Consider the following 72,089-nt stretch of genomic DNA (forward strand, 5'->3'; position numbering starts at 1 on the left):
GTAGTATAGGGGCAGCCATATAGGGTGGAGCTAGGCTAGTATAGCGATGGGCTAGGGTAGTATAGGGGTAGCCATATAGGGCAGGGCTAGGGTAGTATAGGGGCAGTATAGCGATGGGCTAGGGCTGTATAGGGTGGGGCTAGGGTAGTATAGTGATGGGCTAGGTTAGTATAGTGATGGGCTAGGGTAGTATAGGGGCAGGCTAGGGCAGTATAGCTATCGGCTAGGGCTGTATAGGGCAGGGCTAGGATAGTATAGGGGTTGGCTAGGGTAGTATAGGTGCAAGCTAGGGCTGTATATTGATTTTAAGTTTGAACATGACAAATTATGCAACATTTGGGCTTGTGTATAAATGAAATGACCTTAGCAACCAGCCAGCAGATCAGCAGCAACTCTTAAAAAATGATGGATTCCCTTTGTACTCTGTCATATTTCCTGCAGCTACAGAACTAACTTCCCAGGTGACCTTACTGGTGCTCTCTCTACCATTCTGCAGCGCTTCGCCTCACGCATGCACCAAGAAGGCGGGCAAGGCATAAGGCCGGCCGCACCTCCTCCTCCATTGATTTACACTCAATGGAAATGCAAGCCTCTAAGGCTTCACCCACATATCAGCTGCTGGCGGAGGAGCTGTCCCTGTTCTCTGTCACTCCTGGGTACCCAGCCCCCTGCAGCACACATACCTCAGCTCTTCATGCATGTCAGGGTGTCATTCAGACTCTGTGTGCAAGCAGCCCCACCTCAACTATGAGCACCGCGTGTGCTATATTGAAGACAGTGGGACAGCCTTTTTGCAGATCATCAGAGTGGCCTGCCCCCCGACTCCGTCTGTCCCTGAGCGGCGCCACCCCCTTGAAAAATGCCGCCCAAGGTAAATGCCTTGTTTGCCTCGGGGTAGATACGCCCCTGCGCACACCCTACAACAAGAAAGGGAATTTAGAACAGAAGTAAAGTATCTTTTTTTAATGCATACTCTGAAATTCCGAGTAACAAAATTGTCCCTGCATGCACATGTGTGAATCTGTGTTCCATTTTGCATAATACATATTATCCATATGCCAACTTGTAGAGTCTATTCATCAACATTAGAAGAGGGCGATGAAGGAGTTACTACTGTCTGAGGGAAGTGATATCATCATTCCCTAGCAGAAACATCTCTATAATAACTTTTTTTTTATTAATCCTCATCAAGAAATGGACATGTAATAAAGGTTCTTCTACACCCACCCTAATCATAACTGTCCTCTGCTACTTTAGCTGTCACTTGTTACTTATATTAAATGCTGTTGTCAATTAAATGAGAAAGAGGAACGCATGGTAGAACTTGGAGGAGTGACACTATTCTGTTTAGTTATTTGCTCTGCCCCTCAATGAAAATATAGTGATATACTGTACATAATGTAATGACCTAATAAGACAGAGGGTTGGAAAGCCCATGACCTCTGGGCTATGCAGCCTGCAGAACTGAAACCAATAAGCATAGCTCCCAACTGTCCCTGATTTCGAGAGACTGCCCATGATTTGGAGCAATGTCCCTCTTTGCCCCTCATTCCTTCTCATTTGTCCCTCATTTTGATTTGATCTATATAGATTTATATAAAATGCACTTTTTATCTATCAAAAACTGTTTCCTAGTGCTAAACCTTTTATCTGATTTCTAAATTGCTGCATTTGTAAATGCCAAAAGCCAATATAAAGGAATAGTAGTGAAAAAAGCACGTGTGGGTTTAACCAATCTTTTAAATTTTTTGTACAATTCTCCTTTAAGGGGGCGTGGCAGGGGGTGTGTCCTATGCCTGCATACTTTTGCTGATAGGTGTCCCTCATTCCCATCTCAAAAAGTTGGGAGGAATTCAATAAGGTATAGTGAATTCCAGGTCTTGTGCTATGCCTGCACAGCAGCTGAGTAGCCCTCTGGAAAAGCCACAGAGGGGTATTTAATAATGCTCCAATGACATTCTTCTGGGGGTATGGCCCTTAAAAGTGACCTGTGCCAGATTCAAAAATCTCTGTTGCCAGTTTTGGTGGCTTTACCGACACATGCAGCAGATTCTTGTTCTACTTCGTAGTGCCACTTTAAAAAGTGGTGCTATTACTACTTCAAGCAAAAAAAAAATTACAAAACAAAGATAACAAAACTGGAGGTAATAAAGACCAACTCTAACTTGGAATACAGAGACAAGTCAAAGTGCCCGTCTCTGTATGCTGTGTAGCAGCCACCACATCTAAGGACTGGTAAGCTTCAAATAACTTTGTTTTGCTCAGAGTTCAGCTTTAAAATGGTTGTAAAGGCACAAGGTTTTTTTTACCTTCATGCATTCTATGCATGAAGGTAAAAAACCTTCAGTGTGAAGCAGCCCCCCTTAATACTTATCTGAGCCCCCTCTCGATCCAGGGATGTCTGGAGTGCGCCTGCTTGGTTGCCCCCAGAGCAAACTGTTTGATGTGGAGGCACCCAGCATAACTGGGTACTAACATTTATAGGTAAAGTTGATCCAGGGAATATCAGATTGCCTCTCAGGGAATCAGGAAGGAATTTTTTCCCTTGCTGGAGCAATTTGGATCATGCTTTGCTGGGGTTTTTTTTGCCTTCCTCTGGATCAACTGTGGGTATAGGATTGTGTATATGGGATTGCGTCCTGGTTCACACTGGTAGAACAAACGATAAGACTTTGGGAGCACATATTGGGTGGCATGTTCAAATCAATGGTTCCCTATGAGAGCCGTCTTAACTGATCCGACACAAGTCGGTCCGACTTTGAAAAAGGTTACTGCACTACTTTGGTCCAATTCCAGCCTATTCAATATCATTAAAGTCGCATCCTCGTCCTAACCATCCGACTTGTGACATTCGACATGATGATTACAGCAGCAGGAAAAGGAATTTATTTCACGCTGGGATTGTTTTGATTGGTCAAAGGACAAGTCAGACTATCTCAAAGTTGGAGCAAAATCTTATCCTGTTTATTCAAGTCGGATGGAAGTAGGACTGAAGTAGGAACGATGTAGGACCAATGTCACAGGGCAAAGTCTGATCGACCAGTGTGAACCCGGCCTGTATGATTCCCCCCCCCTTTTATTGGTTGAACCGTATAGACTTGTGTCTTTTTTCAACCTGACTATGGAGTGCTGGTGGGGGACCCGAGAAGAGGAGGATCTGGTCTGCTCTGTTCTGTGCAAAACCATTACACAGAGCAGGTAAGTATAACATGTATATGTTAAAAAAAACACACACACTTTAAAAGGGTTTTAAACCATTTATGTTTTTTCACCTTAATGCATCCTATGCATTAAAGCGGAGTTCCACACAAAAATGGAACTTCCGCTTTTCTGAACCCCCCCCCCCCCTCCTGTGTCACATTTGGCACCTTTCATGGGGGAGGGGGGAGCAGAGACTTGTCTAATACAGGTATCTTGCTCCCACTTCCAGGCATAGATACCGGCGCCACCCGCGGGTATCTATGCCACTTCGTGTCCCCCAGCCCCCACTGTCTTCTGGGAGACACACGGGTCCCAGGAGACAGCAGGGACCATGCGCGAGTCGAGCATGCGCAGTAGGGAACCAGGAAGTGAAGCCGCAAGGCTTCGCTCCCTGATTCTCTTACCGAAGATGGCGGCGGCAGCACCCGAGAGATGAGGGACAGATCAGCTTCAGGTGCCGACATCGCGGGAGCCCTGGACAGATAAGTGTCCATATTTTAAAAGTCAGCAACTGCAGTATTGTAGCTGCTGACTTTAAAAAAAAAAATAACGGCGGAACTCCGCTTTAAGGTGAAAAACACCTGGCAGTGACCAGACCCCCAGCACCCCCCCCCCCCCATTTTACTTACCTGAGCCCTGGAACTTCATCCGGCGGGAAGCGCTCTCCTCTGCCTGGGGTCTCGTCGGCTCTTGATTGGATAGAATAGCAGCGCAGCCATTGGCTCAGGCTGCTGTCGATCAAATCCAATGACGCGGGCGTCGGAGCGAGTCATACATTCGGCGGCTATGGACGCGGAATGATGGACTCGGGAGTGAGCCCAGCCCGCAAGGTAACCCCCCCGGGAGAGAGCTTCTCCTAGGGGGTTATCTAATGTGGGGGGGGAGCCGCCGAGGGACCCCAGAAGACCAGGTTCGGGGCCACTCTGTGAAAAAGGAGCTGCAAAGAGGAGGTAAGTATAACATGTTTATTTTTTTAATAAACAAAGCTTTACAATCACTTTAATGTCGCTTCAAAGAAAAAGATGACCGTTGTACAGCACACTTGATTATTTTTTTCTCGGTGTGCACTTTTTCACTTGCTCGGATGAGGTAGGGTGCAGAATGTCGGGATGCCTGAGGTCTAGGGGGATTTGTGGCCCTTAGGATTCTTCCTCCCCTGCCAGGGGGTCTCACTTTGGGAGTGCCCCCACCTAATATTTGGGGAGGGAGGGGGATCAGTGACGCACCCTAGTGCACGTTCTTTGTGTAATCACATTTATCAAGTCATTTTGATTATTTTTTTTTGCACAGTGCACTGTGGAGCTTAAAAAAAATAAATCCATGTGATGCCAATTGAATTGCACACCGCAATACTGATGGCACTTTTTTGATGTAAAATAAATATTGGCATGTGAAGCCGTCATACAGCTCAGCCCATTGCCCCCAGCACTGTGATCCATCCAGACTTTGCATACTATAAATCATAGGCATGCTGTCCCCAGAGTGGAGGTCATGTGATGTGGGCAGTGCAGCCATGCAGCAGTATATCTCCCTCCAGTGTATAGAAGATGCTCTGACAGCAATAAAAACATCCAAACACGTTCCTAATTACACACACAAGCACATGGACCGCTGGCGTCATGTGACCTCTCGGCGGGGCGACACCACGCCCCCCTTGTGACTGACACTCTGTGCCGTTTACGTCACGCCAACTTCCTAAGCGTGTCAAGCCTCGTTATGAGGCGGCTTGTCGCGCGGATGTTGATGCGCGTGATTTGAAGGCGAGGCTTGACTTCTCTCACCTGAGAGTCCTCGCGGAGACTGGGGCCAACCAACTAGGCTAAAAGAGAGGGGGGGTTAAATGCAATTTTTTGTGGGAAAACGTTTTTTTATTTACAGCGCCGCATCATAATATAAATACCTGTTATTTGTGTATGTTTTTTAAAATGTCGGTATACATAAGGAACGAACGGTGTTATCAACGGAGTTGATAAGCATTTGGTAAAGTCTGGAGGAAAGAGCGGGAACAACGTGGTCATGTGACGCGCTCTCCTCACGATGTGACGCATATTGGAGGGATTGCAGCTGCCGTGTCTGAGGTGATAGAAGTCAGCCCTGGCCGGGTCACTCTCCTCCCGGAGAGGCCATGTTTACCAGTCAAATCTTTGTATTCAGTATTTTAAGGGCTGACTAATGACTGTGTACATAGCTCCCAACTGTCCCTGATTTGGAACAATGTCTCTCTTTAATCCACATTTGTCCTTCATTTTGGTCTGATCTCTATAGTTGTATATAACATGCACTTTTTATCTTTCAAAAAGTGTTTACCTGTGCTAAACCTTTCATCAAATTTCTAAATTGCTGCATTTGTACTTTTTTTTTTTTTTTTTTTTTTAGATTTGTTATTTACAAGTTAAAAACAGTTTTTTTTTTTTTTTGCTAGAAAATTACTTAGAAAAAAAATGTATAATGTTTGGGGGTTCTAACACCCTAGTGAATAAAACGGCGGTCTTGGAATACTTTCCGTCGCACCGTATTTGCGCAGCGTTCTTACAAGCACACTTTTTTTTTGAAAAAATACACTTTTTTTGAATTAAAAAATAGGACAACGGTAAAGTTAGCCCAATTTTTTTTATATTGTGAAAGATAATGTTACGCGGATTAAATTGATACCCCACACTTCAAAATTGCGCCCACTCGTGGAATGGCGACAAACTTTTACCCTTAAAAATCTCCTAAGGCGACATTAAAAAAATTCTACAGGTTGCATGTTTTGCGTTACAGAGGAGATCTAGGGCTAGAATTATTGCTCTCGCTCCACCGATCGCGGCGATACTTCACATGTGTAGTTTGAACACCGTTTTCATATGCGAGCGCTACTCACGTATGCGTTCGCTTCTGCGCGCATGTTCGGCGGGACGGGAGCGCGTTTAAACATTTTTTTTTTTCTTATTTATTTTACCTTTTGTTTTTTATTTTTACACTGTTTAAAAAAAACATTGTGTCACTTTTTTTCCTATTACAAGGAATGTAATTCCTTGTAATAGAAAAAATCATGACAGGACCTCTTAAATATGAGATCTGGGGTCAAAAAGACCTCAGATCTCATATTTACACTAAAATGCAATAAAAAAAAAAAACTGTCATTTAAAAAAATGATTTAAAAAATGGCCCTTTAAGAGCTGTGGGCGCAAGTGACGTTTTGACGTCGCTTCCGCCCTGCAATATCATGGACACGGGTGGGGGCCATCTTCCTCTCAGTCATCTCCATGGACAGCCAGTGAGAGGACCGGATCGCCGCTGCCGACGGCTTCGGTAAGCGGCGGAGGTCACCGGATCGTGGCGGGAGGGGGGGGCCCTCTCCCGCCGCCGATAAAAGTGATCTTGCGGCGAGTCCGCAGCAGAGACCACTTTTATCTTGTAGCGGACCGCCGGCCAAAATACTAGGATACCGGGGTTATGGCAGCTAGCTATTGCCATAGCAACGATGTCCGTCCCCAAAGTGAGGACGTATATCAGTGGTCCGGAAGTGGTTAAGGGGGTGTGGCAGGGGGCGTGTCTTATGCCTACATACATTTGTTAGTAGGTGTCCCTCATTCCTATCTGAAAATGTTGGGAGGTATGCTGTGTACTCTACGGGGATACTTTTGGTCGGGCCCTATATAGAAGAATACTAAGTAAGTTGTCACATTTACCACCTGCAAGCGTCTCATTGTGAGGGGCTGAGAATTCTCTGCCATTCAGTGCCCATTCATGCCACGGCATCGCATTTATTTGTCAAACTTTTTTGCCAAAAAGAAGCTCCGGACCCTTTCTGGCATTCAGTACATGACAAATGTGCTTTTACTAGCCCTGTTTTGGGGCGCCATTAACATTTAATGGAACCACAAGTATGACTTCTGTTTTTCGCCCATTTGCAGCTTCATCCCCATAATAAACTGTGCTTAACCCCTAAGCGCCGACAGTACACAAATATGCGGCCTCTTAGTGGGTGGGCCTTGGCGCTGAGTGGCCACATATTTGCGTTCATGAGGGCAAATGCAGTCCTGCAAGCTCCCGCCACAGTTAATCGCTGCTTGCGATCGGAAGTTTTCCGATCATGTGACAGGCAATCACGGCGGTCACATGATCCCAAACCCCGCCCTGCCTCCCAGCATCCTAAACCCCTTAAAGGGCCGGGAGACGTCAGTTGCATTCATACCTGCGCATTCTGGGAATGTGCTAAAAATGCGAGTTGCTCTTGGCGTGCAATTAATTGTTAATGACACCCCAAACACGCACTTTATTGTAGGGATCCTTTGACACGGGCTTGTCCATTTGACGGACTCCGCTTGCTCAGCGGGGGGATCGATCCGCTGATCCCCGCTGAGTAGGCGGATGGCAGGTTTCACATTGCTGAGATGGACCTGTCCGAGTCCTGCTCTCCTCTATGGGGAGATCAGATAAAACAGGACCGCCTGTCTGTTTTCATCCGGTCTGTCAGATGGATGGAAAATAGGGTCACCATCCGTCTGGATTTGGTGGATCGGACAGTGACGGCCCATCCATTAGGGGCGCCCGGGCGCCGCCCCCTCTATCCACAGCCGCCACCCCCTATTTATGTGTCCGACCCCTTTCAGGATGCCGGGCGCGTGAATTACAGCAGCTGTTTTTTTTTTTTTTTTTAAACACCTGATTAGAGCCAGAGGCTGTAATAGCCTTAATAGCCTTCAAAATAGGGTCGCAGAGCACTGGAATAAGAGCCCACCCAGGTGTTACAACAACGAATGAATATTCGCTATTGAAACACTGATCCTCAATCCGGCCAATCAGGACTCGTTTTCCGATTGGCCGAAGAGTCACGATTGGCCACCGAGGAGGAGGGAGGAAACGGAAGCAGCCGTGATGCCCGTGGAGAGCAGTGGAAGGGGAAGCCACTGGTTGAGTCCGGGAGAGGTGCTGCCCACCATAGATGGGTTAGGTGCTCCAGACCCAAATGACCGGGGGGAGGGGGGTGCTACAACTGTGCCCCCCCCCCCCAAAAAAAAAATTACCACCGGCCGCCACCGGAAACAGATAGCGGCAGGTGTCAGCGGACCTGAAAAACTGATCAGAAAGTCCGTTTGTAAGGAGCCTTTCACACCAAGGAGTTTTTCAAGCACTTTAGTGTTAAAAATAAATTGCCTGAAAAGCTCAAGAAAAAATGTTTTCCCATTAATATCTATGAATGTGTTCACACTGGGGCGTTCACACAGCATCTTTGGAACATGTTTTGGGAGCTAAAAAAACGCACCAAAAACGCTCCTCTTAATTGAAATGAATGGGAACCGCCTCAAAAGTGCCTCAAAAACACCACCACTAAGCATTTTTGGTGAAGTCACGTGTCCTTTAAAAACTGCACTGCAAACGCTGCAAAAACGCTCCATTAACGCATATGCGTTTTACTGGCAGTTTTGAAGCCAACTAGTGTGAAAGTGCCCTAGAAGAAAAGTATGAAGCTTAACGGCAGAAAAAATCCCGGAACTTCTTTTGGTGTGTTTGTCGCACATAGGGCAGCCCGTTGAAAGGAATGAGCTTCCCTACGCTGTTGAGTGAAAAAAAACACACACATTTTTGAATTGTTTTTTTCTGTATTCTGCATGTTTTTCGTGTGCGAAATACATGTTTTTGAAGTGTGCCATATGTGCTTTTTATGTTTTCAAGACTCAGACATTTTTGTTTCTCACCAAAGTCAAGCAGGGTTATCTGTGACATCAAAAGTCATCTCCCTTGTATCTGCCAGACCAGTTTTTAGGTGCGGAAATGCGCAAAAAAATTAGCTGAAACGCTTGTGTCATATGTTTTCAGGGCTCCCATTGAAGTCTAAGGATCCATCCACATCTGTGCGTTCCAAGCGTGCTGTGCCATTAATTGTTAACAAGCACCTCAGTTGCGTATTTTTGTGTTTGTTGCTCTTGTAATGTTGTTATTCTTCAACCAAATGAATAAAAGTAATTTAAACACACAGCAGCAAAACACTTGACAAACACGCAAAGCTCTACGTCCAATAAAGGAGTGGACTGCTATAGCATGTTGTACAAAAACAGGCAAAAAAATTGCAGAAGATGCAGATTTGTGAATGGGGCCTACGGGGGTGAAAAACACACGATTATGCCTGATAAAGAAAAGACTATAGGGTCAATTCACTAAGAGTTAAATACCGGCAGCTAAAATGCGCTAAAATCAGTTGTGAAATGTCAGTTCACTAAGAATTTAGCGTTAAATACTGAATGCGGTATTTGTTTGATTTAGCGGTAATTACCACATTATTTAATGCGGTAATTTACCGCATTAAGCTGGTTGCTAAGAAGCAGGCTGGGATTTGTCAAAAACAGTCTGAGTCGAGCATCCCCCAGGTTGTTTTTTAACAAATAGCTGGGTGCTAAGGAGGAATAGCTGGGGCCAGGAAGCCGGCCGCCATGTCCTTAACAACCGATGACTCAGCTGATGAGTCCCCGCCCCCAATCCATACCAGGCCCTTCGGGTCTGGTATGGATTCTAAGGGGAACCCCACACCACCAAAGAAAAAAACTAAATCCATTCCTAACCCTTATCCAAGCATGCAGCCCGGCAGGTCAGGCCCCCCCCCCCCGAACCATACCGAGCCACATGCCCCAAAGCACCTTAACCCCATCTTGATCCCCTGACCCCCAGGCTGTTTTTTTGACAAATACCACATGTGATACCTCCAGCTAAACCCTGGTGGTAATTATCACATACTTTTTTACTCTCTGGTCCATTTGTGATTTGGACTTAAAATGGTTGTAAACCCTTACAGACCACTTTGACCTACAGGTAAGCCTAGATTAAGGCTTACCTGTAAGTCCAAGAAATATCTCCTAAACCTACACAGTTTAGGAGATATTTGCAAAAAGACAGGCACCGCTGTCAGCGGCGCGCAGGCGCACTGAGCATGCCGCTGCTAACGGTGATATGCCGTTAGTGGCGGCTCCCGTGCGCATGCGCGGGAGTGACGTCATCGCGGCTCTGGCCAATCACAGCGCCGGAGCCACGATACCCGGAAAGAAGATGGAGGCTCCATAGCAGAGGGGACAACGGTGACATTGTAGGCTCCTGTGTCAGGTAAGTGACACATAATGGGTTACTATGCCATGCATAGTAGCCCATTATGCTTTACCTTTGCAGGGAAACAAAGAGGAAGTAAACCCATCAGTGTTTACTTCCTCTTTAAAGAGGAACTGCAGTCTGCTCACATAATTTGTAATAAAAACCATCTTTGTCATGCTTCCCTCCAACCACTTTACATATTATTTTATATATACTGTGATTCTTTTCTTGCCAAAAATGCTGCAGAAATCTCCCTCCACTAAGTCTGGCTGTATCCATTTTAACTGTGGGCAGCTGTAGCTGCTGCCTGTTCACTTCCTGGATTTACACAGACACACAGAGGCACACCTCCAGTTCCTCTTTAGTTTACTACATGCAATGATTTTGCAAATGAGTAACATGATACCCTTATCGCACGCGGTACAGCTTAGTGAATTGACCCCTATGTACTATTTCACTCAACACAAGGCTGAGGTTTGCACAGGCACCATTGGAAATAAAAGATTTCTTTGCATTCAGGGTTCAGCTGCAGGAAGCATGTGACAGAACCCTCAGGTGTGAATGGGGGCGTAGTACTTGGGTAGCAGTAAAATCATCTCTACTTTAAAATATTGTCTGAATTCTGCCTGAACTCTGTTTGGAAGGAAGAGTTGATTTAGGGTCTGTTCATATCTCTGCATTTTTTGAAAACGCATATCTTGCTCTTAGCTCGTCTTTAACGCATGTTAAAATTTTCTGCAACACGTAATGCATTTTGGATGTGTTCACCCCTCTGGGCACCTGGAAAAAATAGACATGTGACTCAAAAAACACATTGACTATAATTGAAGGGGCAAACGCACTGATGTTGCTTGACTTTTCAAAAGCGCAGTACGCCTGTAAAAAAAAATGCAGCGCAGATGTGAACAGTTACATAGCATTTAAAAGGAACAATTTTACATGTGCTTTTGATGTTTTTAGCACAGCACAATGCACAGATGTGAACTGGCCATTATTTATTTATGATAAAATGACCCAACTCCAACCTTTCTGTTAAGCCACAGTAAAATGGAGAGGAAAGCACAGTCCTAAGGCAACCCGTAGAAGAGAGTCAGTTTTGTTTATTCAACCAGCTGTACCTACCAACTCGATTCTACCATCCACACATTCAAGGTAGATGGGGGAATCCTTCCTGCTGAGCTATTGCGTTCTGACAGTGAGGAGACCTCCCTGCCTTCAGATTACACTGATCAGTTTTGCAGGCTATAGTCTACAGTGCTGATTGAACATCGGAAAATCAAACATGGCGGTTGTACAGAAGTTGATTGGTAGATGGACTTCTGTACTACCTCCCTGCCTAAACATGATTTAAAATTTAGCCATGCCTTACTGAACAGGCCGACCTTCGATCCATGTGTTGTCGGCTTAAAAGAGAAGTATGGGTATTTTTTTTTTTTTTTTAGATTCATACTTACCTAGGTGGATGCAGCATTGGTCCGATGCTGCATATGTCCCCCGGTGTCTCTAACATTGAAAACCGAGCGATCGAACATCGCCGATCGCTCAGCTCTCAGGGCTCCGTGAGCAGAGGAGCTGATGACTGTCGGTCAGCGGCTCTCTGCTCTGCTCCCTCCTCGCTCACTGGAGCGCTGGGCTGTGGAGGGGGTGGGAGCGGCCGGCTCAGCCTCTCAGAGAGGCTGAGCCGGGTGCCGGTCCAGGCATGTGGGCGGATCCTGACTCTATGGTAGATTTAATTTTTGTGTTACAACCGTGTCTATTCCTAATTTGTTTCCGTCTTGTGATGGAGGAAAATTGGACCTCTGCAATCTCTGTGGAAGGGCAGGCGGACATGGACAAATTTTCGTCTGTTCACATCAGAGTTCCTACGATCTGTCCTGTTCAGGTTTGCAAAAAAGGAAAAGGGTGCAGTGCTAAATGGATTTGAATGTGGGCGGATGTAAACAGATGCACATCCGTTTACATTCATCTGCCCATAGAAATAGAAGGAATGCGCATCTGAGTGAGGCTTTAGAGAAAACTGTAAGGACTACTTCACACCAGAATGCAGTGTGGGAAATCCGCATTCCCTGTGAATTTCCCACACTGTGCCCAAAATGTACTGCAATGGTTGTCAGATTTTTGGCTTCCCCTGGAACAAAAATGTAAGTTTTAGTGAGATACTCCCAAAGGGAAATCACGTCAAAAGGGATGCAGACCCTGCAATTTTCCTCATTAGTTCTATGCAGATGCAGCAGCTGATTGATAGTTATACAACCACTCACATACAGATTCACTGAGCACATGGACACACACAAACAAAAAGCTATTTTTTCAGAATAACAAAAGGTAGGAATCTGCAACAGGGTTTGTTAAAATTTCTACAATGTACATAGATCACCCAGAGGGGAATGTTTTTTTCTCAACAAAAGTGGAGTTACTCTTTAAACATTTTAAAAGTTTAGATGTAGACAGTGCACCATCCTGTAGAAAACATAGCACTCAAAAATTGCCCCTCATCCAATAAAACAAATTCCTATTAATTTATGAGTGCACACGCTTTTTTTTTTGCCATGAAACTGCTTGGGGTTGAGAAAGACAGAATGTTAGTAAGTCAGTAGTAAGCAAATTAGCCACACATTTGAAAATTTTTAACGCTGCTGATAGGGGCATCTGGTGTTTTATTTCTTACTGCCTCTAAACACCGCTGCATGGTAGCTTACATTTCCGTGCACACATAGGCGTTTAGAGGCAAAATAAAAAGCCATGTCCAGGAGCAGCAGAATTTTGGCAGGAAAAATGCTTGACATATGAAATCGCATCTAAATGCGCATTATCGCTAGGCGTGTCAAGCACTTAAGCATTCATTTATTTCAGTGGCCAGAATAAATTATTTTTCTAGACAATTAAGTGAATTTACGCCCAAGCGCCTGACCGTTTACACGCGTTTACAATAGTAAAGTGTTTTTACTGCCAAAATTCTGCTGCCAGTTGGAAAGGCCTCTAGCAAACGCCCTGTGTGCATGAGGCCATGCACACATATCAGGCTACCTTTTCCTTTACCAAAGTCTATGCAACAGTTTTACTGATCATTTGTGTCCCCTGTGCTTGGAAATCAGTTCTGAGACAGATTTATTACTGGAGATGAGACAAAAATTCACTCTAAACTATTGCATAATTAAGTGAGGGCCAGGTTTCTTTGTGTCACAGAGTCTCTTTTAGAGCATCAAAGGATGGAATTCATGAATCAAGCTGTAACATTGGGGGTTATTTACGAAAGGCAAATCCACTTTGCACTGCAAGTGCACTTGGAAGTGCAGTCGCTGTAAATCTAAGGGGTAGATCTGAAATGAGTGGAAGATCTGCTGATTTTATCATCCAATCGTGTGCAAGCTAAAATGCTGTTTTTTATTTTCCTTGCATGTCCCCCTAGGATCTACAGCGACTGCACTTCTAAGTATACTTGCAGTGCAAAGTGGATTTGCCTTTCGTAAATAACCCCCATTGCGGCAAAATTGTTACAAAATGTGTCTCACGCCACCTTGTGCACCATTGCCCTGCTGTGCAACAGATTTGATAAATGTCCTCGAATGATTCTGCAGCAGTAGTATATTTTTATACCATACCATCCAACTATTTTTTTTTTTTTTATTATTACCTGATACCTCTGTTGCTGAAACTGTAGCATCCTGCAGCTTTTGGCTTTGTGCACACTGGGGCTTTTTGTAAACACTTTTCTCCTGGCAGGATAAATATAGCTTCAAAAATGCACCTAAGCCGCAATTTTGCAAACGCATTTAGGTGCATCAAGTGGTTGGGTGTTTATTTAATTGACTAGAATTAGTGCTAAACATGCCTAGTGCTTAGGCGCGTTTACCTCTGTTTAGGTGCTTTCAGCATTGTTTTGCCAAAATGCTCCTCTCTTGAAGGCACAAGTGTTTTTTCTGCCACTAAACCCTCTGCCTCTGCACTTCTATAAAGCTTATGTGTGCATTAACAGACATAGAGGGGCGTTTAGAGGAAAGAAAAAAAATAAGTCAAACTCCAGTGTACATGAGGCCTTAATGTATCATTTTTCTGGAGATAAAAGTCAGGCAGTGAATCTGTAAGGCCCCTTTTACACGATCGGGTCCGCCTGTCCATTTTTCAGGCAGACTCAATCGGGCCACCCATTGTCCTTCATTGGAAGGCGGATGTCAGCGGACATGTATCCGCTGACACCCGCCTGGCATCCGAACCGTCAAAATCCGCTGAATGCAGACGTATGGCGATACGTTCGCCATCTGTGCAGCGGGTCAGATCAGATGGAAACGGACTTGTAAACCGTTTCCATCCGACCACCCCATAGAGGAAAGCGAGCTTTGTCCCTGTCCGCTCTGCATAGAGGAATGGACAGGACCTGTCATCCACCTGCTCAGCAGGAAGCAGCAGAGAGATCCACCGCTGAGCAGATGGATTCCACTCGGACGGATCCACCCCGTGTGAAAGGGGCCTAACATAGTACGTTGCTAGGCTCTGCTTTTGGGTTTTGTTTCTTCTTTCCTTGTTAAAACCCTGCTGTTCGGATTAATTTAGTTCTGCTTCTATTTCATGTTATTATATTAAGTTCTTTGGACAAAGTTGCAGTGTCATTAATACAATTAACATCTATTTCTTTAGGGAGTATATGACACAATCAAGTTAAAGCATTGAAGTGACGTAGTAGAAAAATAATGAAACACAAAATAGTAAGTACTTCCTTAGCCACTGATTTTTTAAGTTTGTGTTGCAGACAGCACCTTCACATGAACAGCTATAGCAATGTTGGATGTTAGCAACTCTGGCACTTAACCCCTAGATTCACCTCTCTGCGTTCTGTGCGGGCTGCGTTTGCGTGGGCACGGAAATGAATGGGCTGTCATGCCTGTGTTTCTGCAAAAAAAAGGTGCATGTACCTTTTCAAAAATGCAGACGCAGGGAAATCGCATGGTCTTTTTGATCATGCGATTTCCCTGAAGTTCCCATGCACGCACTGCAATTTTACATGCATGGGAGTACCATTCAGCCACATGCAGTGATGTGAACATGGAGTAAAAGCCTCTGGTCCACTGTATAGCAGATCAGGGACACTCAAATCCTGGGGAGCTCTGTATTTCAAATAACTAGCAGAGATTCCAGATTAAAGTATAACTAAAGGCAACACTTTTTTAAAGTTTTGGATAGAGTGGAGAGGGATCCAAGGGGGATATTTTTTCTGTGGTCTAAAACGTTTTGAGACGAACACAAATATTAATTTTCACAAAGTCTGCTGCTTCAGTGTTTTTAGATCTTTTTGTCAGATATTACTATGGTATACTGAAGTATAATTACAGGCATTTCAGAAGTGTCATAGCATGCTGTCAATCAACTTCTGGGTCACATCCTGACTGATGGCAACCCATTCTTGCATAATCAATGCTTGGAGTTTGTCAGAATTTGTGTTTTTTTTTTGTTCACCCGCCTCTTGAGGATTGACCACACGTTCTCAATGAGATTAAGGTCTGGGGAGTTTCCTGGCCATGGACCCAACATTTCTATGTTTTTTTCCCCAAGCCACTTAGTTATCACTTTTGCTTTATGGCAAGGTGCTCCATCATGCTGAAAAAAGGCATTGTTCGTCACCAAACTGTTCTTGGATGGTTGGGAAAAGTTGCTCTCGGAGGATGTTTTGTACCATTCTTTATTCATGGCTGTGTTCTTAGGCAAAATTGTGAGTGAGCCCACTCCCTTGGCTGAGAAGCAACCCCACACATGAATGGTCTCAGGATGCTTTACATGCATGACACAAGACTGATGGTAGAGCTCACCTTTCCTTCTCCGGACAAGGTTTTTTCCAGATGCCCCAAACAATTGGAAAGGGGATTCAATAAAAACAAATTACTTTACCCTAGTCCTCAGCAGTCCCATCCCTGTACCTTTTGCAGAATATCAGTCTGTCTCTGATGTTTTTCCTGGAGAGAAGTGGCTTCTTTGCTGCCCTTCTTGACACCGGGCCATCTTCCAGAAGTCTTCGCTTCACTGTACATGCAGATGTACTCACACCTACCTGCTGCCATTCCTGAGCAAGCTCTGCACTGGTGGTGCCCCGATCCCTCGGCTGAATCAACTGTAGGAGACGGTCCTGGTGCCTGCTGGACTTTCTTGGGTGCCCTGAAGCCTTCTTCACAACAATTGAACCTCTCTCCTTGAAGTTCTTGATGATCCGATAAATGGTTGATTTAGGTGCAATCTGAGTAGCAGCAATATCCTTGCCTGAGAATCCCTTTTTGTGCAAAGCAATGATGACCACATCTGTTTCCTTGCAGGTAACCATGGTTAACAGAGGAAGAACAATGATTTCAAGCACCACCCTCCTATTAAAGCTTCCACTCTGTTATTCTAACTCACATATATGCGATGCGGAACCAGCACGATTCCTGTGTGGGTTTCCGCATCGCATTTCACTCGCAGGCAGTTCACACTGCCCTCAGCGAACCGCTGCGGGTGTCAAAAGAAAGTTAATGACACCCCAGATCGGTTTGCAGATCGCAGTGCGAATTGTCAAATGGTACAGGAAATGATTCCAGTGCAGACCAAAAAAAGGCTCCTGCACCATTTTGGTGCGAATATGACGCAATTTCAGACATAGGGTTTGTATGGCTAATTTTGCATTGCACAGAGATTGTATGTGATCTGCAATGCAGTGCAAATTGCATGCTATGTCTGTGTTCGCACCAGTGTGAACCCAGCCTCAATCAGCATTACAGAGTGATTTCCAGTCTTGTCCTCGTCAACACTGACACCTGTGTTAATGAGAGAATCACTGACATGATGTCAGCTGGTACTTTTATGGCAGGGCTGAAATGCAGTGGAAATGCTTTTGTTTCTGATTAAGTTCATTTTCATGGCAAAGAGGGACTTTGCAATGAATTGCAATTCATCCGATCACTCTTCATAACATTCTGAGGCATATGCAAATTGCCATCATAAGTACTGAGACAGCAAACTTTGTGAAAATTAATATTTGTGTCATTCTCAAAAGTTTTGGCCATGGCTGCAGTTCTGGTGCAATGGGAAAAAAACTTACAGGGGTTATAACCTTCCCTTACTCTATCCAAAATGAAAAATAGTTTTGTCTATTTCTGCTTTAATTAAACCCCAAATCCGAGCAAAAAAAAATTTTCCCATGCAGGGGTGCTGTGCCCGCACTGTACAAGTCTACTGCTCATTTTTGTCTAGGCGATTGGAGAACGGAGATATATTTACCTAATCCCCCCAGCACAAGACTGGTTCCTATGACTCCTGGCCCCCACGAACTAGAAGTCTTGTGCGGTGGACTGTTCCTAAAGTCATCACGCCCATAGACCTGCTCTGAACGTGAGGACATCAGGAACAGTCCACCGCTGGATCCTGGGGGAGTGTCATTTGCGGGTGGATCGGGTGAGTATAAGCTTTCTCCAATCTCCTAGTCTAAAACGAGCAGCTGACTCATACAGTGTGGGCACAGCCCAATTGCATGGGAGAACTTTCTTTCTTTTTTTTTTTTGCCTGGAGTTGGGCTTTAAATCTGCATGTACACATTCTTGGAATTCAGTGCTGGGACATGGTGTCAAGGCAAGGGTGCCAAAGTGTAACATTATGCATTATGCTAGATAGTCAAAAAACACATGCGTGAGTATCAGTCAAAAAGTTTCTGCAGGTCCCTCATCTCCACAGCTGTGAAGGACCTGCTGGATAGTAGGTGAACAAACTTTTCTAAAGCTGGCCATAGGCAGGTAGTTTTTTTTTCTTTCATGCAGTCAGTGGGCTGAACAAAAAAAAAAACAAAACAGATTCCTCCATCCACACAAGCATGGTCAATGGAGGAATCCCCCCTCCCACCAGGACATGCACAGAGTTGCGTAGTCTTTAGGCAGTGAGTGCACATGCTGTAGTGTCACTATAGAAATACCATTAGTGATAGGAGTCACCACAGCATAGGAAGTTTAGTTAGTGAAAGAGGAAAGTGCCTTGCAAAGAACAAGCTTTAGGTATTAAAACATAATGTAAGTGTAGCTTTGTATAATTCTTATACAGTAGGCTTAACAACACCTTAGTAAAAACATTAATTAGAGTCCAATAAAGCATCATTCCCACCGGCGATGTAGGCCAGTGCTGGTGCGAATTGCAGCTGCAGGAATCTTCTGATCTTGCTGCTGCTGCGAGCAGCTAGGTTATAAGATTCCTTCCGCTGCTATTCGCACCAGCCTAAGTCACCAGTGTGAATGTAGCCTTATGCCGCGTACACACGACTGGACTTTACGGCATACTTTGCCCGGCGGACTTTTCAACGGACTTTCCGAATGAACGGACTTGCCTACACACGATCAACCAAAGTCCGACGGATTCGTACGTGATGACGTACGACCGGACTAAAACAAGGAGGTTCATAGCCAGTAGCCAATAGCTGCCCTAGCATCGGTTTTTGTCCGTCGAAATAGCGTACAGACGAGCGGACTTTTCGACCGGACTTGAGTCCGTCAGATAGATTTGAAACATGTTTCAAATCTAAGTCCGTCAAACTTTTGAGAAAACAAAGTCCGCTGGAGCCCACACACGATAGAATTGTCCGACGAAATCCGGTACGCCGGACCAAGTATGACGTAAAGTCCGATCGTGTGTACACAGCATAAGTGTTAATAAGGGGCTAAACTGTTTAAAAGAAAAAAAAGTTGTTTTTCACACATAACAGTAATTCGTGCATGAAAGCTGCTTTACAAGGTTCACCCTAATAGTGGAGTGAATATCCACGTTCTCCCAGTGTAATCTGCAGCATGGCACCCAAGGCAGGTATTTCTTTGGCCTTTCCTCGTAGCCCTAATGGGAATCAGTCTTTTGCACAGATTTCTGCTGAATTTGCCACATTCCCCTAATTTGTTTATCTTTAGTTTAGATCCTTTTATCTTGTTTTCACTAGATTTAAAATGTCCTTAAATTTGATAAGGAATCTGTTGCTTTGTTGACTACTCTTTTTGACACAGATAATATATGATCATCGATGAACAATAAATTGAAATCTACAAGTGCATGCCTACTTCTGCTGAATTATTTTTACTTTTGCATTTTCTTTAACATCAGCTTTCCAAAAAGGCAGGCAATAACAAATTCACAGTATATTTGATTATATCAAAATTTGCTGCTATTGTGCCTTTTAATTCCCTTCTATTATCAAGTTTTAGAAGATTTTCTGTGTGCTCTGGACACAGTAAAGCTAGAGCCTAGAGTACTGTACAGCACATCTGTGGTTTTATTTTCCAGTCTAAAGTGAGGATGGCACTATCATGAAACATGGTTCACAATCAATATTATGTTTATACTCTTGGGTAAAGGTGATAATTTATTATTTGTTATTTGAATGAGAGCTGAGGATTCCCTGTGATGATAGACTACACATGTGTACAGGGAGGTAGTCATCGGAGGTGTAAACATCCATGTGAATATTTTTGACTTCATAACATTTATTTTGGTCTTGGGGTATTTCTATACAAAATAAGATTGGAGGCAATGAAAGTTATATACATAACAGAGAGAATGTGTGTCATTTTGTAGCAAAGAACAAGTTGTATAGCAACTTTGCACACTGAAATACAAGAACATTAAAAGGGTTGACTGCACCCCTTGAAGTAAAAAAAAAAAAAAAATGTTATGTAATTCAGCTTTCACTTTATTTGTTTGTAAATGCCTTCAGCATCATTACTGAGTTGTTTTCTCACTTCACTTTCCCTGGATTTGAGTCCTGCTATTGCAGATGCATGACCAGCATGGATCAGTTAGTAATTGACCTCCAAATTCACAAGGTACAGTATTGGATGACTTCTTTGACATGTGGTAGACATAGACAGGGCTGTTTAGTCTTCAGTAGAGGCATATGCTATATAAAGTTCAGGTTTTTAGTTGCATGAAGGGAAGTTTTGCAGCGATGGGGACGAGCACACCAGCTCCAGCCGCAGTCTCGGGTCCTGATTGGATATATTGGTAGTAACGCAGCCATTGGCTCCTGCTGCTGTCAATCAAATCCAATGACGTGGTAGCCGGGGGCGGGGCAGAGTCCTGTCTGTGTCAATGGACGCAGTAGCAGGACACGGGAGTGCGCTCGCACGTGTGGTTCTCCAGCGGGGCACTTGAAAAGAGGAGGTGCCAGAAGCATGTTTGCTTTTTTTTGTTTTTTTTCACTGGGGCGTTTTTCATGTGCTTTTGGTCTAAAAATATGCTTGTAAAGTGCCTGGAAAACGCCTCCTCTGCAGCCCCAGTGTGAAAGCCTGAGTGGTTTCACACTGGGGCGGTGCGCTTGCAGGACGTTAGGAAAAGTCTTGCAAGCAGCATCTTTCAGGTGCTGTGGGAGCAGTGTATACACCGCTCCTGCACCCCCCTGCCATTGAAATTAATGAGCACCACTGTAGAAGCGCCTGCAAAGTGCTGCGGCAGCAGCGCTTTACAGGCGCTTTTAACCCTTTCTTCTGCCGCTAGCGGGGATTAAAAGTGCCCCACTAGCAGCCGAAAAGTGGCGCTATTACAGCGGTAAAGCACCGCTAAAACTAGTGCTTTACCGCCAATCCCCCACCCCAGTGTGAAAGGGGTCTTATTAAAGGATATGTAAAGGTTTGTTTTTAAGAAAAAGCAAAAAACAAACATGTCATACTTACCTCCTCTGTGCAGTTGGTTTTGCACAGAGTGGCCCCGATTCTCCTCTTCTGGGGGCCCTCAGTGGCGCTCCTGGCTCCTCCTCTTCTCGAGTGCCCAGTTGGAGAGCCGCTCTCCCTCGGGGCACTCGTGCGGGCATGTTACCGTGTCCTGCTGCTGCGTCCATTAACACAGACAGTGAGACTTGGCCCCGCTCACGGATCCTGCATCATTGGATTTTATTAACAGCAGTGGGAGCCAATGGCTGTGCTGCTATCAATCTATCCAATCAGGACCCGAGAAAGTGGCTGGAGCTGGTGTGCTCGTCCCCGTCGCTGGAAAGACTGAGTTCAGGTAAGTAAAAGGAGACTCTGGGGGACAGCAGCATCACAGGAGGTTTTTCACCTTAAAGCAGTGTTCTACCTATATAAAAGTCAGCATCTACAAAAAGTGTAGCTGCTAACTTTTAATAATCGGACACTCACATGTCCCATGGTCCAGCGATGTGGGCGAACAAAGCCCCCTTCCTCTTTGAGGCGCCGGCATTCTGACTGTTGGTGCCTGGCTGTAGCTTCACAGCCGGGCATGCACTGCGCTTGCGCGAGCCGCGCTGCGTGCTGTGATTGCCCGGGCAGTCTTCTGGGATCTGTGACGTGTCCCAGAAGATTGCACGGAGGGAGGGGGGAGAGGTGAACTTCTTTCCGGCGCTCTGGAGCCCCGGGAGGAATTGGGAGCTGGATGCATCTAAAAATAGGGTACCCCCCCCCCAAAAAAAAACAAATGCCAAATGTGGCATGTTAGGGGGCCACCTTCACTTAAAGTGGAAGTTCCATTTTTGGGTGGAACTCCGCTTTAATGCATAGAATGCATTAAGGTGAAAAACCTTGAGGGTTTACAACCCATTTAACTTGTGAAATGGAATAAATAAAATAGGAAGATTTTTATTGTTTTGGAAGCCACCTTGAAGAACAGGCAATTAGAAAAGTTTGTTGGGCTGTCTAAATATGGGTGTTTTTTGTATATTTTAGACCAAAATCTCAGGAGACAAGTCAAATAGTAATTCTCATCACACAGTAGTTCCTTATGTGATGAGGATGTCATTTTCATACCGATTTTGAATCAAATGAAGAGCAGAATATTGTTGAGCAGACCAAGGCCCTGATGACTGTCAAAATACCTGGACAGTTCTAAATCTAATTAGATCTGCTTAGCCAAAAAAAATTTTGCCCAGCTTCCTTTATTTTTTAAACCAAGGAGCTGTGCGGAAAATTGTCGACTGAATAGAGCCTTCATCCAGTTAGATGCAGACATTGTTTGGGTATTTTGATAGCAAGCAGCATTGGCAGTTAGAATAAAATAGCACCAGTGGGAGTTTGTCAACAGGGCCACCCATAGCTTGAATTTTGTCCAGTTTATCAGAAGACTTTGGATGTTGCATTAAAGAGAACCTCTCACTCCCCAATGTTATTATAGTGGTAATTATGATAGCAATAAAGATTAGTGAAAAAAAAATGAACTACAATAAAATAAAAAAGCCAGCCCCCACATGCAAACGCACACACTTAGGATGTACAGTATATCACAAAAGTGAGTACACCCCTCACATTTTTGTAAATATTTTAGTATATGTTTTCATGTGACAACACAGAAGAAATTACACTTTGCTACAATGTAAAGTAGTGAGTGTACAGCGTGTATAACAGTGTAAATTTTCTGTCCCCTCAAAATAACTCAACACACAGCCTTTAATGTCTAAACCGCTGGCAACAAAAGTGAGTACACCCCTAAATGCAAATGTCCAAATTGGGCCAAATTAGCCATTTTCCCTCCACGGTGTCATGGGACTTGTTAGTGTTACAAGGTCTCAGGTGTGAATAGGGAGCAGGTGCATTAAATTTGGTGTTATCGCTCTCACTCTCTCATACTGGTCACTGGAAGTTCAACATGGCACCTCATGGCAAAGAGCTCTCTGAGGATCTGAAAAAAAGAATTGTTGCTCTACATAAAGATGGCCTAGGCTATAACAATATTGCCAAGACCCTGAAACTGAGCCAAGACCATACAGCGGTTTAACAGGACAGGTTCCCATCAGTACAGGCCTCGCCATGGTTGACCAAAAGAAGTTGAGTGCATATATTCAGCGTCATATCCAGAGGTTGTCTTTGGGAAATAGACGTATGAGTGCTGCCAGCATTGCTGCAGAGGTTGAAGGGGTGGGGGGTCAGTCTGTCAGTGCTCAGACCATACGCCGCACACTGCATCAAATTGGTCTGCATGGCTGTCATCCCAGAAGGAAGCCTCTTCTAAAGATGATGCACAATAAAGCCCGCAAACAGTTTGCTGAAGACAAGCAGACTGAGGACATGGATTACTGGAACCATGTCCTGTGGTCTGATGAGACCAAGATAAACTTATTTGGTTCAGATGGTGTCAAGAGCGTGGCAGCAACAAGACAAGTGTGTCTTACCTACAGTCAGGCATGGTGGTGGGAGTGTCATGGTCTGTGGCTTTATGAGTGCTGCCGGCACTGGGGAGCTACAGTTCATTGAGGGAACCATGAATGCCAACATGTACTGTGACATACTGAAGCAGAGCATGATCCCCTCCCTTTGGAGACTGGGTCGCAGGGCAGTATTCCAAAATATCGACTCCAAAGACACCTCCAAGACGACCACTGCCTTGCTAAAGAAGCTATGGGTAAAGGTGATGCACTGGCCAAGCATGTCTCCAGACCTAAACCCTATTGAGCATCTGTGGGGCATCCTCAAACGGAAGATGGAGCAGCGCAAGGTTTCTAACATCCACCAGCTCCGTGATGTCATCATGGAGGGGTGGAAGAGGACTCCAGTGGCAACCTGTGAAGCTCTGGTGAACTCCATGCCCAAGAGGGTTAAGGCAGTGCTGGAAAAAAATGGTGGCCACACTTTGGGCCCAATTTGGACATTTTCACTTAGGGGTGTACTCACTTTTGTTGCCAGCGGTTTAGACATTTAGACCCCTTTCACACTGGGGCGGTGGGGGCGTCGGCGGTACAACAGCGCTATTTTTAGCGCTGCTGTACCGTCGTTCATGCAGCGGTATTCGGCCGCTAGCGGTGCGGTTTTAACCCCCGCTGGCGGCCGAAAAAGGGTTAAAATCCCTCGTACAGCGCGGCTATAGCCGCGGTATAGCCGCGCTGTCCCATTAATTTCAATGGGCAGGAGCGGTGAAGGAGCGGTGAATACACCGCTCCTTCACCGCTCCAAAAAAGCGGTTTGCAGGACTTTTTTCACCGTCCTGCCTGCGCACCGCTTCAGTGTGAAAGCCCTCGGGCTTTCACACTGAACAAACAGCGGAGGCTGTTTAGGGGCGGTTTGCAGGCGGTATTTTTAGCGCAATACTGCCTGCAAACCGCCCCAGTGTGAAAGGGGTCTTATGGCTGTGTATTGAGTTATTTTGAGCGGACAGCAAATTTACACTGTTATACAAGCTGTACACTCACTACTTTACATTGTAGCAAAGTGTCATTTCTTCAGTGTTGTCACATGAAAAGATAGAATAAAATATTTACAAAAATGTGAGAGGTGTGCTCACTTTTGTGAGATAATGTACATCTGTACATAAATTTTAAGGCCATTGTTTTGGGTTAACTCAACTGATGTGGTGTAAAGGTTTTTAAGCCCAGGTTCACAACGGGTGTGGCTTGTCATGTGGTTTGACAGTCAAAATTGCATCACAAGTCGCACCCTATTTGTGCCTATGGAATCATTCAAATTGGAGAAACTCCGTCTTGCATCGATTGTGAAAAAGGTTCCTGCACTATTTGTGACGATTTCATATGTGGAGCCGCACAGATGTCAGCAAGCCGCACATGAAATCGCACTGACTGGCAGCTTTGCAATTGCGCTGAAGTAGCGCAATTTCAAAGCTGGATTCAGTGTTAACCAGGGCTAAAAGTCATGCCTGCCTACAGTCCAGACATTTCCTCAAATGAAAATATGTGGTGCATTTTGAAACTAATAATAAGACAAAGACAACCCAGGATTGTTGAGCAAGAATGGGACAACATTCCTCTCCCAAAACACCAGCAACTGGTCTCCTCAGTTTCCAGACGTTTACAGAGTGTTGGTAAAAGAAGAGGAGATGCTACGCCATGGTGAACATGGTCCTGTCCCAACTTTTTTGAGACATGTTGCTGCCATCAATTTAAAAATGACCTTATTTTTTTTCATAAATGCTATATTTTCTCAGTTTGAACATTTGATGTGTTTTCTATTTTCCTTATGAATAGAATATGAGTTCATGAAATTTGCAATTAATTGCATTTTGTTTTTATGTAGATTTTGAACAGCATCTCAACTTTTTTGGAATTAGGGCTATATGGGGAATTAAAGTGAAACCTGTTGCTTTGCCTAAAATGGGAAAAAAATAGGGCTGCAACTAACGATTATTTTCATAATCGATTAGTTGGCCGATTGTTGTTTTGATTAATCGATTAATCGGTTAATAACCTTACAAAGAAGTGTGGTGTATAATTTAGTTAGTATGTAAAGTTTTAAAAAAAGGCAATTTATTCTTAAATATCTCTATGCAGTGGTAAATATAAACCATCTATATGGTTAGGGAACAAAATATCTAATCCACTCTGAGAATAAGACAGAGGAGATATACTGTATATATACTATTAGAGGAGAGATATACTGTATATACTATTAGAGGAGAGATATACTGTATATACTATTAGAGGAGAGATATACTGTATATACTATTAGAGGAGAGATATACTGTATATTCTATTAGAGGAGAGATATACTGTATATACTGTATATTAGAAGAGATACAGTGGGGACAGAAAGTATTCAGACCCCCTTACATTTTTCACTCTTTGTTATATTGCAGCCATTTGCTAAAATCATTTAAGTTAATTTTTCTCCACATTAATGTACACACAGCACCCCATATTGACAGAAAACACGGAATTGTTGACATTTTTGCAGATTTATTAAAAAAGAAAAACTGAAATATCACATGGTCCTAAGTATTCAGACCCTTTGCTCAGTATTTAGTAGAATCATTCTTTTGATCTAATACAGCCATGAGTCTTTTTGGGAAAGATTCAACAAGTTTTTCACACCTGGATTTGGGGATCCTTTGCCATTCCTCCTTGCAGGTCCTCTCCAGTTCTGTCAGGTTGGATGGTAAACGTTGGTGGACAGCCATTTTTAGGTCTCCCCAGAGATGCTCAATTGGGTTTAAATCAGGGCTCTGGCTGGGCCGTTCAAGAACTTTAACGGAGTTGTTGTGAAGCCACTCCTTTGTTATTATAGCTGTGTGCTTAGGGTCATTGTCTTGTTGGAAGGTAAACCTTCGGCCCAGTCTGAGGTTCGGAGCACTCTGGAGAAGGTTTTCGTCCAGGATATCCCTGTACTTGGCGCTTTCATCTTTCCCTCGATTGCAACCAGTCGTCCCGTCCCTGCAGCTGAAAAACACCCCCACAACACGATGCTGCCACCACCATGCTTCACTGTTGGGACTGTATTGGACAGGTGATGAGCAGTGCCTGGTTTTCTCCACACATACCGCTTAGAATTAAGGCCAAAAAGTTCTATCTTGGTCTCATCAGACCAGAGAATCTTATTTCTCACCATCTTGAAGTCCTTCAGGTGTTTTTTAGCAAACTCCATGTGGGCTTTCATGTGTCTTGCACTGAGGAGAGGCTTCCGTCGGGCCACTCTGCCATAAAGCCCCGATTGGTGGAGGGCTGCAGTGATGGTTGACTTTCTACAACTTTCTCCCATCTCCTGACTGCATCTCTGGAGCTCAGCCACAGTGATCTTTGGGTTCTTCTTTACCTCTTTCACCAAGGCTCTTCTCCCCCGATAGCTCAGTTTGGCTGGACAGCCAGCTCTAGGAAGGGTTCTGGTCATCCCAAACATCTTCCATTTAAGGATTATGGAGGCCTTTGTCCTCTTAGGAACCTTAAGTGCAGCAGAATTTTTTTCGTAACCTTGGCCAGATCTGTGCCTTGCCACAATTCTATCTCTGAGCTCTTCAGGCAGTTCCTTTGACCTCATGATTCTCATTTGCTCTGACATGCACTGTGAGCTGTAAGGTCTTATATAGACAGGTGTGTGGCTTTCCTAATCAAGTCCAATCAGTATAATCAAACACAGCTGGACTCAAATTAAGGTGTAGAACCATCTCAAGGATGATCAGAAGAAGTGGACAGTACCTGAGTTAAATATAAGAGTGTCACAGCAAAGGGTCTGAATACTTAGGACCATGTGATATTTCAATTTTTCTTTTTTAATAAATCTTCAAAAATGTCAACAATTCTGTGTTTTTCTGGCAATATGGGGTGCTGTGTGTACATTAATGGGGAAAAAAAATGAACTTAAATGATTTTAGCAAATGGCTGCAACATAACAAAGAGTGAAAAATTTAAGGGGGTCTGAATACTTTCCGTCCCCACTGTATACTGAATATACTATTAAAGGGTGAATTTGGTAGATATCATCAGACTCAGAGATCAATTTTTTTTTTTATTTATAAAATCAAACAATGTCTTCCTTCAAAAGAAATGTAATTTTAAGAATGTAAGTTCGATTTTCTAATCATTAGTGGGGTCAAATCGACGTTCATTTTCCAACCACAGTGACAGGAAAATTTAGAAATAATAGAAAACTTCTTGGTCAAAAGAATTTTCAGACAGTAGATGTGGTTTTTGTTCAGAAATCACATTCATTTTAAAAACATTCAGTGAATGTACAAAGATTTTTTGTCTGAATATTCTCATCTGAAAATTGATCTGTTTCTGCAGTGCTTTTTGCTGTGTGTTTTGATTTTTGCACACGTGATTTTGCTGTGATTTGCGTTTTTGCATTTTTTTTGGCCAATTTGTTGGGCAGATTAAAAAACACAAATTGCTGCAAAAACGCATTACATGCTTTCCTGCAGCTTCTCCATTAAAGTATATTGAACCAAAAAAACACAGTTTTGCGTCACAAAAAGTCCTTGATCCTTTCCAAATACGCAGCGGCTGAAAAAAGCATAGATGTGAACGTGTCCCATAGCCATGTAAATGAACTGTAGTGCGTTTCTGCAAAAAGCACCAAAAAACACTTAGGTGTGACCCAGGTCTAAGATGTTTAGTAACATAATGGGGTTAAAAAAACTAAAATTAGCCCTTTATAGTACAAAAAAGCAGATAATCACTACTGTAAGGGGTTCATTTTTTTTCTGTAGAACTGTGAAAGTAATATTTACAGTTATTGATTATTTAATCAGCCCTAGAAAATAACAGGCTTGATTTAAAGAATAATTAGCCTGATTTTCTTATACATTGGGGTTGATTTATTAAACTGGAGAGTGCAAAATCTGGTGTAGCTCCACATAGAAACCATCCACTATATATATATATATATATATATAAGTATTGGGAAACCAACCTTTACACGCACATGAACTTTAATGGCTACACCGTCTTAGTCCATAGGGTTCAATATAGAGTTGGCCCACCCTTTGCTGCTATAACAGCTTCAACTGCTATATCAGCCTTCCCAGAAGAGTTGAAGCTGTTATAGCTGCAAAGAATGGGCCAACTCAATATTGAACCCTACGGACTAAGACTGGGATGCCATTAAAGTTCATGTGTGTATGTAAAGGTAGACGTCCCAATACTTTTGGTAATATATTGTGTACACACACACAATATATTACCAAAAGTATTGGGACGCCTACCTTTACATACACACATGAACTTTAATGGCATCCCAGTCTTAGTCCGTAGGGTTCAATATTGAGTATATATATATTTTTTTATGGTCATGGCCCTATGACTGAGAGAGATGTGGATCACATAAACACGCGACAAGACTTACAAATAGATGGACCTGAAGTATGCCTTGGTGGTCTGGTCATTGTGCCAAGAAAAGGGGGCATACCCAAGGTAAGTAATGGGTAGTTTATGAAGAAGGATGTGCTGAGAAGTGCCCTGAAAAAGGGAAGGGCGGGGGGTATCGCACACTAAACTGACAAAGAGCATGGTGAGTGGGCTGCTTAAATACCCTCCGGGCCCCTCCCATAAATTCAGGCCACCATACTGGCCTTCTTATTTATGGTCGTGGCCCTATGACCGAGAGAGATGTGGATCACATAAACACGTGACAAGACTTACAACATAAATAGACCTGAAGTGTGCCTTGGTGGTCTGGTCGGTATGCCAAGAAAAGGGGGCAAAAGCCACAGGGGAATAACTCTTTATTGATTATTGTGGTTATTGAGCCAGGATGATGAAGGTTTGTGCCTTTTTTTCCTGAGGATTTGGGATGTATGTGGCAAAACAAGCAGACTTCCATCAACCTAGTTGTTTGATTACATGGCCTGGTACTCCATGCTGGGAGGCAGCTGAGGCTGCTCCAATCTGGCAAGAAATGTCGAAGCAACTGACTGGGGTTGAAGCCCAAGTTTCTTAGGAGGATCCTGACATGCTTGATAAACTGGCTGCCACTTAGGGGGCTGGTTAGAATGGGTAGCAACAAGCTACCATCAGATTGGCTGGGTAGATGGGACAGTAGTTGGTCGAGCACCGTCACTGGGCACCCGGCGTTGTTAGTTTAAAACAGGTTGATGTCAACCCCAGGGCCGGTTTGTTGCGTTTTGCAGACTGTGAGATGAAGGGTGTAATGGTTCAAAAGTGAGTCGGGGGTGTCGGAGCAGTGTCTGACTGCTGGAGCCACTGACGGTAAATTCACTAGGTTGTAGGAAACCGTAGAAGGCTTGGTAGATGGCCGCTTGGATGACTAGGCTGGGCAAAACCCCAAATGGAGAACGAGTAAGGATTTTAGACATGTCTCTGAAGAGGGCACTCGTGATAGGTAGGCGTTTGTCACTGACTACGGGTTGGTGCTTCAGTATGCCCCTTAGAAGGGACTTGACTGCATGGGCAGAGAATACGGTTTACTGGGGTCCTGTAAGGACAGGAAATGCTGGACGCTGGCTAGGTATAGCCTGATAGTATTATGAGAAAGGTCCAGCTGCGTTGTGGCAATACGATGTAAAGGCTAGGACGTGTCTAACATCGCCTATTACTGCTTCGGGGCAAGAGGCCAAAAACTTGCAGTGTTCCAAGCAGTGCGATAGGCCTTCAGTGTGTTGCATGCCAAGGGGTGGTTAACGAGCTGGGTTGCGTTGGCGAGATGCGACTTCAGTCCATCGTCAGCAACGACCAGGGTGGGACAGGAGTAGTTGGGTCAGCTCCAGGCTCTTGCTGGAAAAACAAAGTAACGTTGAAACGGGACAGCACATCACCTGCGATTTTGCATTTGCCTGGAATATGTCTACAGAAGATGTTAAACTGGTGACAGAGTGACAGCTGCGCGAGACTGTGCAGGAAGGACATGATGGGGAGCGACTTGGATCTACCTTTATTGATGATGTCGGCCGTGGCCTGATTGTCCATGGTGAAGAGCACCGTCTGTCCTGTCCAAGTGTAGCCCCAGACCTGGGCAGCTGCCACATTGGGATACAGTTCGAAGAGTAATGAAGACTGGGTAAAAGCAGAAATTTAAGAGAATTTCTGGGGCCAGGGTTCGGCAAACCAATGGCGGCCGTGAAGCCCGTGGAGGCTGCGGCATCGGTGACCACCTGTGGTGGCTCGGCTGACACTGCCGGGATGAACATTGAAAAGCTGTTCCAGCTGGTGAGGAACTTGTGCCACATAGCTAAGTCTGTTACTTGGTCTAGTTTGAGAACTTGGTCTGGATTTTGCACTGGTGTGAGAAAAACTAAAAACTGTGATATAAAGGACCGTCCTTGAGGAATAATCCTTATCGCGAAGTTCAGAATCCCTAGTAAGGATTGCGACTAGTTCATGGTGCACCCTTGTGACCGGGTGAAGTTGTGGACAACTGTCCTGGTACACGCTAGTTTGTCTGGATGCACGCTAGCCTGTATGGCACGCGTGTCCATACAGGAAGGTGATAGAGTGTTCCACTTTATGCTCAGCTATGGGCACGTTGAGATTGCTGAACACTATTCTCAACCTGTCTAGATCTGCCGGTGGTGTGCCTGGTTGTTCGATGAGCAGGAAATCATCGAGGTGGTGGATAACTGTCGGCGGTGGGCCTGGTGTGACTTTACCTGAAATTAACTGGTTCACCTCTGTCATGCGACTGACCCTGGTGAAGATGTGAACTGTACGTTCTTCCCCTCCTATTAATTAATTTTTTTCACCTGTGGAGATAAAGTCCAACCTGGTGCCGGATGGAAACCTGAACTAACCTCAGGGAGAAAGACAGAGAAAAGACGAGTGGCCCGCGTGCCACTGGAGATGAATGGCCAACTAGGTGCTGCTGTAGCTGATTGTTTGCCACTGAGGTGTGTTTGCAAGTTAGCCTGTATGCAGGTTTGCATGTAGGTGCGTGCCGCAAAGTGTTTTATACTACTGGAGACAATATTTTGTGGTTGCAAGGGCGTTAGTGAGTGTCAGGTTGCTGGGACGACATTGCATGGTTGCAGGGGTCCCGACGAGTATGAAGGTTTGTTTTTGAGACGACATTGCGTGGTTGCAGTGGACTCAGTCTGGTTTGCTGGGACGATATTGCATGGTCGCAAGGGTCTCGAGTATGAGGTTGTGTGAGACAATATTGTGGGGTTGCAAGGGTCTCGATGAGTATAAGGCTTTTTTTTTTTTTTTTTTAGATGATATTGCGTGGTTGCAAGGGTCTCAAATGAGTGTCAGGCTGCTGGGACGATTTTGTATGGCTGCAAGGGTCTGAAAGGGTGTCAGGTTGCTGAGACGAGATTGTGTGGTTGCAAAGGTCTAGACGAGTGTGAGGTTGCTGAGACGATATTGCATTTTGCAAGGGTCTCAAATGAGTGTCAGGCTGCTGAGACAATATGGCATGACTGCAAGGGTCTCAATGGGTGTCGGGTTTGCAGAGACGATATTTGGGTGCCCCAAGGAGAGTAGTAATGTAACGCATAGAGCGCGCCAGTGGGTGTGGCCAAATTGCTAAGGCTGAAACAACTAATCGATTAATCGACAACTAATTGATTATGAAAATAGTTGTCAACTATTTTCATAATCGATTAATCGGCCAGACGATTATTTGGCCTGCATACAGAATGCATTATTTGTTTACATATCAGGAAATACAGTGCAGCACACATACAGCTCAGTACACCATCCATACATGTCAGGAAGTGCCTGAGAACTTGTGAATGTGAATGTGTGAGGAGCAAAGCCTCATGGAACATGTAGTCCTGGGAAGGAAGTGAGTGGGTCTAAAAGCAGAAGTTTTTTACCTTGCTATAGGGGCACACTATACTATAATTTGCAGCTTGCTATTGGGGCACTCTAAAGGCAGGAGGAGCCAGAGGCATCGGTGGGGGACCCCAGAAGAGAAGAATCGGGGCTGCTCTGTGCAAAACCATTACACAGAGCAAGTAAGTATACCATGTTTGTTTTAAAAAAAAATATGACTTTAAAGACTGTGCAGGGAAGATCAGCATCTGAACCCAGAGAAGGTGGAGGCTGATAGACTGGAGGTAATAGAAGGCATTACTATTATATTTTAAGTAAACTTTTACATGGAGGCAAGCCACATTACGTGGGAGCAGGGCACATTTCAAGGAGGCAGGGCACATTACGTGGGAGCAGGGCACATTACATGTGCCCCAGTGTGAATGGGGTCTAAATAAAAAATGTAATCTCTGAGTCTGATGATATTTACCAGATTCAACCTCCAATAGTATATACAGTATATCTCTTCTGTCTGTTATTCTCAGAGTGGATTAGAGATTTTGCTCCCTAATCATATAGTTGATTATTTATATTTACCACTGCATATAGATTGTGAAGAATAAATTGCCTTTTTTTTAAACTTCATATTAAATTATACACCACACTTTAAGGTTTTTATCCGATTAATCGAAACAATAATCGGCCAACTAATCGATTATGAAAATAATCGTTATTTGCAGCCCTACAAATTGCCCTTGCTGACATCATCACTCCATCCTTCAGTGATGCCAAACCTGCCCCCCAAACACTGCCCACAGCGGCAACGGATTTGTGTATGACTATCTCGGTTACTTGGGGAGCCACAGCCTGGTCTGAATAATGTGTCCGGGTTTCAGGTGGACTGAAACCCTGACACATGATTCAAAAGACAAACTGTCCAGGTGAGTCCTGGACAGGTGGCAACCCTACTCCCCATGTGTGTCCCAAGGAATTCTCATATGTCAGTATGTCAATTGTGTGCCACCTATAATAATGTAACTCTTTCCAGCCTGGCTGAGAGCGGCTAAAGGTAAAGCATGGCGCTTTACCTGTTACACGCCCTCCCATCCAGGGCATCGAAAATAGAATGCAGTGTCAGTCAGGTATGTGCTCTGCTCCCTAGGCAGATCAAATGTTTCATTGACAGAGCACTCCACTCTAAATGGTATGGAAGGGAGGGAGTGTGATAGCTAAAGCAATGTCACAAGACATGTGACGCTCTGTGGCTTAGCTCCGTCTGATTCTGGGCCATGCTGGGTGGGGGGCAGATAACTAACTTTAGTAACACTTTAAAGTGTGAACTGTTTTACCTGCCAAAGGATTGTAATTCTGTGCAGTCAACTCTGGCATCAGACATCACAATGTGGTCTTAAAGCGGAGCTCCACCCTATTTTATAACATTAGCTCATTCAGATTGCAGTAATGTAATGACATAAAAAACAGTACCTGGGTTTTGCAGATGTTCCTCTCTGCTTCCTGTCTGTCTATTCTGCGGATATGGGCGGATATTGTGCGGCTATTTCGTCATTTCCTTTCAGCCGCACTGGCTCCTGGGAGCTTGTGTCATTGTTCCCAGGAGTCATTGCGGAAGCAAAGGATGCAGAGCAAAGAATGCTGGTAGCTCAGCATCAAGGGAACAAGGAAGTAAATGCTTGTGGGCTTCACATGCCCACAAGCAACATGAAAACAGCCGGACAGATTTTATATAAGTTGATCTTTACAAGGAAAGCGGAAACAGGGGAAGCTCCAAAACAGTGAATTTGCAAGTGTCAATGTTTGTGTTAATGTTTGCAAAAAAAAAACCCCAGTGGAGCTCCGCTTTAAGTGGAGTACACTGTGGTAAAGCTATATAGCTTTTTACAGTCTCATCCGCAGTTTATGACTGGATAATGAAGGAGCAGCAGCACATTGATGAGGTCATCCCTTTGTTTACCTTCCTATAAGCATCATCTATGGGTTGTATTTGACAGCATTATGCAAACCAGTAGTGCTGTGACTTTCAGAGAACTGACATTCCCTCTCCTAGATGAGTGTTGCCGTACAGTGGATTGCAGGACAGGGATGATAATACAGATTCAGTTGCTAATGCTAGTTAAATGTAAAAATGCATTCAAACAGTTTTAATGAATATGTAAAAGGATGAACTAGTGCTTACTAGTGCTTACATGTGATATCTGACTAGGTTTAATTATGAAAACATACACTAAGCATGCCTAGTCCAAAAACCATCCCAGTGGGTCCTGTTACCTTTTACTGACTTATTCAATAAAGTAGTGCAAATAGCAAAGTGCATAAGTGCATATCTCTGTAACCCATGGTCATTATTATGATGTCTCTTTACATCATGTCTTAGAATGGTGAGTTGATCTTTTCTACGAGGGGCAGATAAAATCTTTTAAGTCGGCCTTGTATAAGGGTTAAACTTTATATTGAGTACATTTTTTTTATTTAACCACCTCAATACAGGGCACTTTCACCCCCTTTTTTTCAGCCATTTTTCAGCTTTCAGCTCTGTCGCACTTTGACAATTGCGCAGTCATGCTACACTGAACCCATATTAAATGTGTATCATTTTCTTCACACAAATAGAGCTTTCTTTTGTTGTTATTTATTCACTGCTGGGTTTTTTATTAAAAAAAAAAAAAAGACAGAAAATTTTGAAAAAAAAAAGTTTTTTCTTAGTTTCTGTCAATAAATTTTGTAAATAAGTAATTTTTCTCATTCACTGATGAGCAGGCACTGATGGGCACTGAAAGGCAGCACTGACTGGCATCACTAGTGGGCATTTATGGGCACTGATTGGTGGCACTGGTGGGCACTGATTGGTGGCACTGATGTTCACTGTTGCCGCTTTACTGTGATCAGGGTACTGATGATCAGTAACCTGATTACCTGTCTTGGTGTCCTCTGTGAGGAGATGCCGCTGAACGGCTTTTCTCGTTACACACTCTGTCAGTGTGAGGCGATGAGAGACGATTACTGGTACTTCCGCATTTACATGTGATTGGACACAGCCGATCACATGGTTAAAGAGCTGCCGAGACGTTTACAGAGATTGGGGTCGTGCTGTGTCCTAGGAGCACGGTGCAGCCACGATCGCCGCGCTGCACGACCCCTCGTGGGAGCGCGAGAGCGGGCGTTCTGGAGCAACGTCATATGATGTCCACCCAAAACGAGAGCCGCACTGCCCCTCCATCATTTGAAGGTGGGCGGTCGGCAAGTGGTTAAAGTATTACTAAAGGAAAAACTTTTTATTTTTTAACCTTGGACAGAGGAGAGAGTTATTAGAACACCTGTCAATTTTTTTTTTTTTTTTTTACTGTTTGTGCCATTGTGAGATTCAACCTCTCAACCTGTTTACCATTATCATTAAATGGGAAAATAAATGAAACTCACAAATTTTCAGTTGACATCAGAACATTACTAAAGGGGAAATTTTCCAATGGGGACACTAGCTCTGGTGAAATCCTGGTACTGTATTCCCTCACTTTGAAGGGATTTTGTTAGAGTTGCACCGATACTAGTATCGGTACTCGTGCAAATGCACCTATACCCGAATACCTGAAAACGACACTTTCAGGCTCGGTTCTTTGAGCTGTCAGTGGGGAAGAACAAATGTTCCTCTGTTTAACCCCTTATCAACCCCTAATTTACTCTAATCAGCCTTAATTAACTCCCTATTCTACTCTATTTAATTATTATCTTCCTGCATTTTTTTTTTCACGTCTATTTTATAAACGATAAATAATTAATACTTTTTTTTGTTTGCTTTGTTAGTGAATATTTTCCTACATATATGTTAACATATATTTACACATTTCACATTAAAAAGAGCAAAATTAAAGAACAAAATCAATTTATTTCATTTGTAAATGACTTTTCAATGCTTTGTATCATTGCTGACAGCTGAAGTGTAAACAAAACAGTTGCGGTTGGTATGGGTAATTGGTATCGGCGAGTACTAAAAAAAAAGTATCGGTACTCGTACTCGTTGTAAAAAAAATGGTATCGGTGCCTAGATCCCTAGATTTTGCCTTTAGTTCTACTTTCAATGAATATCTAAATTTACATTGTTCTTATAAACTGGTGGAAGTCAATTGTGTTACATAAAAATAGAAGTGTCTAGGCTTCCTACAGCACAAGGTGACTGAGCTGTAATGTGAAGACATGTACAGAGTACTACAGACTCATAATATGAGCTCAATTGTGTACTTGTAGGTCTCCTGGTTAGAACCTGAGTGTCTAGGACATGTGCCTTTTTTGTCCTTTCTTTTCAGCACCCTTGATTACACTGATTTTATCTGAGCTGCATAAAGTAAATATTTCATCATTGAAACAGTATAGCTAAATGGGGCAGTATCACCTAAACCCAGGTCTGGCCAAAAATAATCTGAAAGGTGCAGGGAGCCAGTTTATGAATTTGCCCATTAATGTTCATCTATAATCAAAGTAATTCATAGGCAGCCTTAAGGGGACACTAAAGGTTTGTGTTTTTTCACCTTAATGCATCCTATGCATTAAGGTGAAAAAACACCTGTTAGTGACCGGCCCCTCAGACCCCCGTTTTACTTACCTGAACCCTCAAACTTGTCCCATGGGGATGCGCTGTCTCTCTGCCCATGGTTCTCAGCTCTTGATTGGATAGATTGATAGCAGCGCAGCCATTGGCTCCCGCTGCTGTCATTAAAATGCAATAACGCACCTATCGGGGGTGCGGGGCCGAGTCCTGCATTCGGCGTCTATGGACGCCGAATGCTGGACTCGGGAGCGTGCCTGCAAAGTAACCCCCAGTGAGAGCGCTTCTCCCAGGGGGTTATCTGATGGGGGGAGGAGCTGCGAGAGCCGCTGAGGGACCCCAGAGCAGGTTCAAGGCCACTCTGTGCAAAACAAGCTGCACAGTGGACGCAAGTATGACATGTTTGTTATTTTAAAAAACAAAAACCCAAACCTTTAGCGCCCCTTTAATCTTAAGGCTCCATGCACACTGGCGTAAAAAATGTTGCTTCTACACGAGTTTTGTGTTCTGCCTGTAGAAGCAACTCAATGTCATCCTATGTGTCCATGTACATTAGGACGTTTACAGGCATATTTTAAGATCAATGTTTGGAGGAAAAAAACCCTTCTGATTCGTGTTTCTGATTGGAGCTTGGAGGCAGAAAAAACTTAAAAAACTCTCCTAAACTAGTCCAAACTTTTTATAAAAAATGCTCTTTATGAGCGTTTTTTACTCCAAAGAGAACAGACATTTTTTTTAAGCCCAGTGTGCATGGAGCCTGATACAAACACTATAGCAAAGGCAATCACAAGGATATCACGTAAGGGATCTTAGAAAGTAGGACATGTACTAGTTTTCTCTGTCCCCTCTATGACATCTCTTTCTACCTGGTGGTCATGGGGAGTGTGCTGGTTTATAGAGAAGAAATACATTCTGCTTTGCATCTCTCTCCTGTCTCTTCTGGGGTTTACCATAAATGGAACAAAGAAGAAACACAGACAAAGACGCTGGTGTATACAAGCCCCAAGATGAGCATGTTGGTGACTGATAGCAAGGGCTCTGCACATGCAAAGATTTGTAGATTTGCACCTTGGTGTAATTGAAAGGTTTGTAAGGCAGATGACGTTCCCCAAAAAATCATGGCTTGTATTTTGAATTATAGATGTGTTACTTTGTTTACACTTCATAAAAGCTTACAAAATACTAACTACATAAATTTATTTTTGCTGTAATGAAATGCAGTTTTTGTTTCTGCCAGACCTAAAAATCAAAACAAAAACACAACACTCACACACAGAGTTTATATATTCAAAATAGAACTATTTGGTCTATTAACCAATGAAAAATGGTTGGTTTTACTTGTTATAAATATTTTCATTGTAACAAACACTGATTATTGTTAGCAAGATTTTCTTAGGCAGCTGTATAGATAAATGCAACTGATGAAAGATGAGGGTAGATTAGAAGGTAGAGCGATAAGTATTAAAAAGGAAAGGGAAATGTGCTAATCTTTTGAAAAATGTTTTGCTTTTCACAAAGTGCAAACATTTTAAGCATGTAAACTATATCAGCTGATGATTGTAGAATTGGTCCAAATCAGTAATAATATATATTTATATGACTGTTGCCTGCATACACACTCTTCTGGAGTGTGGTGATAGGTTTATTAGCCTTACTAATATTCCACTGTGGTAAAGAGGTCTGAGTGTATGCAGTCACTTGACAGTTGTTCTCTTTTGAGGCCTTCATGTCCTGATAGGTATGATGTACAGTATGACAAACTGTGCAGAAAGCAGTCTATTCATGATATTAATTACCTCATAAGAAATAATGGTAAAGTAACTAAACATGCATGGAAAAGGGGATATGTATTTGGGTGAACAGAGTATCGCTTGCATTATTCAGAAACAAACATCAATACCCTTTGTGTGTAGTCAGCTATACTATTAAGTGAACCTACTCTTGCCAATGGATCTGAAACAATGCCTAATTAGAAAGTACTTATCTGACATGACGTCCACCAAAAAACAAGGTAGTCAGATCATAATTTTAACTCATATAATTCATTAATTTAATTCCATATGACCCACTGAGCATCCAGATCTGCCAGTTTATAGTTTAGACGCAGCCTACAATTAGAGAGCTGTTTATTCCAACTAGAATACAGCTGTTTTAAGCTGGCCATACACCAGTGGGACTTCTTTCAAACTTTCATATGAAAATTTTGAAAAATCGTTTGTCAGAGCATTCAATGATGCCAACATTAATGGCCCGTACAAATTGGACGGCAGATCTTCTGTTTTTTTTGCATGCTGGTCGCATATCGAAGATGGAAAGGTTACTAAAGTTACGAAAATTCTTGTACAACAGAATAAAAAATCGGAAGAGATGTAATGTGTTGTAGTGTATTTGTACTGTATTTTCGGACGACAATTGTACTGATTAAACAAAAATCGTACGATCTGGTATCATATGAGAAAAATTTTCACGCTTGTACGATCAGATAATATTGGATGAACTGTTGTGATCGACTCTCGAAAGCTCTATACTAACGGTCCAATTATTGTACAATCTCTTCGAAAGTGCTATTTTTCGTCCGATTTTCGGATCATGTGTATGGGCCATTAGTCAACTAATTTTTTTCAAAGCCCTTAAAGCTTCATCCAGATGTGCTAGTTGAATGGAATCCCAGACATAAACAGTTTTTTCTGTCTAGCATATGCGCTTTTCAATACGTATGATTTTTCCTGAACGAAAACCACATTCATGATTAGAATTTTGTTTGTTCAAGAAAAAATTTCTTCAAACTTTTTCATCACTGCATTCATGAACATCATCGATTTGACCCTACTAACCGTTAGAAAATAAAAAAGGAATGTTCTGGAAATTAAATAAAAAATGTTCTACCAGTGTATGGTCTCAACTTAAGGCTTATTAGTTAGTGATAGTTAGCTTGTTAATTCTTAATTGAAGATTTGAAAACCATTACATCTATAGAACATGATTTGGGAAGTAATTAGAGGGTAAAAGGATTTGCGTGTAAATGCATTTAGCAGTAACACTAATTCAAGCGGAATAAACCCGAAGACAAAATATTTCTATTTTGCAGCTTAGAAATCTGTTAATGTGGTGGCTGCATTACTTTTCTTTTTTTTTAGGCTTCCTTTCTCTAATTTTTACCTGGTAATCCAACCAGTAACACACTCTCTGTCTTAGGGTGTCTCCATTCCAGATGAAGGATCCCAGGGGCACTTTTGAACAGCAGCATTGTCAGTCTGGGGAGAGGGTGATGCACTAGCAGAATTAGATGGACTTGACTAACAAATTGAAGCTGAAATCCAGCTATCACTTTTCAAGCAATTGCAGCAACAGTTTATTTTTCTTTTGGAATAAAAGTTTTATATAAATTAATAAAAGCTGGTGGTAAATGGTTTGTCTCAACCCTCTAACTGTGACTTTTGATGGAGAGCTTGGTCTGTTAAATGGAATTGAAAAACAGCAGACTTACTGGCTGGAACAAAAGGAGGAGAGAGAAGCGCCAAGCCAATCCTTTAAACATTTTAGGAATTTATTCAGTATATAAGTATAAAACAACACCAAAAACTTGCGTGAAAAATGTTGGAGCACTTACAGAGCGCTAGAGAGGGTGGGAGCTTCCACATGCAGTGTCACAGGAGCACCAGGTGAAAATAATGGACTAAGAATTGTAATATTTGTTTTATTTTTTCGGTTTAATACCGATTTTAACTCCGAAGCCCACTTGTAGCCTCCCCCAAGCCTTGTACTTATCTGCCCCTGTTCCATCAGAATAGGAGACCCCTCAGATTTTGAAACGGAAGTGACGTTCCGGCACAGCCATCTTGGTACACCCGCACTTGGCCACAGTAAGGGTACAGTGAGAAGGTGGCAAGCGGACATCTTTTTTACACCCACCGGAGTCTTGCATTTCACACTTATTTTTACCAGTAAACTCAGCCTATATAGTGAAATTTAATTGGGTGTAAAAAGATGTCCGCTTGCCACCTTCTTACTGTATCCTTACTGCGGCCAAGCGTGGGTGTACCAAAATGGCCGCTCCTCTCACTTCTTTGCTGTATGGCCTGCTTGGATTATTTTGGGGATGTGTGAATTAATAAGCAATGTATCCTTGGTCCTAGTTCTACTATATATTTTAGCAAGTTTAGAGATTATAACAAAATGATTCTTCATATATGTATTACATCATATACCAAGGTCACAAAGCTCTTTTTCTTTGGTGTGATCCAGCCCTGTTCTCTTTTGTTTCCTCCAGCTGAATATGCCAGCTTTACATTTTACCTTTTAGTAAATACCCCTTGTTCTGTTGGGACATTCCTGCCACACAGAACAGAATCTCAGCATACGCTGCTTTCGTTTTTGCCCAGGAACCTATTTTGTCTGAAACTTATAGGCAGGAAGCAGAACCGCCTGACAGTTACCTTCTTTTTACAGTCCATCTGCCTTATTGTACAATGTCTGCACATAAAAGAGAAAATACTAGAGAAGGGAAAGGTAGAGGAGAGGCAGGGATTAATCAGAATCATCCATGATTACAAATATTCTTGCTTACAAAAAGCAAATAAAGGATCTATAAGAAACAGAAAAAGAACAAGGAAATAATTACTTCAGAGTACTTCAGACTTCAACATGTGATTTCTTATTCACGTTGACTGAAAGAGATCCAGAACTCATTAGGAATGAATAAATAAATTAATGAGATGAAGGTGGATCTCTTGGTAGATCTTGACTGGAACCAGTTATGGTGGTCGCTTTGTTTTTGCACGTTTCCATGGGTTCCTGCGCATCTTGTTTAGGACAGCCCACTAATTTCTTAAAAAAGGTGCCTGCACTATTTAAAAAAAAAGTGTTCATGTTTGCAGAATGCATGGGCTTGCCATTAAGAATGAATGGCACCGCCACGCGTCTTCAAAGGCGCAGCACATTTTTGTGCATTGCAGCAAAGCACGTGATTTTGCGCATATTCCCACAACACACTGTTGTAAATGAAACCTTAGTGTGTAATGTACATTAAATGTAAAATGAGCCCTTGAGCCCTTTATTAATTAGAAAGTTAAACAACATTTGATGGATTACCTGACAATACCAACGAACCAAAATATTTTGGAAGGGGTGGAATTCAGTATTTAAAAATTGGCAGACAAAAACCTATTGGAGCACCTGAGCGGGTGTGAAGTGTCCACCATTTACATTGCTTTCACTGAAGTTGTTCAGTGTCGCTGGGAATTGTATTCTGGGTTTTTGAAAAAAATAGCCTTGAAGTTGTGAAGGTCTACAAGAAAGTGATGCTGCAGAAAAAAAAAAGATGTTTGACTAGTGCAATTTATTTATTTTTTGATGGTTCGGCTGTTCTATTTTAACACATTTACAGAGACAAAAGAAAAGTGAGAACTGTGGAGATTATCCTCTTCAAAGGCAAAAAAGATACACAAACTCTTATTTACCCTGCAAAGACCTGCTATGTGAACACAGCCAAAGCCTTTGTAGTTTTTGTAAACAGTATAACTTTCACTGCTTTTTTCACATTCATTTGTAATTGTTTATTGTCTCTTGGCACTCAGCCTATTTCTCAACAAAGCAGACATGCGTTCTCCTTGCAAGTTCATTGGTAAAGCCGTGTTTGACTTACGGAAACTCTGAGTTCTTTCTTTTGTATGTTACAAGAGGATGAATTCAGTCTTCCTGTTCAGGAGCATGCAGAATAGCTGCTCTCTTCAAACAGAGAGGTGAGAGGATGTGATCCTTTTTGATGCATGCTGGAAGTCATTGAACCACCAGGAAAGGTCTGCTCTGATCAGTCAGTGAATCGAAGGACTGAAGACCAATAAAGACCCCTCCATTGTAACCAAAAACCTTTTAAAGGAACACTCAAGCATTTGTTCATTAGACTTCTGTATGTGAAGCTCTGAAAAATACAAAATGCATGAAACTGTCTATTTTTTTTCAGTAGAAATGGTCTTATTTGAAGTTCATAAATCATAATGCTGAATTGCTTTGAAAAAAGAAAAAAAAAAAAAAATATATATATATATATATATATATATATATATATATATATATATTTTTTTTTAACTTTTAAAGGGTAAGCACTCCCAAAACTGGATGCTGCTTGTTGCTGAAGTTAAGGTTTCCTGTATGTACCAGGGATTCCAGGCCAGAGATCTTTGCTCTTAAATTCCCAGGTCTGCACTTCTGTGGCTCCCCATTGGAGTCCCCAGTAGATATTAAGGCCTGGTTCACACCTACGCAGGTCACAATTTGCATATTCCAGGTGCATTTTGCTTTTTTCAATACATATTTTTGATCTATTGAAGTCTATGGAACCAAAAACCAGAAATAAGTCCCTGGCCCTTTCCATAAAACGCACAGATTTGAACGTGACTCATAAGAAACCATGTTAAATGGATTGTAGTGTGTTTCTGCAAAACTGAAAGAACACTAAAAAATGCATAGGTGTAAACCAGGCCTAAAAGCCCATGGGTCACTCAGCTGAACATGTAACTGAAATGTGATTTTTGGGTAGGCTGCCCCTTTAATTTCATGCTGTTGTTGACAGAGAAAATTGAGTACTGTCCGTGATACTTTTTTTATTTGCACTAACATACAATTGCACTAATACGGCTACAATCAAATCAAGTATGCTGTTGTTGCAAACAAGTAATAATAATAAGAAAGTTATGCAGTGCTCCATTATCAGGGCAGGTGACCTGTGAGTGACAATGCACTGGGGTATTAACGTCAACAGAGTCCTCAGTTAATGTAAATGACTTCGGTCACATTATTTCATATAAAAAAAAACCAAATATGTTGCGCTGGGACCAAACACAAGCAATAAAATCAATGATTGGTATAAAAGCAGCTGACACAATATGCATGGATAACACAAATGAGTATATATGGGATGGTGTAGTGCTATTATAAAATCATAAGCAAAAGTCCAACATAGAACAGTTGTATATTGGTAATAAGAATTCACCTAGCATGAACAGGTGAAAAAAATTCACTTAGAAATCCATTAACGAACCAGAAGGATGTATCTTGAGGTGTCACAATTGTGAAGAGACCGCCACCATCACCCAAACACACTGCCTCTTTACGCTCAGGTGGATAATAACAAGCATGGATGTTAGTCAGACACAGCTCCTCAGCGGCATGGGGATATAATCCACGGCTCCTCCGCAAAGTTCAATGCCCAATTAGAAAGAGAAAAGGACTCCTCATAGTGCAGACATCCAGATAATATTTATTATAATAAAAAAGCCAAAGGCTATTACACTCACACTTTCGGAGCAAAAACAGGCAGTAAAGGAAACGTCCGGCGTTTCCAACCTACAAAATGGCCGCCGCTTCCCAGTACACATCATTGACGTCATCAGGGGTGTGGCTAAACGTGCGCTGTACTCAGTATATATAGGGGTCGGCTTATTGATGGGTGGATATTACCTGCGTTCCACTGAGAGGAAACAGGAAGTGTTATGTGTATTCCTCTTTCAAAGCAAGTATAAGTTCTGTCTGGGTATGGAATATTTAGCCTTTTTTTATCATCTGAGTTGTGTTCTCCTGTCATTGGAGTGCATGACACTTCCTGCTTCCTCTCAGTGAAACGCAGGTAATATCCGCCCATCAATAAGCCATCCCCAATATATACTGAGTACAGTGCACGTTTAGCCACACCCCTGACAACGTCAATGATGACAAAAGCGTGTAGGGAGGAGTCAGTGAAGCAACTCGTGTACTGGGACGCAGCGGCCATTTTGTGGGTTTGAAACCCGGACGTTTCCTATACTGCCTGTTTTTTCTCTGAAAGTGTGAGTGTAATAGCCTTTGGCTTTTTTATTACAATAAACATTATCTGGATGTCTGCACTATGAGGAGTTCTTTTCTCTTTCTAATTGGGCATTGAACATTGCTGAGGAGCTGTGGATTATATCCCCATGCCGCTGAGGAGCTGTGTTTGACTAACATCCATGCTTGTTAATATCCACCTGTGGGTAAGAGGCAGTGTGTTTGGGTGATGGTGGCGGTCTCTTCACAATTGTGACACCTCAAGATACATCCTTCTGGTTCATTAACCACTTCCCGCCCTAGGACATCATATGTAGTCCTGGACTTTCAGTGGGAATATCTGAATGATGCCTGCAGCTACAGGCATCATTCAGATATCCTTGTTTTCTGCCGGCGATTCTGTGCACCATAAGAACGATCATAGCGGCAGTTCCACCACTTGATCGTTCTTACAGGCGACGGGAGGGGACATCCACCCCCTCCCGCCGCCATCCGGTGCTTCTCTGGGCTCTCCCGTGCCATCGGGGACCCGGAGAAAGAATTGGTCGTTGCCGGATGACGAGCATAGAGATGACCGTTGGAGGCCTGGGCATGACGTTATGGCGTCACGTCCGGGCCGCGGATGTAAACAAAGCCGCAATCGCTGCTGGTAAGCATGAGATCCTGTATTTTTTTTCCGATTTCATGCTTTCCAGCCTAGAGGAGAGATGTGGGGTCTTATTGACCCCGCATCTCTCCATAAAAAGGATCTGTCACGAATGATGTTTACATTCCTTGTAATAGGAATAAAAGTGATAAAAAAAATGTTGTAAAAGAAAAATAAATAAATAAATAGAGTAAAATAAAAATAATAAAAAATAAGTAAAACGCCCCTGTCCCCAGTAGCTCACGCCCAGAAGCGAATGCACATGTTAGTCCCGCCCACTTATGTAAATGCCGTTCAAACCACACATGTGCGGTATTGCTGCGTGCGATGGAGTGCGAACAACAATTTTAACGCTAGACTTCCTCTGTAACTCTAAACATGTAACCTGTAAAAAATTTCAAAGTGTCGCCTATGGAGATTTTTAAGTACTGAAGTTTGGCGTCATTCCATGAGTGCAGGGTATCTATTTACTCGGCGTAACATCATCTTTCACATTATATAAAAAAATTGGGCTAACTTTACTGTTTTATTTTTTAAATCATAAAATTTTTTTTTTTCCAAAAAAACATGTTTGAAAAATTGTTGTGCAAATACCGTGCAAGATAAAAAGTTGCAATGACCGTCATTTTATTCCCTAGGGTGTCTGCTAAAAAAAATATATAATGTTTGGGGGTTCTGAGTACTTTTCTAGCAAAAATGTTGGACTTTTGCTTATGATTTTATAATAGCGCTACACCACCCCATATACATTATTTCATATGTTAACATATGAAGGGCATGATTAGGGACTAGAGCACTGCAGAGTCTGCTTTGTCCAGCTCAATTTTTTTTTTAAATCTACTACTACTGCTGTTCCTCTGTAATGCCAGCCTGATATGTTAAAGCCTTTTCCAGCAGCAGCATTTTGGCAGAAAAAAAAGGCCTGACATTTGCAAAAGTGTGTAAGTCGTTTAGGTGCAGTTACAGTTGTCAAGAGCTTGTGTGATAATTAATTTCATTGGTCCGGCTTACAGTGCCGGACCTTCAGAGCCTGTGCCGGAAATTGCGGCTCCTGCATGCATGCGCGGGAGTGATGTCATTGTGGCTCTGTCCACTCACAGTGCCGAAGCCCGCAAACCTAGAAGAAACACCGGGGAAAATGTCAGCCGTCTCAGCGGTGAGCGTCCATCGCTGGAAGGGTTTTGTTCTAAGGTAAGTATTTCATAATGTGCTAGTATGTGATCATTCAGCACATTATGCCATTGTCTTAGAGATTTTTTTATTTATTTATTTTTTTATTCTTCAGCAGTTTATTATTACATTGTAATATAAACAATTTTCCAGTCACCAACACAGTCAAAACAAATGTTACTTTTCTAATTAATGAATGAAGTGCTGCCTGTCTTATATGCTTTTTCCACCATTTAACTAATGTCTGGTACACACATGAGATTATCGGATGAACGATCGCCTGTTTTTTTTTTTTTTTTTTGCATGCTACTCATCATCAAAATGAATAAGTTACTAAAGTTACGAAAATTCTCGTATGACAGAATAAAAATTTGGAAGTGATGTCATGTGTTGTAGTGTATTTGTATTGTATTTTTAAATGACAACTGTCTTGATTAAACAAAAATCTTACGAGAAAAAATTTTGTGCTAATAAATTTGCATGAATTGTTGTGATCGGGTCTCGAAAGCTGTGTACTAACAATCAGATTAGGGTATGATCGTTTCAAAAGTGGTATTTTCTGACTGGGTGTACGGGCCTAATATTAGGCTTCATGTACACTTGGCCATCTACTGCGGTTGTGAGAAAATGCAAAATGTGGCAAAATTTGCTGTGGTTCACATTTTCCTGCAGCTGTTGGTCAAAACATTCCTATTCTTCAGCTTTCAGGAAAGGGAGGTTGAACCTCACCTAACTGCAGCAGCTCCTAAACTCTGCTAAAAGCCTGTATGTACATTGACACACAGGGGATTATTTACTAAAGGCAAATCCACTTTGCACTACAAGTGCAAACTACAAGTGCAAAGTGCACTTGAAATTGCACTGAAAGTGCACTTGGAAGTGCAGTCGCTGTAGATCCGAGGAGGACATGCAAGGAAAATAAAAAACTGAATTTTAGCTTGCACATGATTGGATAATAAAATCAGCAGAGCTTCCCCTCATTTCAGATCTTCCCCTCAGATTTACAGCGACTGCACTTCCAAGTGCACTTTCAGTGCAATTTCAAGTGCACTTTGCACTTGTAGTGCAAAGTGGATTTGCCTTTCGTAAATAACTCTCATAGGTTTGTATAGAGTTGAGGTTAGGAGCTTTGGCAAAAAAAACGCCAAAAGCTCCTAAACTCAAGTCTAGGTGCTGCTCGGGTACATGAGGCCTTATATTAGAATACAAAGAAAAAATTGTGCGCTTGCATTAGATATTTAAATCTATATTACTACATGATTATCATAAGTAGATAAACAAATAAATAAAAAAATTAATAAAAAACACTATCAAAGTTAATTGTGAGTGAATTAGAAAGTCGCTATGCTACAGAGCAAACAGCGACATGTAAGTCAAATACTAATATTGACCATTGCATACATATAAACAAACAATAAAGTTATAAACTGGTGTGCAAAAAAGAAAAAACAAAGGTTATTCCACCCAAGTGCAAAGTCATAAAGTTCAAAATTGCATCCTGAGTCGCAGGAAAAACGCATATCCAAAGTTCATGAATTGCATTCCTTAGTGTGTATAAATATATATATATAAATAAAAAACACCATCAAAGTTAATTGTGAGTGAATTAGAAAGTCGCTATGCTACAGAGCAAACAGCGACATGTAAGTCAAATACTAATATTGACCACTGCATACATATAAACCAACAATAAAGTTATAAACTGGTGTGCAAAAAAGAAAAAACAAACAAACAAAGGTTATTCCACCCAAGTGCAAAGTCATAAGTGAAAAAGTTCAAAATTGCATCCTGAGTCGCAGGAAAAACGCGTCCCCTTATTCCTTTATACACACTAAGGAATACAATTCATGGACTTTGGATATGCGTTTTTCCTGCTATCCACTTTGCACTACAAGTGCAAACTACAAGTGCAAAGTGCACTTGAAATTGCACTGAAAGTGCACTTGGAAGTGCAGTTGCTCTAAATCTAAGGGGTAGATCTGAAACGAGGGGAAGCTCTGCTGATTCTATCATCCAATCATGTGCAAGCTAAAATGCTGTTTTTTTTATTTTCCTTGCATATCCCCCTCGGATCTACAGTAACTTTACTTTCAAGCGCACTTGCAGTGCAAAGTGGATTTTCCTTTAGTAAATAACCCCCACTGTGTCATGGCCAGGAAAGGCATTAGTATAACATTGCTGAGATGTGGAACTGGAAGCATTCACCTTACATCATTCCTTTTACATCAAGTCCCGGTTTTATGAGCCAAGCCCACAATATTGTAGACATATAGTAGACAGACATACTGTACATAGGGCAGCACAGTGTCTGAGCGGTATTGAGGCACAGGGGTTCTACAAGGGACACTATGGGGGTTATTTACGAAAGGCAAATCCACTTTGCACTACAAGTACACTGCAAATGTACATGAAAGTGCACTGAAAGTACAGTCGCTGTACATCTGAGGGGGACATACAAGGAAAATAAAAAAAACATAATTTTAGCTTGCACATGATTGGATGATAAAATCAGCAGAGCTTCCCCTCATTTCAGATCTACATACAGCGACTGCACTTCCAAGTGCACTTGTGGTGCAAAGTGGATTTGCCTTTCGTAAATAACCCCCTGTATGCAAGTTTCTTCATACAGACAAAAAAACAATTATGTTTATGGTTCACTTTAGAATGTCAGGGCAAAAAAAAACACACACACATGCAGTACATCTTTGCAATAAATGCACATTTCCCCAGGTTTTATTCCTTTAAAATGCTGCAACTTGACTACACCATTTCTTGCATCTTTCATTGGGTATCCTATTGTAATTAGACGAATCTCTTACTTTTTACCTACTTTGTTTATGTTATAACAGTATCTTTACTGCCTTTTGTGACGTTTGTAGTATATGATTGTTACCATGTTTTATGTATTGTTTATGAGTTTAATGAGATCCTAGTGTCATATGTATTTATAAAAATATAATTGTTTACATAATATCTATATTTTAAAACAAATATGCTGTGCTCTTTCATATTACTTTAAAACACTCTTATGGTCATATATAGGAAAAGCCCATCCAGTATAAAGCACGCCATTCTGCCTGATTTCAGATGGGATTTTATCTAATATAGTTGTGTGATAACCACTATAATTACAAACTGTGTATATGCAGTAATAAAAGCTGTTTCTCGCAACAGGAACGCAGTAAAAGAAAAAAAAAAATGAATGCTAGGACTTTCTCTAGAGGGGGAGAGGATAGTTTGGAGGCAAATTTCTATTATGCCTATACAAATCCTTTAATAGGTTTTTGGGTAAATTGGAGTCAGCTGGACTGTGGTAGAGACATTAGTTTGTGAGATCCTCAGGGGCAGGGAGTAATGTGATTGATTCTATGTACACTGTAAAGTACTGTATAGTATATTGTTACTATATTAATATGAAACACAAATAAATAATAGTGCTCCAGGTTATCATGGGTTTGGTCTGTAGGGGCTAGGTGGTCAGATCTCTTTTCTTGTAGTTCTGGTCTCACGCAGCTTCTACTATAGGCGTTAACTGCATGGTTGCCTTTGAGTGTTGTAGTTTCCTCTCAGATTAATCCACTTACCAGATTTTCACTTATGCCGTGTACACACGGGCGGACTTTTCGGCATCAAAGGTCCGACGGTGTTTCCGACGGACTTTCGACGGACTTCTGACGGACTTCCGACAGACTTTTGAACGAACGGACTTGCCTACACACGATCACACCAAAGTCAGATGGATTCGTACGTGATGACGTATGACTGGACTAAAATAAGGAAGTTGATAGCCAGTAGCCAATAGCTGCCCTAGCATTGGTTTTCGCCCGGACTAGAATACAGACAAGCGGATTTTTCAACCGGACTCAAGTCTGTCGGAAAGATTTGAAACATGTTCCAAATCTAAAGTCCGTCTGATTTTTGACCGAAAAAGTCAGCTGCAGGTCTGATGAAGCCCACACACAGTCGGATTGTCCACACACGTCGGATTGTCCAACGGATTCGTCCCGTCAGACCAGTCCGGTCGAAAAGTCCGCCCGTGTGTACACGGCATTACTTTGAGTGTATGCATCTGTATGAATGTAGTGTAAACTTTAAACTGAAAACTCAATTTAGTGCAAATAATTTTAATTTCTTTGTAAAGGACTGCAGAATATATTGGTTACTAACTGAAAACAATAAATACTAGATTTTTTTGAAACACTTAATAGCCTATTGGGGGAACATGGGTTTTTCCATTTTTCTACATCCAGCAATATTTTCTCTGTATTTGCATTTTTTTAGCTGATGATATTTTATTCACTATTTATCTCTAAAGGGAGCAATACAAAACAGTAAGCAAACATGGTCAGAAGGTCATGTTCTATGGGTGGGCCACTGCAACAGCACATCCACCACCATATGTATGAGTTTGACTTAGCTGGCCATACACGGCTTGAATGGCGACTATGCAGGTATTCAGGCTGCTGAGGGTCCTGCTGCTGGCCGAATACCATAGCACTGGAGGTTACTTGATCCACGCTGTTTAGAGCAGATAGAGTAATCTATAGATTTCCTCTTATTCAGTCCATGGGCTGAACAAGAGAAAATCAAATATATATGGTAAGATTTAATAAGTACTTTTACACCCATAATTTGGTGAGCGTTTAAGTGTTGGATTGGCCTGCCAGACTTACTACTTAATCACTTGCTGCACACTCACGTACATGTATTTCACTGCGTTCAAGCAGTTATACCCGACCCATGGCTGCAGCCATAACCCCAGTATCATTTCTTTCCAGTTGGTGATGACCTATACTGTAAAAGCGATCCTAGCAGCTACTTTTACAACTGGCGGGGGGCTCACCCCCTTCCTTCTGCTGCTCTCTGTTTTTCCAGGCTCTACTGTCCCACCGGAGAGCCCAGGATCTGATCCAGCAGTTCTCACTGGTACTAACAGAGGTGATCGGGGACTAGAAGCGACAAGCAATTCGTTAGAGAAAATGTACTCAAAATTTTTTGGGGGGCGCAAATGAACTGAAAAATTCTGAAACAAAAACATTAATTGCAGCCACTGTGCCCATCATATGCAGCCAACTGAGCCCATCATATGCAGCCAACTGTGCCCCATCAATTGCAGCCTCTGTGCCCATAATATGCAGCCAACTGTGCTCCATCGATTGCAGCCTTTGTGCCCATAATATGCAGCCACTGCTGTTATCACAAGGGATGTTTACTTTTCTTTTGATAGCAATAAAAGTAATAGAATAAAAAATTGAAAGGGACAGTGTAAAAAAATAATAAAAATAAATAATAATAATAAAATTTTTTTAAACGCCCCCTGTGCTCATGCACAGAGGTGAATGCATGCATACAGGGCCGGTACAAGGGGTGGGCAGAAGGGGCGGATGCCCTGGGCGGGACCATTTACTGGAGGAAGGGGGCGCAGTAGAGGCCTCGCTACAGACCGATTTGATCTGTGGCTGCAGCGCTCCCCTCCCACCTTCTCCTCTTGTTTGACACACAGCTGGGTCTGTGTGTGTGTGTTCGGCGGCACCGTAAAAAGGACCCGCCCCCCTAGACTGGCTCATGTGGTAGCAGATTGAATCAGTGTTCCGCTTATCACACGAGCCAGCCTAGGAGTGCGGGACCTTGTTATGCTACCGAACACACACACAGACCCAGCTGTGTGACACACAGCGCTGCAGGAGATGTCGGCTGTGTGATGCATCCAGGGCAGGCTATGGTGAGTCTGCATTCATAGGCAAAGTGAGGCTGAAAATATGTTCACAGAGAGAGAGGCTGCATTTATGGTCACACAGGCTGCGATTGTGGTCACAGAGAGAGAGGCTGCGATTATGGTCACACAAGCTGCGATTATGGTCACAGAGGCTGTAATTATGGTCACAGAGAGGCTGCGATTATGGTCACAGAGAGGCTGCGATTATGGTCACACAGGCTGCGATTATGGTCACAGAGGCTGCGATTATGGTCACAGAGAGGCTGCAATTATGGTCACACAGGCTACGATTGTGGTCACAGAGAGGCTGCGATTATGGTCGCAGAGGCTGCGATTATGGTCACAGAGAGGCTGCAATTATGGGCACAGAGGCTGCGATTATGGGCACAGAGAGGCTGCAATTATGGCCACAGAGGCTGCGATTATGGTCACAGAGGGGCTGCAATTATGGGCACAGAGAGGCTGCAATTATGGGCACAGAGGCTGCGATTATGGGCACAGAGAGAGAGGCTGAAATTATGGGCAGAGAGAGAGAGGCTGAAATTATGGTCACAGAGAGGCTGCGATTATGGTCACAGAGAGGCTGCAATTATGGTCACAGAGGCTGCGATTATGGGTACAGAGAGGCTGCAATTAGGGGCAAAGAGGCTGCGATTATGGTCACAGAGGGGCTGCGATTATGGGCACAGAGGCTGCAATTATGGGCACAGAGAGAGAGGCTGAAACTATGGGCACAGAGAGGCTGCGATTATGGGCACAGAGGCTGCGATTATGGGTACAGAGAGGCTGCAATTAGGGGCAAAGAGGCTGCGATTATGGTCACAGAGGGGCTGCGATTATGGGCACAGAGGCTGCAATTATGGGCACAGAGAGAGAGGCTGAAACTATGGGCACAGAGAGGCTGCGATTATGGGCACAGAGGCTGCGATTATGGGCACAAAGAGAGAGGCTGAAACTATGGGCACAGAGAGGCTGCGATTATGGTCACAGAGGCTGCTATTATGGGCACATTGAGGCTGCAATTATGGGCATAGTGAGGCGGCATTGATGGGCACAGGGGTAGGCTGCATTTGATGGACACTGGTGAAACTGCATTGATCTCTTGTATCATGTCAGCAGTCTCTGAGGGGAGTTTGCTTAATTAGCAATGGTATTGGTAATATGCAGCAGGAAGGGGGTTAATGCACTGTCACTGATGCATTAGTATAGATCCCATTGTCTGTAGGTGCTGTAGCTTTTCACGGGGGGGGGCGCGGTTTTTCATCTTCGCCCTGGGCAACGGATGACCTTGTCCTGGCACTGCATACGTAGGTCGCACATGCATGTGTAAATGGGCGGAGTTACTGAGCGTCTTTGTGTCACTTCTGGTTAGGACTGTGGATCGTGTATCATCCCGGCTGCTTCACATTTAAAACTTGCTTGTCATATACAGTGTAAATGTGATTATATATCCACTTTTTCTGTATACAATAAAGTTTTTAAAGCGGTATTATGCTATGGGCACTTCTTTCTTCTTCCATATATGATACATACAGAGGATCGTATCAGAATTAAACACACCGAGGATCCATAGAGTGCTGCACAGTGGCATATACCGTGAATGCACAATACCCCTATGTGGGGTGAGGAAATTCAGTGAGTACAATTCCAAAAGGGGCACTATAAGGCTTAATGTACACGGGACATTTTTACAACCTCTCCTGAACGACTGAACTTGACAGATAGTAACCCACGTTTAAAACGTCCGTTTAGCCGCGTTAACACGCCGCGTTTGCGTTTAGAAGCGTTTGAAAAAAAAAAAAATTTTTTCTCAAAATAGCCAAGAATGAAAAACGCCTGTAAACGAAACTCGGCTCAACGTGAGCTACCTTGTTTAGCCGCGTTTAGCGCTTGAAATGCCTCTAAACTCGTTTTGCGTTCCAAAAAGACCTCTAAACTCAGCTGCCTAAAAACGACATTAATTGAACCTGTGTACTTGTACTAATAAGATAACATTGGATGAGTTCAGGAGCAGCTGAAAAAAAGCAGCCAACTGCCTCTGAATGTCTGTTTAGCAGCAGCCGTGTACATGAGGCCTAAAAATGGCACCAGCACTATAGACGGAAGAGCACAGGAAAAGTCACTTTTTTGAAGAGCACCAGTCGCTTTATTTGGGAATATATATCCATGGTATTTTATTTAATAATTTTTAAATTTTTTTGTAACAAACTTTTTAGTATATTGTCTGAAAGATTGCAGCCACATATATGTAGCACCATAGATGGAAGAGCACAGGAAAAGTCACTTTTTTGAAGAGCACCAGTCACTTTATTTGGGAATATATATCAAATATATTTTATTTAATTTTTTGCAACAAACTTTTTAGTGTATTGTTTGAAAGATTGCAACTACAATGTACTGCACTATTCTGACTGGCAACAACCACCATTTTATTCTCTAGGGCCTCTGTTAAAAAATATATTTACAATGCTTGGTAGTTCTAAGTAATTCTCTAGCAAAAAAAAAAAATAAATACAGATTTCTACATGTAGGAGAGAAATGTCAGAATAGGCCTGGTCTTCAAGTGGTTAAAAGCCAATGTAGAAACCAAACGTAGCCCAGTTGTTGTCTAATTGATTTATTTAAATATACAACCAGTAATTACACCAAAATGATAACATGCAAAAAGAAGTCATATGGGTAAAAGTGTTTGGCAGCAATTATTAATTTTCTCATGAGGAAAAACACAGATCAGTTAAATATTTCTATAAAAGACCAAGTTATATCTTTTCCAACTATACTTATCCAAACTGTCTTTTTGATTTAACCTGAGAATAAAATAAAATACACTGTTAAAACAGCCTTTGTAGTACTAGCAGAGCCCTCACCAACTGCAGTCCCTAAATGGTCCGGGTTAGAGGTATCCCATTTGTAACGAGTTAGAGCAAATAGATTTTGTACCTGAAAGAAAAGGATATTTGCTTTTATCACACAAGGCTTCTGGAGTAATTCAGTAAGACCTGTGCACCTTCCTTTCTAGTTTGACATGTCCGTGCGGCTTCTAGTGCCGTTTAAAAAGCAGCATGTTTTTGGGCGTGGGTGCTTTAGAAGTCTGTGGTTAAGCTGTGAGTTCAACATGAATGCAACGTGAACTCAGGATTTCCTTTGAAGTTTGACACCAGAGATTTTCCCCGCCTACTGGGGGGGCTGAAGAAGAAGAAAAAAAACCTTTAAACTTCTCCAAGTACCATGTAGCTAGGAAGAAGTTTCAGAAGAAAATTGCCTGTGTTTGAAGAGTTAGTTTGAATGTGGATCATATTCCTTTAACCTTACCCATTTTGTTTGAAAGAGTGTGCCGGGCATGAAGGGAATAACTGAACAGAAAGAGTGCTGCTGCACTGAAAATTCTTATAGGAGGAGGAGAGATTTCAAGTGTACTTTGCATTATTTCTGTGTGTAAACTTTATGTACACTATATGAAATTATTACCCCATTTCAACTTTATATAAATATATGCAACAGTGCCATGGTTTAAGCCACAGTATGGTCTGTATTTTGTGAGATTAGTCTAAGGGTCCATTCACATGGTGTGTTTTACTGTGGGCCCAATACAGGTCCGTGTTTTCTGAGTACGGAGATGCACAAGTGTTGCATGTGTCCCCCTGCCACCACCATATTTGAGTAGCCTCAGATTGCCCACAGAAAGATTACTTCCTTGCTCACTTTCCTAAGGCCGGGTTTACACTATTGCAAATTGGATGCGGGATCCCTGCATCCAATTCGCAATAGCAGGCGATTGTGACCGTCTCTCTTTGGAGCCGGTTCACATATCTCCGATGTGGCTCTGGTGCAAATTTGCACATGAGCCCTGTGTGTCTTTTGGTCCATTTCAGGTCCAAATTCAGCTCAAAATTCTGGCTGAAATTTGACCTGAAACGGTGAACTGGGATCTACAGGACCGCTATGGGAGCCGCTATGGCATTAGGTGTGAACCGAGCCTTAATCCTTTAAATTTTTGTGAGGTCTCAGACATACAGAGCTCTGTGCTACAGCAAGGATTGGAGATTGCAAACATCACATATCACATGACCAGCATACCAGGAAGTTTCTGTATTTGTTCTTCTAGTTGTTGCCGGTAGAAGGTACATGTTCTAGTTGTTGGTGCTGGGACTTTGTTGTATTTAGGTTTAGGGTATTTTGGAATGCAGGCCAGGAAGGGGAGGGGGATGAGTGAGTGCCCCCCTACTGAACCATACCAGGCCACATTCCCTAAACAGGGGAGGAGGTTGGGGCAGGGGTGGCTCTGTCAACCAAACTAACTATGTAACTATATAATATCCAGTGAAACATCTGGTATTATATGCTCCAATATTTATTTTGTTTGTTATATTTGCTGAAATGAAATGCAGAGGCTTGGAATGAAAAATGAAATTTCCCATGAAATGCGCAGACTTGGAATAAAGAAGACGCACCCAATGTCCAAAAGCATGGAAGTTTGATGGTAGATTAGGAGGCATTTCTTGAGAATAGCGACATGTACATCAAGCCAACGTGCCTCAGGAAGAACGGCTCTCCCTTCTTCTGGGTTGTTGCTGCATGCTATTAACTGGGAATGGTTCCCACGCGGGTATATATTTGCGAAGTTTCAGAGGTAAAACTGGCAAAGTGACAGCTGAGGTTCCAGGGGCAGCAATAAACCTCAGCTGTCATTTTGTCAGTTTTACCTCCGAAACGTTGCAAATATATAACCGGCATGGGAATCATTCCCATTTAACAGCATGCAACAACAGCCCTGAAAAAGGGAGAGCCCTTTCTCCCAAAATGCATTGACTTGAAGTACTTGTCGCTATTCTTAATAAACGCCTGGACTTTGAACGGATGTAGAGAAGAGAAGACTGCAGATAAACAAGTACAACTAATGTAGGATGATTTGTTGTATAACCATTTTAAAGAGTTGCTCTCTGCTATTTCAAAGCCATAATTTTTACATGCTATTTAATGACTGGTTCAGTACCAATAGTACACACGAGGCCAGTGTGGTGCCTATATTTAAAAAAGGATCAACGTTTTTACAATATAACTATAGACCTGTTATTTAACCACCTCAATACAGTGCACTTACACCCCCTTCCTGCCCAGACCAATTTTCAGCTTTCAGCGCTCTCACATTTTGAATGACAATTACTCAGTCGTGCAACACTGTACCCATATGAAATTTGCGTCCTTTTTTTCACACAAATAGAGCTTTCTTTTGGTGGTATTTAATCACTAGTGGGTTTTTTATTTTTTGTGCTATAAATAAAAAAGACCGTAAATTTTGTGAAAAAAATTACATTTTTCTTTGTTTCTGTCATAAAATTTTGCAAATTAGTAATTTTTCTTCATAAATTTTGGCCAAAATTTATACTGCTACATAGCTTTGGTAAAAATAACCCAAATTAGTGTAAATTATTTGATCTTTGTGAAAGTTATAGAGTCTACAAACTATGGTGCCAATCACTGAAAATTGATCACATCTGATCACACAGATGTAGTGATGGTCTATCTCATTTCTTGGTACACTAACAAGTCAGAAAAGTACAAATACCCCCTAAATGACCCCTTTTTAGAAAGTAGACATTCCAAGGTATTAAGTAAGTAGCATGGTGAATTTTTTTAAGTTGTAATTTTTTCCCACAATTTTTTGCAAAATGAAGATTTTTTTTTTTTTACAAAATTGTCATATTAACAGGTTATTTCTCTCTCAGAGCATATGCATACAACAAATTACACCCCAAAATACATTCTGCTACTCTTCCTGAGTATGGCGATACCACATGTGTGAGACTTTTACACAGCCTGGCCACATACAAAGGCCGAACATTGAAGTAGCATCTTCATGCGTTCTACGAGCCTAAATGACACATCTCATTTCTCAACCACCATTTACACTTTTGAAGGCCCTGGAGCACCAGGACAATAGAATTGCCCCCAAACTGACCCCATTTTGGAAAGCAAACACCCCAACGTATAATCTATGAGGCATAATGAGTCTTTTGAACGGTTCATTTTTTTCCAGAAGTTTTTGGAAAATGTGGAAAAAAATGAAAACGCATTTTTTTTTACACAAAGTTGTCCATTTATCAGATATTTCCAACACATATCATGTACGTAGCAAAGATGACACCCCAAAATACATTCTGCTACTCCTCCTGAGTATGGCGATACCACATGTGTGAGACTTTTACACAGCCTGGCCACATACAAAGGCCCAACATTGAAGTAGCAACTCCATGCGTTCTACGAGCATAAATGACACATCTCAGTTCTCAACCACCTATTACACTTTTGAAGGCCCTGGAGCACCAGGACAATGGAATTGCCCCCAAAATGACCCCATTTTGGAAAGCAAACACCCCAACGTATAATCTATGAGGCATAATGAGTCTTTTGAACGGTTCATTTTTTTCCAGAAGTTTTTGGAAAATGTGGAAAAAAATGAAAACGCATTTTTTTTTTACACAAAGTTGTCCATTTATCAGATATTTCCAACATATATCATGTACGTAGCAAAGATGACACCCCAAAATACATTCTGCTACTCCTCCTGAGTATAGCGATACCACATGTGTGAGACTTTTACACAGCGTGGCCACATACAAAGGCCCAACATTGAAGTAGCACCATCAGGCGATCTACGAGCATAAATGACACATCTCATTGCTCAACCACCTATTGCATTTTTGAAGGCCCTGGAGCACCAGGACAATGGAATTGCCCCCAAAATGACCCCATTTTGGAAAGCAAACACCCCAACGTATAATCTATGAGGCATAATGAGTCTTTTGAATGGTTCTTTTTTTTCCAGAAGTTTTTGGAAAATGTGGAAAAAAATGAAAACACATTTTTTTTTACACAAAGTTGTCTATTTATCAGATATTTCCAACACATAGCATGTACGTAGCAAAGATGACACCCCAAAATACATTCTGCTACTCCTCCTGAGTATGGCGATACCACATGTGTGAGACTTTTACACAGAGGCCCAACATCAAAGTAGCACCATCAGGCGTTCTAGGAGCATAAATGACATATATAATTTCCTGGCAACCTATCATTTTTGAAAACCCTTCATATTTCTAACACATAGCATGCACATACCAAGAATTACAATCCAAAATAAATTCTATTGCAGAAAGGGTAAAAAAAAAGCATTACCTGTGCTTTTAGTAGTATCCACAGAGGAGAGCACTGGTCCAGGCAGCAGGCAGGGAGGTGCTTAGCGACAGCAATATTAACTATCCAGGCAGCAGGCAGGAATATTGTCTATAGTCGGCACAGCACAGTCCATAGAAATTGTCCAGGCAGAGACAGCCAGCACAGCCATAATATTGGTCCTGGTACACTGTTAACTGCAGACACTCATTATTATACCGCGACAGGCATGGGCATGGTGGCAGTAAGTCAGCAGCAGGCTGAGGGCCACAATCAGGTAAGACCTGTGCACAGGGGCACAGGGGTAGAGGCTTCGACCCACCCAAATCTCTATGAAGCCTCCGGACTCCAGACCCTAATTCCGAAACCCGGAGAAAACAAAAATAATTGTTTTCTCCAACCGGAAAAACAATTCTGGAGCCCCTCACATATGTGAGACCCCTGTGTACTACAGTAGCAGGGCAACAGATCAGTCCAAGCGGTAGGCAAAAGCATAGTCCATAAAACAGGCCAGGGTCGGTTCACATGTAAGCAGTCCAAGCGGTAGGCAGTAGAGTAGTTGATAAAACAGGCCAGGGTCAGTTCACGTGGAGGCAGTCCAAACGGTAGGCAGAGGCATAGTCACAAAACAGGCCAGGGTCAGTTCACATGAAAGCAGTCCAAACGGTAGGCAGAGGCATAGTCAAAAAAACAGGCCAGGGTCAGTTCACATGGAAGGCAGTGGCATGGTTATTTGGGAAAGAATGGAAAATGGTCAGCACAGATGATGGAAATGGGGAAATGGTTAAAAATATGGGCTAATATTTTATGGATGTGTGATAAATTTGGAAGCATTCACCAATGCAAAGGCCAGGTTGGGAGGGACACTGGGGACAATGGTAGCTGGTATCTCTTCTAAATCCTCTTTTGGTGCACACGCGACATTTTTTTTGCCGTCTTCGGCCTGCTTCAGATGGTGGAATGCTGAAGAGGAAGTGGCGCTCATGGAGTCTGCAAACAGCCTCAGAGCGAAGGTCTTCTTGGGGGGGTCTTTGGTGATAGCTGAGGGACGTGACAACTTCTTCTATGAATTTTAGGAAGGGGGCGGGGCTTTCAATGGATTTGGTGTAGACTACGTAGGAATTGTAAATGGCCAAATGGATGAGATAAATTGCTACCTTCTTATACCAGAATCGGGACCTCCTGATTGACAAATAAGGCTGAATCATTTGATCGTTAAAATCTACCCCCCCATGTAGAGATTATAATCTTGGACACATGTTGGCTTTTCAATGGGACCTTGTCTTCTTTGTACCACAATTGCAGTGTCTTCATGGATGGTGGACATCATGTGCACGTCCCTCTTATCCTTCCACCTCAAGGCCAGCACTTCGTTGCATCTCAATGATGCTCTTTCCCCACTTCGCAGCTTTTTGTTCACTAAAGATTGTGGGAAGCCCTTTCTATTTTTTCTGGAGGTTCCACAGGCCAGGGTTTTTGCGATGTATAAGTGTTTGAAAAGGGGCAGGCTGGTGTAAAAGTTGTCAACGTAAATGTGATATCCTTTGTTTAGAAGTGGGTATGCCAGGTCCCATACAATCTTTCCAGTTGTGCCCATGTAGGCCGGGCACTCAGGGGGCTGGAGCTGGGAATCTTTTCCTTCATATATGCGGAATGCATACAAATATCCCGTGGCTCTCTCACATAGCTTGTATAACTTTACTCCGTATCTGGCCCTTTTGCTAGGAATATACTGCTTTATTCCTAGCCGGCCTGAAAAGGGTACCAGGGACTCATCGACGCAAATTTTCTGATCGGGGACATAGAGTTCTGCAAATTGTTGAGAAAAGAAATTTATCAGTGGGCGAATCTTGTATAACTTGTCGTAATTTGGATGATTGTGGGGAGGGCACTGGGTGTTGTCGCTGAAGTGAAGAAAGCGCAATCATCTTGTATCGGGACCTGGACATTAGGGCAGAATAAATGGGCATATCGTGGATGGGGTGGGTGGACCAATAGGCATGTCCTTCATTTTTTTTTGTAATCCCCATGTTTAGGGTGAGGCCCATAAACATTTTGAACTCCTCCAAATTCAGATCTCTCCACTCAAAAGGACGGGCATAGGATGATTGGGGGTTGTTGGCAATATATTGCTGGGCATACAAATTTGTCTGGTCCACAATAAATTGCAGCATAGTGTTGGGCAAAAACATATGAAAGAAATCAATCTCTGAGAAATTTTGGGTGTTGGTCTGCACACCTGGCAGTGCTGTGAACGGGGGAATAATTGGCGATGCCGAGTTGGAAGGCAGCCATATTGGGTTGGCAAGACCATCTGGCATGTATGTAGAGGCCCTGGCTCTTGGGGGGTGTGACACTCCAGTAGTTGGATTGGAATTTCCTGTGCTGGTACTCAGGCATGATGTGGCAGGACTGGTACTGGGTCTGGGCATTTGTTCCTGGGGCCTATCGCCGGCGGCAGCGCTGGTACTGGGCAATTGTTCCCGGGGCCTAACGCTGGTGGCAGCGCTGGTACTGGGCCTGGGAATTTGTTCCTGGGGCCTATTGGTGGTGGCAGCGCTGGTACTGGGCATTTGTTCCCGGGGCCTAACGCTGGCGGCAGCGCTGGTACTGGGCCTGGGAATTTGTTCCTGGGGCCTGTTGGTGGTGGCAGCGCTGGTACTGGGCCTGGGAATATAATCCTGGTTTCCAGAGTGCCGTGCCCTTTTGGGAGGGACCCATTCTTCCTCCGAATCATTTGTCGATTCACTATTTGGTTCAAATGCCGAACTTGAATCAGAATCCAAATTGGAATCTGATGAGAACTCCCCGTTGCTCTCATCGGTCATGGAGAGGATCTGGAACGCCTCCTCACTGCTGAATACTCTTTTGGACATGACGCGGTGTGACAGGTGGCAGGTGACGGTCACTGATGGGCTGTGCGATAGGTGGCAGCTGGCGTTCACTGATCGGTGATGACGGTGTGACAGGCGATGGTCACTGATGGGTGACAGACCACGGACACTTTCTGGTGATGGGTGACGGTCACTAAAAGGTGACAGGTGATCGGTGATGGCTGACGGTCACTGATGGGTGACAGATGATGGGTAACGGGTGATGGCTGGCGGTCACTGATGGGTGACGGGTGATGGCTGGCGGTCACTGATGGGTGACGGCTGACGGGTGACAGGTGCACCGCTGATGGTCACTGATTTATGACGGGTGACAGGAGCACCGCTGGCGGTCACTGATGGGTGATGGCTGGTGGTCACTGATGGGTGACGGCTGGCGGTCACTGATGGGTGATGGGTGACGGCTGGCGGTCACTGATGGGTGACGGGTGACGGCTGGCGGTCACTGATGGGTGACGGGTGACGGCTGGCGGTCACTGATGGGTAACGGGTGATGGCTGACGGGTGACAGGTGCACCGCTGATGGTCACTGATTTGTGACGGGTGACAGGTGCACCGCTGACGGTCACTGATGGCAGTCCCTTATGTGACAGGTGCACTTTATTGGGTGACACTGGTGACTGTTGAGTGACAGATGACAATTGGGGGGGGCGATGGGACAGGTGTGGTGTTGGTGCAGACACTACAGAACACAGATCGGTAACTCACTGCTTCTGGCTCTTCTCTCCTCACACTGGAAACGGTGTGTGAGGAGAGAAGAGCTGGTAACAGCTAGTTACCGCTCTGTGTTTACATTTATGATCGGCTGTGAATGGATCACAGCCGATCACGTGGGTAAACAGCCAGCCAATGGCTGTTTACCGGCGTCGGTGACGAGTAGTGTTCCCGGGAACACTCCGTCACCGACGTGCACGCGCAGCGCGCTCGCGATCGCGCGCATGCGCTGTGCACAATGGGGTGGACCTATCTGTGATCGGCCGTGACTTCATCACGGCCGATCACGTGGTAAACAGCCATGTCCAATGGCTGTTCACCCCCCTCGGTGGCGAGCGGTGTCTCCGTGACACGCCGCCACCGAAGGAACAGGGATGCGCGCGCACGATCGTGCGCATTCCCTGTTTAAATGGGAGGACGTCATATGACGCCCTCCCGCAACGAGAGCCGCGCCGCCTGGCCGTCAATTGACGACCGGCGGTCGGCAGGCGGTTAAACTTCTATAGATAAAGGATATACTTGAGAATTTGATAATAAACCACATAGGAGAGTTTTATTTTTCCTAGAAAACAATAATATAAGCAATAGATAGTATTGATTGTTAAACTTTTCATGAACATGTAGGCAAAAAACTGAGAAAAAAGTGTCTGTGGATATAGCATACTTGGACTTCGCAAAAGCATTTGACACAGTTCCCCACACATAACTAATGTGTAATATAATGTCTAATGCTGACCATACGCTATATGAAAAAATCGGCCAAAATTCGGTCATTTAGACAGTTCGTTCATTTTTTGGCCAGTTAATGGGCACAAAATCAATAATCGTTGGGACGTTTTTGAGCCGAAAAAACGAAAGACAAGTTTGGAAATTTTCTGCCGAACGAACAATAAATTGAAAGGTTAATGTGTTTCCCATCCAAACTAGGTATATGTAAAAACAAAAAATGCATTAATTTATGTCCACTGAATGATTTATCGGTCATTATATAATGGCACTATCGTTTGTGCTCATGGCCCAATGTTTTTCGAAAATGGGTTCAGCCGATTTTTTGTATAGTGTATGGCTAGCATTAAGCTTCAGCTTGTAAATGGCTAAACTGGCTTAACCACTTGCTTACAGGGCACTTAAACCCCCCTCCTATCCAGACCAATTTTCAGCTTTCAGCGCTGACTTTGAATGACAATTGCGCGGTCATACAACACTGTACCCAAATGAAATTTTTATAATTTTTTCACCACAAATAGAGCTTTCTTTTGGTGGTATTTGATCACCTCTGCGGTTTTTACTTTTTGTTAAAAAAATGTGAAAAACTGAATTTAAAAAAAAAAAAAAGTTTTATTTTTTTATATTTTGTTATAAAAAATTTAAAACGGGTCATTTTTCTCCTTCATTGATGTACGCTGATGAGGCGGCAGTGATGGGCACCGATAGGCGGCAGTGATGGGCACTGATGGGTGGCAGTGATGGGCAGCACTGCCAGGTGGCACTGATTGGCACTACAGGTGGGCATTGATAGGTGGCACTTGTGGGCATTGATAGGTGGCACTTGTTGGCATTGATAGGTGGCACTTGTGGGCACTGTTAGGTGGCACTGTGGGCACTGTTAGGTAGCACTGTGGGCAGTGTTAGGTGGCACTTATAGGTGGCACTGATGAGGCAGATGTGCCTCTTCCACTTGGGGACCGATGTCCCTGGCATCCGAGCCGGTGATCGGCTTTTTTTTCTACTCGCGCTGTCAGCGTGAGTAAAAAAAAAAAAACGATTACCGATCTTTTGTTTACATCATGTGATCAGCTGTCATTGGCTGACAGCTGATCACATGGTAATGGGGCCGGGACCGGCCCCTTACACGGATCGGTGATCAGCAGAGTCTCAATGACTCGGTGAGCACAGCGTGCCCGGCGCACGCCCTGAAGGGCGCGCGCAGGGAGCGTGCACAGGGGAGGACGTCAGATGACGGCCTCCCGGGAATGCAGGTCCGCGCTGTGGCCGTCATTCGGCCATAGCGGGGATAGCAGGTGGTTAAAGACTGTGTTCAGAGAGTAGTAATTAATGATTCAGACTCTGAATGGTCTAAGGTTATTAGCAGTGTACCCCAAGGTTCAGTGCTGGGACCCTTACTTTTTAATCTACAACCTCAATTTAAAAAAGTTGGGACGCGGTGTAAAATCTACATAAAAACAGAATGCAATGATTTGCAAATCTCATAAACCCATACTTTATTTCCAGTAGAAAATAGAAAACATATCAAATGCTTAAACTGAGAAAATGTACCATTTTAAGAAAAAAATAAGGTAATTTTGAAATTGATGGCAGCAACATGTCTCAAAAAAGAAGTGCCGGTTCACACTACAGCGACCTGGGATCCGACTTGTAAGTCCTCAAGTCGCCTCATGTTGCTGGACATAAGAAATGCCATAGAAGTAAATCTGAGCCGTCTTAATGTAAACTACTGAAGTTGCTCCGACTTCAGAAAAGGTTCCTGTACTACTTCAAGGCGATTTCTAGGCAACCCATAGATTTCAATGGAAGTTGCCTCCAAGTCGAATCTCCATCTATATTGAAGCGACTTTACAGGTAAAAGAAAATAATTTACCCAGGTACTTCCAATGTTTACCCAGGCAACCCCCTCTCTCCCACAGAGTTGATTATTCTGTGATTGGCCACAGCCAAAGTCACCTGTCCTGGAGGCAACTTTAAGTTGCGTTGTAAGTAGCGCAAACTCACGCTGAAGTCGCCTCCAAAACGCCTTGCAAAGTCGCGCTGTAAGTCGGGTTGCCCCTGTGTGAACCGGCACAAAGTGGTAATAACAAGGAATTGCCGGAAGAACGTTTTGCAATTAGGTTAATTGGCAACAGGTCACTAGCATGATTGGGTATAAAAAGAGGATCTTAGAGAGCGTCTCAAAAGTAAAGATGGCCAGAGGTTCACCAATCTGTGTAAAGCTTTGTGTAAAAATTGTCGAACAATTTCAGAATGACATTCCTTAACGTAAAATTACAAAGACTTTAAATATATCATTATCTACAGTACATAATATCATCAAAAAAATCTGAGCATATGGAGAAATCTCCAAGGCCATAAAGGTGGCTGAAAACAGCCATGATTCTGTGATGGACATTATTGCATGGGCTCAGGAATACTTCCAAAAATCACTGTCTGTGAACACAGTTTGCCGTGCCTTCCAAAAATTCAGCTAAAGCTCTTATCAAGCAAAGAAGAAATCATATCTGAATATGATCCAGAAACACCACTGTCTTCTCTGGGCCAAAGCTCATTTAAAATGGTATGTTGCAAAGTGCAAAACTGTTCTGTGGTCAAAAGAATCAAAATTTGACATTTTTTGGCAACCATGGGTGCCACATCCTCTAGACTAAAGAGGAGAGAGACCTTCCGGCTTATTATCAGTGCTCAGTTCAAAAGCCTGCATCTCTGATTGTATGGGGGTGCATTAGTGCCTATGGAAAAGGCAGCTTGCACATCTAGAAAGGCACCATCAATGCTGAAAGATATACCCAGGTTTTAGAGCAGCATATGCTCAGGCACAAATAGGAAAACATTCCTCTCCCAAAACTCCAGCACCTGGTCTCCTCAGTTCCCAGACATGTATAGAGTGTTGTTAAAAGAAGAGGGGATTCTACAGTTGGCCTTGTCTTAACTTTTTTTGGAACTGGGGTTGTACTTTGCCAGCTTTTTGTTGCCCTGTCCCAACTTTTTTTTGAGACATGTTACTGCAATCAAGTTCAAAATTATCTTATTTTTTTCTTTAAATTATTTACATTTCTTCAGTTACTTCCTGGTTTCCAGACCTAGGCAAATGATGGGTTGATAGCGGTGTTGTCGGGGGAATGGCTCATCATCAATGATGGAAGAGCATTATTTATATTATTACATTGTTATATATAAATAGTTTAACTCACCATAATGCAGAATCAGTGGGAGCCCTGAGCTTGTCATTTGTCACTGTCGCCTGCCACCAGATGCAGCGTGTCACTTGCCACTGTCGCCGTGGTGATGCAGCTGGGGGATGTACTAAAACTGGAAAGGGCACAGTCTGGTGCAGCTCTGCATAGAAACCAATCAGCTTCCAGGTTTTTTTGTTAAAGATTAATTGAACAAGCTGAAGTTAGAAGCTGATTGGTTACCATGTACAGCTGTAACAGATTTTGCACTCTCCAGTTTTAGTAAATCAACCCCTGCGTGTCACTTGCCACTGTCTCCTGCCAACAGATGCAGCATGTCACTTGCCACCGTCGCCTACCACCAGATGCAGTTTTCTCTGTGCAGTGTATGAGCAGAGGAGAGCAGTAACCCTTCCTGTGTGTCCCTGGGGATCTGCACTGTCCCTCCCATTAAATCCTGTATACCCTTGTGTGATCCCGGGGATTGGCATTGTTAGTTGTTGCCTGGCACTTATGTAGTTAGGTCCTTTCAGGAAAATCTTTGGCTCAAGCTCGGCACGCGGCTTTTCTTGATTGCTTCACTGAGTCAACACATGCACAATAGATGAAGGGATACAGGAGGCAGTGTGGCCCGGGGGGTTGGGGACCCCTGTTCTATGGGGAGTACAACTGGGGGAGTCAGTGGTTGAGAAGGAGGTATAGACTGCAGAGAGAGAGAGGCATACAAAATTACAAACATTGTACAATGCATTAGTAAGTCTTCATAAAGAAGTTCAGTTCATTTAAAGAATAATGGGGAACTGGAGACAATGCAGAGAAGGACAATCAAAATAATGCAAGGGGAACCTTAGCTTTAAGGAAAGATTAGCTGAACTGACAATTAAGGGGAGAGTGCAAAATTATTCAATGTATAAAGAAAAAGGGGCTTCTTCATAGTAAGAGCTGTAAAAATGTGGAATATACTCCTTTAGGAACCAATTCTGGCCAGCTCAGATTATCAAGTGCACAGATTATAACTAGATATTAACATTGATAGGTAATAACGCCATGGGTTTTATTTACTAAAGGCAAATCCACTTTGCACTGCAAGTGCACTTGGAAGTGCAGTCGCTGTATATCCGAGGGGGACATGCAAGGAGAATAAAAAAACAGCATTTTTGCTTGTACATGATTGGATGATAAAATCAGCAGAGCTTCCCCTCATTTCAGATCTTCGCCTCAGATCTAAAGCGACTGCACTTCTCAGGCTACTTTCACACTGGGGTGGGCGGGCGCTATTCAGCCACCAGCGGGACGGTTTTGACCCCCGCTAGCAGCCGAAAAAGGGTTAAAACTGTCCGCAAAGCGCCACTGCAGCGGTGCTTTGACGGCGGGTTTGCGGCGCTGCCCCATTGTTTTCAATAGGGCAGTGGGTGAATACACCGCTCCTATAGCGCTGCAAAGATGCGACTTGCAGGACTTTCTTGACCATCCTGCAAACGCACCGCTCCAATGTGAAAGCCCTCGGGCTTTCACATTGGAGTAAATTGAGCGGCTCTTTCAGAGCGCTTTGCAGGCACTATTTTTAGCACTATAGCGCCTGCAAAGCGCCTCAGTGTGAAAGTAGCCTAAGTGAACTTGTAGTGCAAAGTGGAGTTGCCTTTAGTAAATCAACCCCCATATGTTGATCCAGGGAATATCCAATTACCTTGGGGGATCAGAAAGGAATCTTTCCTCCCGCTGAAGCTAATTGGACCATGTTTTCTAGGGGTTTTTTTGTCGTTCTCTGGATCATCTGTCCATATACGTTTTTTTTTTTTTTAATTACCATTGATTGAAGTTGAGGAACTTGTGTCTTTTTTTCATACTATGTAACTATATGTAACAATAAAGCAGAGTAGTCTCAGAAAGGGTTGTGACATCAGCATATAGTAGAATATTGATGTTCCTTCCTCCAATCTTTACTCTAAATTTTGATTCTTCCAGCTTCTTCATGATTACTCAGCAAACAGTTTGAACAAGAAAGGTGAAAGAATGCAACCTTGCCGCACTCCCCTTTATTGTGAACCAATCAGTGTCCTTGATTGGAGATATGGTGTTTGTACAGTGGCTTCTTGGTTTGTGTACAGCGAATGTACCAAGTTGACTAGATGTGTTGGCACCTCAAGCTCTTGTAGGATTCTCCACAGCTTGTCGTGACTGACACAGTCAAATGCTTTCTTGTAATCAATGAAGCACATGTTAACAATTTTTACAATTCTGGGCAGTTCTTCAAGATCCAGCACTGGTTTTCAATATGGTCACAGATGCCACAACCTGGTGGCTTGAACAACTTATAATTTCCTTTCTATGGTCAATGCAAGTAATTCCTTTTCTATGCTATGATTTCAAGGACAATTTTACTAGCATGAGAAATAAGAGCAGATATTCAATAACTGGAGCAGTCCTTTTCAGTCACCCTTTTTGGAATTGTTTGCGGTCCTGTGGCCACGTGTTGGTTTCCCAGATTTTCTGGTCTCCCTGCACAACCCCAGCTACATTAGAGCTAAAGTTCTCTAATTAGCATAAAAACACTGTTCCGAACAGAGAACAAGTGTCCTTCTTTTTAGTATCCTGCAGAGGACAGGCTTTTTTACTCAGGCTCCAGTAAGCAACGAAGGGCACCAGAGCGCGGCGGGAGGGGCCTCTCCTGCCACCGATAAAAGTGATCTCGCTGTGAATCCGCCTCTAAGACCACTTTTATCTGAAAGCGGACCGCCCGCTGAAGAAGTGGATACTGGGGTTATGGCAGCTGGCTGCTGCCATAACAATGTTATTCCACTTCAAAGAGCTGCCGCATAATGATGGCGAGCGGTCTGGAAGTGGTAAAAAAAAACGCAAAAATATAATAAAATTTTTAAAATAATTAAAAGCACCCCCGCGCATACACAAATGCAAATGCACAGATAAAGCACACACGTGTATGCAAAGGATTGTGCCACACATGTGATATAATGCTGCATAAGCCAGAGTAAAAGAAAATAATTTTAGGCCCCTCATTTATAGTTAACTCCAAACTGATGAGTTGTAATAGCATTTAAAGTGTCATCTATTGATCATTTTATGTTTTTTTTAAGTTTTGCCATTTCACAGGCACACACAGTTTTGAGAAATTACATAATTGGTATCTATTTATTCAACACTACCCTCATCTTTGATATTGTACAAAAAATGGGAATTAAATTGTGTTTGTGTGAACAAAAATTTATTTTAGTGTATTTGTTCCAGAAAATATAGATTTGATAAACAGTTGTGCAAAAATCATGCAACATAAAAAATTGTTACTACCATATTTTTATTCTACAGGACCTCCACGTTCAAAAAACATATAATGTTTTAGGGGTTTTAAAGCAGTAATTAAACCCAAAAGCAAGCATTTATTAAATTGCAGCTTACCAATTTCTATGAATTGTGGTGGCTGCATTCGTTTTTTGGGGGCTTTCTTTCCCTTCTTTTCACCTGGTTATCCGGCCAGGAAGTCTGTTGTTTTCAAAATGAACAAGAGCAAGATCCGGTTACACCTGCTGTTGACGTCATTGCGTAACTGGTCCTCCTGGAAGCCAAATTTCTCTGTCCAGAAAGTGTTTTTCCTATAAGCGCAATTGCAGAATTTTGAATGTGAGTGCATAACAATTTTATGATAAAAAATTATTTGATGGTTTTACGCTATGTGGGGCATTTGCTCATATTTCTAGTATGAGTTATGAGGATGAATGGTTGAATACAGAGATTCCAGTCACATACAGTATGGTTGGTGAGGATTGCAGCTAAACCCAGCCTTCTTCTGTGGACCATATAAGAGGGGATTACTACGGAACAACACTGTTGATGCTCTTTTTGACTTTTCTATAGTTAGAGGTTAATTTCCATCTGGTGAGCCTGTATGTTGCTATCTGGAGGAGGCTTTAACAGCTATCTTCGGATACCTTAATTTCCAAGTCCTTTTTTTGGTGGATGTGGTCATACTTTCTTAACTTTTTCTTTGGAGCCTTATAATCTTATCATTTTTGGACTTTGATTGTTTTTTGCACATGATTGAGCTACTGCATGTATTCATTTACATATGGTTATCACTGTTTTTGAATTTTGATTAGCCACATAATTATTCATTTAAGGTGGTCAATAGCTTAAGTTCTGAGGTGGTAGAAATTAGCGCAGCATTTTTTGTCACAAATGCTTATATCATATATCAACGGTAAATTTAAAAAAGCTACTTGTCCTTTCTCCTTACTGTGTTTAAGAGTTCCCGAAAAACCATGGACCTGGTGAAAAGTCGCATTTCCATACTACTAAACCTCTTAAAACCATTGGACATAGTTACATAGTAGGCAAGGTTGAAAAAAGACACAAGTCCATCAAGTCCAACCTATGTGTGTGATTTTATGTCAGGATTACATTGTATATCCCTGTATGTTGTGGTCGTTCAGTTGCTTATCTAATAGTTTTTTTAAATTATTTTTTTAAAGTGTCTTATTAAATTCCCTTATGCAGAAATGTTTTATCCCTGTTGTGGGGTCACCAGCACGGTATTTGTACATTGAAATCATATCCCCTCTCAAGTGTCTCTTCTCCAGAGAGAACAAGTTCAGTGCTCGTAACCTTTCCTCATAACTAAAGTCGTCCAGTCCTTTTATTAGTTTTGTTGCCCTTCTCTGGACTCTCTCCAGTTCCAGCACATCCTTCCCGGGTACTGATGCCCAGAACTGAACAGCATACTCCAGGTGCGGCCTGACCAGAGTCTTGTAGAGTTGGAGAATTATCGTTTTATCTCTGGAGCTAATCCCCTTTTTAATTCATGCCAATATTCTGTTTACTTTGCTTGCAGTAGCTTGGCATTGCATACCATTGCTGAGCCTGTCATCTACTAGGACCGCCAGGTCCTTTTCCAACCTAGATTCCCCCAGAGGTACTCCTCCCAGTGAGTAGATTGCATTCATATTTTTGCCACTCAAATGCATTATTTTACATTTTTCCACATTAAACCTCATTTGCCATGTAGTTGCCCACCCCATTAATTTGTTCAGATCTTCTTGCAAGGTTTCCACATCCTACGGAGAAATGATTGCCCTACTTAGCTTAGTATCGTCTGCAAATACAGAGGTTGAACTGTTTACCCCATCTTCCAGGTTGTTTATGAATACATTAAATAGGATTGGTCCCAGGACAGAACCCTGGGGGACCCCACTTTCCACCCCTGCCCATTCTGAGTACTCCCCATTTATCACTACCCTCTGAATTCATCCTCATAGCCAGTTTTCTATCCATGTACTCACCCTATGGTCCATGCCAACTGACCTTACTTTGTACAGTAAACGTTTATGGGGAACTGTATCAAATGCTTTTGCAAAATCCAGATACACCACATCTACGAGCCTTCCT

The sequence above is a fragment of the Aquarana catesbeiana genome, linkage group LG09, assembly GCF_042186555.1.
Source record: "Aquarana catesbeiana isolate 2022-GZ linkage group LG09, ASM4218655v1, whole genome shotgun sequence".
NCBI classification, from domain to species: Eukaryota; Metazoa; Chordata; class Amphibia; order Anura; family Ranidae; genus Aquarana; species Aquarana catesbeiana.